The sequence below is a fragment of the Sminthopsis crassicaudata genome, chromosome 3 (assembly GCF_048593235.1).
Source record: "Sminthopsis crassicaudata isolate SCR6 chromosome 3, ASM4859323v1, whole genome shotgun sequence".
Classification (NCBI taxonomy): Eukaryota; Metazoa; Chordata; class Mammalia; order Dasyuromorphia; family Dasyuridae; genus Sminthopsis; species Sminthopsis crassicaudata.
This window is the reverse complement of record NC_133619.1, coordinates 7942936-8013757: the sequence shown is the minus strand read 5'-3', so window position 1 is coordinate 8013757 and position 70822 is coordinate 7942936. Positions and strand designations below refer to the sequence as shown.

At 47.3% G+C, this 70822-nt stretch overlaps 1 protein-coding gene and 1 long non-coding RNA gene across 5 annotated transcripts; one reads left to right on the top strand and one right to left on the bottom strand.

Moving 5' to 3' along the window:
- Positions 1 to 15346: 15346 nt before the first annotated feature.
- On the bottom strand, positions 15347 to 36648 carry BCL6 (BCL6 transcription repressor). 4 transcript variants are annotated; one of them, XM_074297907.1, is made up of 10 exons: positions 36588 to 36648; positions 25451 to 25489; positions 24713 to 24885; positions 23925 to 24146; positions 22385 to 23368; positions 21512 to 21696; positions 19928 to 20095; positions 18806 to 18936; positions 18544 to 18681; positions 15347 to 16594 (listed from the first exon to the last, which is right to left on the bottom strand). In XM_074297907.1, exons 3-10 carry the CDS (start codon positions 24721 to 24723, stop codon positions 16451 to 16453), a joined length of 1983 nt encoding a protein of 660 aa, XP_074154008.1. In that variant the 5' UTR covers positions 24724 to 24885; positions 25451 to 25489; positions 36588 to 36648; the 3' UTR covers positions 15347 to 16450. The 4 variants fall into 4 exon arrangements, with proteins under 4 accessions (XP_074154008.1, XP_074154010.1, XP_074154007.1 ...); XM_074297909.1 differs by lacking the exon at positions 36588 to 36648 and adding an exon at positions 27571 to 28222; XM_074297906.1 differs by lacking the exon at positions 36588 to 36648 and adding an exon at positions 25716 to 27507.
- A 595-nt stretch (positions 36649 to 37243) lies between these two features.
- On the top strand, positions 37244 to 40636 carry LOC141560144 (uncharacterized). The gene is made up of 3 exons (XR_012487639.1): positions 37244 to 37260; positions 39796 to 40052; positions 40377 to 40636. It is a non-coding gene; the product is annotated as an uncharacterized LOC141560144 (long non-coding RNA).
- Positions 40637 to 70822: the final 30186 nt, after the last annotated feature.

Sequence of the window (70822 nt, the reverse complement as noted above, 5' to 3'; positions counted from 1 at the left end):
TCTCAGTTTAGGCCAGTGGGACAGACACCAGCCTTTAGGGACATTTGACTCTTTCTTGTAGACAGAACCATGTTCATCTTAGGTCACAGTTGTGGATTGTTCCTGTGTAACATTTCTGCAAAAATGCCTGATGACTATCAGCCCTGACCATCTGAGCCGGCTCTGGACTAGAGTCACTAGTGTCTGAGCCAAGCTTGAAAGGGCGCTTTTGGAGGAGAGAACAATAGGGCAAACATTTTCAGAGCTAATGAGGTGCCCTGTCCTCGTGGTCTTGACAGACCCAGGGGCACCAGCACTGGGACCCCTAGTCTTCATGAAGAACACCTGCATGCTGCATTGAAAGTAGCGGAGCATGCTCCAGTCCAAATCCAAGGACTTGGGGTCTCCAGGGCTTTTTTCACTAAACAGCTCCTGGAGGACTTGAAGGGGCTGTCGGGGACAGCTTGCCCCTGCTCCTTTCCCTCAGGTAACCTAAAAAGAGTTTCCATCTCTTTGTGCCATTGATGAAAAGGGAACTTCATGGAGCTATGCCCGAGCCAGGCTATAGAAAACCTCAAGATCCTCATGGATCTTGAGAATGGGAAGACCTGCCAGAGATGGTCTCACTCCACTACCCCTTTTAATGCATTGTGAAACAGGCCATTGAGAGGGATGGCTTTCCAACCAAGATCTCACCGCTCCATGCTAGAGAGGAGAGGTCTTGTGGGCCCAGTTTTCTCTTCCTTATACTTATACCCATCAGAATTCAGCCAGAAGCCTGTGATGATGTGAGCCTCTCCACACAAAGGTGATGTGACGTTGCCTGAATCTCTTTGGAGATGAAACGAGAAGATCTGGACTTGAATCCTGCTATTATTTCTCCTGTGCTATAGGGAAGGCGTTCTATCCCCTCTGAGACTCAGTTTCTCACTAGTAAAATGGAAGTCTTGGACTGAATTGCCTCTAATAAACCCGCTAGCTTGGAACCTATAATCTATATAAGAAATGTCAGAACTGGAATTTGATACTTAACTTCCCCCGTGTTTAGACTCCTCTTTACAATTTTCACTTTCATTTGATTCTATTTTTTATAGGTCCTTGGATGGTAGGATCATTGATTTGGCTTTGAGACCCTGTACGGGATCTAATCCACCCCATTTTCTAGGTGGAAAAGCTGAGTCCCAGAAAAAAATGAAGTGGTTAGCTCACAGAATCACACAGGTAACAAGCAACTGGTCCTGGGCTCACACCCAGGTGTTTTAAAGATAGCATCAATTCTATTGTGTCTCCTTCATGGCATGTTGGCGGTTAAGTCTCTATATCTGGCCATTGTGTCTGAAAATCATGGACTATCCATGAATTTATCTTCTGGGTAAACTCTCTCATGTCTCCATCTATTCTACATTCTCCTTTTCTCCATCTCTGCTCTTTCTCCTTTCTTCCTCCTGTCATTTTTTCTCCCCTTCTTTAAGTAATGGCTTTATACTTTGTGATCCTTATTTTCTTGGAATGAATCCCAAAAGGACCCCAAAAGTGGGTCCCACTAAGACACACTTCCTGCTTCTTCCAGTCGCCTGAGAAGACTGCCGTCATTTCTTCTTAAACTTCTGACTATACAATTCTTCAGTCTCAAAGATCACTATGTCCTCATTTCCAAGTACCTTATTTCCCCAACCCTGGAATTTTAGCACAAAGTTTTGTAAAGCAAAGGTAATTATTGTATATAATAAAAGGTTTGGTTTACTGTTGTAATGTCATTATTTTTAATGACATTAATTACATTTAATCATTTTTAAATGCAGTTTGATTCCCCCCCCCAAGGCTGGGGTTAAGTGACTTGCCCAGGGTCACACAGCTAGGAAGTGTCTGAGACCAGATTTGAACTCGGGTCCTCCTGAATTCAGGGCTGGTGCTCTATCCACTGCACCACCCAGCTGCCCCTATATTAATAGAAGTCTTCATCTCAGCTTAACTTTTCATTTCTGATATCCCACCTGGATGGAACTGGTGGCTGCTCAGTGAGTTGGGGTCCTCGTTTTCTGTAAAATAAAGTTTTCTGTAAAAATTTCTTAATGTGGTTTCAAGGGAGATGTTTAGCATCTTAGAGCAGTTCCTTCAGTGATCACCCAAAGGTGGCTTCACTAGCCCCACATAACAGTAGGTAAAAAGCAATCACAGATACAAAATAATATCTTCAATGATGATGAAAGGATAAAAATCCATATAAGAGATAAGTTGAAAACTGGTCATCACAACTTTAAATGTGAATGGATTAAATAATCCAGGACAATGAAAATTAATGAAAGAATGAATAAGAAAGTGATCATAACAACTTGCTGCATATGGGAAACATTTTTTAAAAAATCAACCAACAAGCATTTCTTAAGAGATTGTTATAACCCAGCCACTTTTCTGGGTACTGGGAACCCAAAGGAAAATAAACCAAACAAATAATGAGACATCACTGTCTTAAAAGAGCTTACATTCAGAGACAGATACAAATTGAAAATGAGAGATATGAATCATTACTATGTGTCATGCTTTACAAAAAAAGGACCAATCATGCTCTCAAAGGAAAAATTCAAGATAAAACAAGGAAACTGTTATGCTTCAAACAACCATGGACAGTAAAATCATTTTAAACCAGTAACAAAGAATTTCAATTAAGAAAGATTTATTAAAAGCAAAAGCAAAAAACAAATAAAGAACTTCTACAGAAAAAAATGAAAAAAATCAAAAGCAATAGTCTCTGAACAAAAAAAATCGGGCTTAAGGAATAACTGGATCTCCCCAATTTCTTCCAGGATCCCACATTATCTTTGAATGGTGAGAGGGAAAAACATTTTGAGGGGAGTTATGGATGAATGCTACCACTATTAGAAAAATAAAAGTCCACCAAATCTACAGATAATAGCTCATAGCTAGCATTTATATAGGGCTTTAAAGTTTGCAAAGTACTTTACAAATATTATCTCATTTAATCCTCACAACAATTCTTCAAAGATTCTTCAAAACTATCATTATACCCACTTTGTAGATGGGGAAGCTGAGGCAAACAGAGGTGATTCCTTTTTCAGGGTCATAAATGGGATAGGTCTCATGGAACGATGAAACAACAGAGAAATGTGTTTGATAATTCAGATTATTAATACCATGTAAGGCCTGAAAAGGGGAGACGCTTGGGGTATTGGCCCCTTTGTTGGGGTGCAGTACAAAGCTCAGATGGCTCGCACAGTTTGGAGAAGGTGAGGTCCCCTCAGCACTCGGTGATGGTGAGGTTGTCTCATACCTGGCATTAAGCAATCAAGTACATGTGTGTAGTGGGTGTGGGTGTGGGTAAAACTGGCTGACACATAACAGAATTTCAGCATGGAAGAGAATGAAGGGGGTGGATCTCATCTCCCACGTGAGACAGTGATAAGATGGGCTGCAGCAAGGGAAACATGCTAGGAGGGAAGAATCATGTGTAGACCATGTCTCTGGTATCTATCCTCTGGAAATTCTCAGCCTCCTCCTGTATGGTGTGGATGCTTGTTGGAGAAAATCCAAAGGAGACGGGGCAAGGGACCAAGCCAGAGGAGTAGAGCTCCCAAGCTCCCCCTCCTCCAGCTAGGATGCTGTTAGAAAGGCTGAGGGAGCACCGCATTACAGTAATGTTGGATTTGGAGCCTGAGGTTCCGAGTTCAGATCTCACACGTGACAATTACAATCCTTGTGACTTTGGGCAAATTATTTCAAGTAAGTGATACCACTGACTTCACCAGGCAAACAAGCCTTCACCTTATGTTCAAATGGGCATTTTGGGCACCCTGGACAGTCTGGGGAGAGCCACAAAGCTCACCCTCAGGACGGGTGCCCATCCCTGAGGGCGTCTCTTTGGAAGGGGAGAGCAGAGCTCTGAGCAGGAGGGCTCTAACAGCGGCTTTCCGGCTGCCTGAATCCCATTTCAATGGACATCCTCTGGCAGCCACCAAAGCAGACAACCCAATTACCCATTGCTTGGCCCAGCCTGCCATCGTGTGGTGATATCCAGCAAGCTCCTGCATGAAGCATGAAGGATGCTGAGAAAGTTCTGCCTGAGCAGATGCGGGAAACTACTGTCATAGAACAAGGATGAGCCAGCCCTGCTTTGGTGACTGACCATGAATGCTTCCCCCACCCCCGGACTGGATCCTTTGTCTATTTTCTTCTGCTACATGCAGAATGTATAGATTTAATTTATATTAATTATAAATGTAATTGATATTATTTATTTAAATCTGTAAAAGATCTTCAAAGTCATCTAAGCCAACACGGTCATTTTACAAATGAGGAGATAGAGATCCAGAAGTGAATTTTATAGTTCAAAATCACACAAGTATTAAGTAAAAGTCAGCATTGGAACCCCAGGGCTTCTGCCTCCAAATCCAGGATTCATTTTGTTGGATTTATGTATTAAAAGCATTTACATATACAAAGTGAGCATTTACATATACAAAACAAAGCACAAAAAAGGGTAGTCTATGAAAATATGAATCTCAGTTTCCCCACCTGTTTATTCTCAAGTGAATAATAAATTCAACCTGTTACTTTTGAAATTATCCTGCAGGGTTTTGCTTCTTTCTACATTTTTCCCCTGTATACTCTTCTCTGTTAACTATTTCAATGGATATCCTTTCTTTCTTGTATTTTTATAGCATCATCACTCCTTCACTTCACCAATATCCTCCCAATGAAAGACAGGAGGGAAAAAATCTCTTGTAACAAATAAACATAATCAATTGCAAGCAAAGATCCTAATGGCAATATAAAAGTAAAAAAGAATGTCTCCTTTGGCACCTGGGGTCCATCACCTTTGTAGGAAGTGGGCAGCATGCTGCATCATTGAGCTTCTGGAATTCATCAATTAGAGTTGTTGAATCTTTCAGAACTCTCTCCCCTTCCTCTTCCCCAAAATGTTGCTATAATTGGACATCTCCTGGCTGTTCCCATTGTGTCACTTTTTACAAGCCTTCCTAGATTTCTCTGGAACCATCTCTTTCTTCAAATCTTATGGTGTAATAAAATTTCATTACATTAATATACTGTAATTTACTTAGCCATTACTCAATTGATGAATATTTCCTTTTCAATTCTTTTCTTTCTCTTTTTAAAAATTTGCTTTGCTTGTAGTTATTCTCTTCCTGGTTTTATTTTCCTCTTAAATGCCTCCTCTTCACATATTCTACCTTTTCCTTTTGATTTGATGTATTTTTAGACCATCTCTTTGTGTTTGAGTACATGAATTAAATCTTCCTTTCTCCATTTCATACATGAAGTAGATTCATCAGATGCCCCATCACCTGATCCCTTTCCTTCATATTTGTAGAGTTTTCTCACCAATTCCAATTATAAGAAATAGTTTCATTCCATTTTCCTCATTTCTACACTAATATATTTCTCTTATTCTCTTTTGTCCTTTCACTCTTAAGACTCTCAGATATAAGATGGTAAAATAGAAGGAAGCAGTACAGGGAAATCTTCCTTCAGCACCCCCCTGAACAAAATAAAACAAAACAAAAACCTTTCCCAAGCATATCTATAAAATACCCCAGACAATCTTGATGGGAAATTCAAAGAAAAGTCATAGGGAGTTATTTTTTCCAGTCCCAAGTCAGTATAAGTGGGGAAATCCTACAGATGCTGGTTATAAGATTGGCTAAAAGCATGATGTGGAGCATTTCTGAACAGAGAAAGCCTATTCATTAGAACAAGTATCAGTCCCAGATATGTACCAAGGCTCGCCCAGTGCCTCTATACCAACTGGCAGCTTCATTTTCCACTAGTCTGCTCTGGATCACAAATCTAGGGCAAGACTGATAAGGAGAGCTATAACTGGGCATGGTGTTTCTAAGTTGGGAAGCTCTGATTAGTGTACTAAGAAAGAACCAGATTTAGAAGCAAACACCAGTGATACAGTTCTAAAGTCTGCAAAGAAATAATCAGGCAAAAAGTCAAGATCAAAATAAAGTCTGAAATTCTGTCCCACTGAGCCAACAGCATTTCTCAACTGGCTGATTGATAATGGACAAGTCCAGCAGCAGTAATCTGTTATTCGAACCCAAATCCAAGTGAGGAATTAATCCCAGATTAATGGGAGAGCAACAAGACTTTGCTTTGGATCAGAGCACTTTAACAGTGTTAAAAATTTCAAGCCCTGGGACAACACAATACTCAAAACTTTAGGAAAGAGGCAACAAGATCATCCCAGACCTTCCCTATAAAAGTATCCAGAGCAGGGCCCTAAAATAAAGTCTGAAGTCAAAACATTAACTGAAAGAATAAGTAATCAATAAAAGAATCCCATCATTAAAAACCTTTTATGGTGAAAGACATAAGCCCAGAAGAAGAGAATGACTCTGAAACATCTATAAGCAAAGACTCAGAGAAAAATCTAGGGTGGGCACAAATCCAACTAGAATTCCTGAAAGTGATTTTTTTAAGGGCATTAGAAAAAATTTAAGATTTCTAGGTGTGAATCTCAAGGAGCTCCCCCACTCCTACCACCACCACCGCCATCACAAGAGGGGAGATGGTGAAGGAAGAAGAGAGGGAGGGAGAAAGAAAGAGAGAAAGAAAGAAAAGAAAAAAGAAAGAAGGAATGAAAAGAAAAGAAAAATCTTTATAGACAAGAATATTTATAGCAGCTCTTTTAATGATGGCAAATAACTGGAAATTGAGGAAATACCTATTAATTGAAGAATAGCTGAACAGGGATCAACTAGGTGGCCAGTCCTGAATTCAGGAGAACTTGAGTTCAAATCTGGTCTCAGACACTTAACACTTCCTAGCTGTGTGACCCTGGACAAGTCATTTAACCCCAATTGCCTCAGCATAAAAATAATAATAATAAAAAAGAATGGCTGAACAAATCATAGTATAAGAAATGATGAGTGGGATGCTTTCAGAAAAAGCTAGAAAAATTACAGGAACTGTTGTATAGCCGGGTGAACAGAATCAGGACAACATTGTACATAGTAACAGCAATATTGTATAGTGATCAACTATGAATGGCTTAGTTATTCTCAACAATGCAAATATCCAAGGCGATTCTGAAGAACTTATGAAAAATTCTATACATCTCCAGAGAAAGAACCGAATGCAGATCAAAGAAAAAATTTATACTTTATTTTTTTCATCTTTTTTGGTCTGTTTTCTTTCACAGCATGACTAACATGAAACTATGTTTTACATGACTTACACACATATAACCTATAACATATTGCTCATCTTCTCAATGTGGAGAAGGGGGAGAATTTGGAATTCAAAGTTTAAAAAAAATGTTAAAAATTGTTTTTACATTTAAGTTGAATTTAAAAAATACTATATTCTAAAGATAAAGGATATAACCTTGGAGTAAAAAAAATAACTTATCCCTAAAATCAAATATAGCCATAAAGTGAAAAAATAGAACTTTAAAGACCTATATAGAGGGCTTCCAACCATTTATAATGAAAAGATCAGAGCTGCAGAGAAATATTGAAGTTCAAACAAAGGTGTTGAGAAAAACATAAAAAAGTAAATATGAACAAACAACAATAATGAACTAAACAAGGATAAATAGGACCGCTAGGGGGCTCAGTGGAGAGAGTGTCAGGCATGGCTGGAGTCAGGAAGACCTGAATTCCAATCTGACCACTTAATTAGCTGTGTGACCCTGGGCAAATTACTTAACCCTGTTTGCCTCAGTTCCTCATCTGTAAAATAAACTGGAGAAGAAAATGGAAAATCACTTTAGTATCTTTGCCAAGAAAACAACAAATGGAGTAATAAACAAATGGACATGACTGAAATGACTAAATAGCAAAAGCAACAACACAGGACAAAGTGCTTATATTGTAATATGGGAAGATGATTTATGTGTTCTCAGAGCTCTATCATCATCAGGAGTCATAGAGGTAGTCGGATTAGAAAGAAGGCTTAGAAGTGGATGTCTTGATGCTCTTAAGAGGAGAATGGAAAGAGAAGGAAAGAAGAATACCTTGGGGAGGGGGAAATTAGGGAATATTATCTCATGTAATCAGACATCTATATAGAAGTATAGATGTCTGATTAGAAGTGAGGTAAGGGAAGAAATAGTTGACATTTGAATTTCATTCTCATCTAAACTGGTCAAACAAGAAAACAGTATCCATGTAGACACACACAGTGATGCAAAAATCATAAATCTTACTCTAAAGGGAAATGGAAGAGGAAAGAAGGGAGAATTCATGGGAAAATAGTGTAAGGGAGGAATCAGTCTTAAGTAAACTAAACTGAGGATGTACAAAAATATTGATAGTTATTTTTCAGGTAGCAAAGGATGGAAATCTGAGTGTTACCCATAAACTGAGGCTGAACACATTCTGGCTTATAAATATAATATATTATTGTGCTTTAAGAAATGATGAAGATGATTTCAGAGAAATCTGAGAAGCCATATGAACTGCATATGATGCAGAGTAAAGTGAATAGAACTGTGAGAATAATTTATATAACCACAACATAGTAAAGTCAAATAATTTGGAAAGAATTAGGAGAGAATTCTGATCAGTATAATCTACAACTGTGATTTCAGAGCACGACTGGTGAAATAGTCTCTGCACTTCCAGATAAAGAGGTGAAGGATTCTGGGTGAAGAATGAAATACATGTGTTTTAAAACATGGCCATTGTGGAAATTTGTTTTGCTTTACTATGCATATTTGTAAGAAGTTTCCTCCTCCCATTCTCAGCTGGGGAATGGGTATAGGTGGGAAGTAAAGAAGTTGAACTTTTTGCTGATTAAAAATATAACTTTTTTTAAATCCTCAGAACAAAACTAATCTATTCTCTGACTCCTAGTTTTTTCTTATCTTTCTCAATACTCTGAAGATAGTAAAGATCTGAAAGGATAGTTATTTCTTCTCCACTTATTATAATATTTATACTTCATAATCATATTAACCCTTCTAATTCTTCAAATAAATTTACATTTCTAAGTTTTTCTTCAGTCTTGTGTTTGAATAGCTAAGTTCTTAGTTCAAAGACCTCTTTATCTGTCTTTAAAGTTACTTTATTTCCCCTGTGGAATTACTACCATTTCTGCAGTGTAAAGTTATTCTCTTCATAAGTCTATTTCATTTTCATTTTGGAATATTGCATTCCAAGATCTTCTGTCATAGATAGTAGAAGATGCTAGGTTTTGAGTGATCCTTGCTATATTTTCTTGCTGCTTGCAATATTATTCCTTTGACATGGAAGCTCTGGATTTTAGCTATGACATTCTAGAAAGTTTTCCTTTGAGAGTTCTAATGGATTTGGGCAGTTTCTAGGTATGCATTCTTGAAATATAATGTCCAGCTTGGATCTTTCCAACAATGAGATGATTCTGGCCAATTCTGATAGACTTGTGATGGAGAGAGTTATTTGCATCCAGAGAGAGAGAGCTGTGGGGACTGAATGTTTTGTTGTTGTTTGCTTGTTTGTTTTTCTCTCTCATTTTTTTTCCTTTTTGATCTGATTTTTCTTGTGCACATGATAAATGTGGAAATATGTTTAGGAGAACTGCCCATGTTTAACCTATATTGGATTACTTTCTGTCTAGGGGAGGAAGGAGGTAGGAAGAGAGGGAGAAAAATATGAAATACAAAGTTTTGCAAGAGAGAAAGTTGAAAACTATCTTTGTGTGTGTGTTGAAAAATAAGAAACTAATATATATATGTATAAGAAATATAATGTCCTGGCTTTGATGATTATGTTAGTGATATCAGGAAATGCAATGATCCCTCAATTATCTCTCCTTGATCTGATTTTCAAGTCATTTTAATAAAAATATTTAAGGTTTCTTTTTTCCCCAATCTTTTTATTTTGTTCTAATATTCCTTGCTGTTTATGAATAATTGGTTTATGTTTGTACTATTCTAATGTTTAGGGAGTCTACTGCTTTTATAAAATTTATTCAGTGGTCATTTCCAAAGACTGATCATGAAGCATATCTCTTGTCTCCGCAGAGAATTGGAGGACTTAGATTCCATATGTAGTTCAAAGTGGGGAATGTGTTGGTTTGTTTTACTTAATTAGCTTCCTTCCTTCCTTTCCCTCTCTCTCTCTTTTTTTCTTCCTTCCTTCTTTCTTTCTTCCCTCCTTTCCTCCTCTCCTTCCTTCTTTCCCTTCCTCCCTTCCTTCCTTCCTTCTTTCCCTCCCTTCCTTCCTTCCTTCCTTCCTTCCTTCCTTCCTTCCTTCCTTCCTTCCTTCCTTCCTCCCTTCCTTCCTTCTTTCCTTCCTTCCTCCCTTCCTTCCTCCCTTCCTTCTTTCCTTCCTTCCTTCCTTCCTTCCTTCCTTCTTTCCTTCCTTCCTTCCTTCCTTCCTTCCTTCCTTCCTTCCTTCCTTCCTTCCTTCTTTCCTTCCTTCCTTCCTTCTTTCCTTCCTTCTTTCCTTCCTTCCTTCCTTCCTTCCTTCCTTCCTTCCTTCCTTCCTTCTTTCCTTCCTTCCTTCCTTCTTTCCTTCCTTCCTTCCTTCCTTCCTTCCTTCCTTCCTTCCTTCCTTCCTTCCTTCTTTCCTTCCTTCCTTCCTTCCTTCCTTCCTTCCTTCCTTCCTTCCTTCCTTCCTTCCTTCCTTTTTCCTTCCTTCCTTCCTTCCTTCCTTCCTTCCTTCCTTCCTTCCTTCCTTCTTTCCTTCCTTCCTTCCTTCCTTCCTTCCTTCCTTCCTTCCTTCCTTCCTTCCTTCCTTCCTTCCTTCCTTCCTTCCTTCTTTCCTTCCTTCCTTCCTTCCTTCCTTCCTTCCTTCCTTCCTTCCTTCCTTCTTTCCTTCCTTCCTTCCTTCTTTCCTTCCTCCCTTCCTTCCTTCCTTCTTTCCTTCCTTCCTTCCTTCCTTCCTTCTTTCCTTCCTTCCTTCCTTCCTTCCTTCCTTCCTTCCTTCCTTCCTTCCTTCCTTCCTTCCTTCCTTCCTTCCTTCCTTCTTTCCTTCCTTCCTTCCTTCCTTCCTTCCTTCCTTCCTTCCTTCCTTCCTTCCTTCCTTCCTTCCTTCCTTCTTTCCTTCCTTCCTTCCTTCTTTCCTTCCTTCCTTCCTTCCTTCCTTCCTTCCTTCCTTCCTTCCTTCCTTCCTTCCTTCCTTCCTTCCTTCCTTCCTTCCTTCCTTCCTTCCTTCCTTCCTTCCTTCTTTCCTTCCTTCCTTCCTTCTTTCCTTCCTTCCTTCCTTCCTTCCTTCCTTCCTTCCTTCCTTCCTTCCTTCCTTCTTTCCTTCCTTCCTTCCTTCCTTCCTTCCTTCCTTCCTTCCTTCCTTCCTTCCTTCCTTCCTTCCTTTTTCCTTCCTTCCTTCCTTCCTTCCTTCCTTCCTTCCTTCCTTCCTTCCTTCTTTCCTTCCTTCCTTCCTTCCTTCCTTCCTTCCTTCCTTCCTTCCTTCCTTCCTTCCTTCCTTCCTTCCTTCCTTCCTTCCTTCCTTCCTTCCTTCCTTCCTTCCTTCCTTCCTTCCTTCCTTCCTTCCTTCCTTCCTTCCTTTCTTTGTTTTTCCAAATGATCTGTTCAGAGACATATTATCTTTCATCCTAACTGATTTTTGGTGAATAAATATTTATTAAACATATTGTATTGTAGGATATTGTGCTACGATAGAGTCAACATTTTGGCTAAGAATCAGGGCTTGTCCTCATGGAGTTTACAGCCCCGGTTATAAGACAGTCACAGAAATGACTCTGAAGGTGATGGGGGTGAAAACTGGCAGTTCTATTTCACTTCAGTACTTGCAAAGAGACAATGGTGCAGAATGGAGAAAGATCAGGCCTTACTTCCAGCAGGCCTTACTTCCAGGAGGACAGGAGATCAAGCCCTGTCTCTGACAAGACTATGTGATCTCTGGGACCTCTCAATGTCCCAAGCCATTCTCTTTGGTGAAGAGAAGGTACTTGCCTACATTGGCAGAGGGAGTTACTCACACAATTAAGCCACAAGTCTAATGCCAAACACATCGTTTATTTGATTCTTATAGCAATTCCCTGAAGAAAGGGCCATCCTCATTGCACCAAAGAGGAAAACGGGACTCAGAAAACATCAGCTGCCCCAGGTCCCTCATATGAACCAGTCTCAAAGGTCTTTCCCTTATAGAACACATAAAAACATAGGGCAGCTACATGGGACAGTGAATAGAGTATAAGGCTTGGAGTCTTCCAAAATTCAAATTCAGCCTCAGAAACCCCGTGTGACCCTGGGAAAGTCACTTAGGCCTATTTACCTCAGTTTCTTCATCTGCAAAATGAACTGGAGGAGGAAATGGCAAACCACGCCGGTATCTTTGCCAGGAAAAACCTAAACAGGGACACGGACAGTCAGACACAACTGAAAAATGACTGAACAAAAAATACACAATAAAGTGTGGCCATTGTGTCAGAGAAGCTCCAGCAAGGTGAGAAGTGAGCTCTAAAGGGAGAAGAGTAAGTACAGAAGGGAGAGGAGGGGGTCTGAGATGCCTCCTGAAGGTGAAACACAGAGGCTTTCCATTTCCAGCGAGCAGCCTGCGTGTAAGCCCCCTTGCCTCAGCCTGGGACAGAAATGGCATAGGGCACTCCCACATGAGGAAAGTCCCTCTACCAATACAGAAAGGACCCTTCTCTGAATCAAGAGCTTCCCAAGGCTCTGGGAAGGTTCTCGACTGGCCCGGGAGCCCACAGTCACACAGCTGCACATGTCTTCAGGTTTTCCTGGCTCGGAAGCCAGCTCTCTCTGCTTCAGGCCGGGCTGCGTCTCCAGAGAGAAGTAACACTGGTAGACAAACAGTCAGGAGAACACTGGCCCCTTAATGGCTCGCTGTGGCCGGGCCAGGTTTCTACAAGGACCAAAGAGATCATTTCCTCCTTTTGCAAAGTGAGTGGGGTTAAGTAGGTCGCAAGTAAAGTGGGGCCTTTGGACGTCATTTCCAAATGAAATCCTAGCTGCAGAGCCTGGTGCTGGGTGAGACGGGCCGCGCTGCACCTTGTGCAGAATCTCCAGGGCCAGGCTTTGGGTGGGCAGCTCCAGGCTTCTCTGCCATGAGCCCTGAGGCTATTCCCATGGCTCTGGCTGAACAGACTCTACCCGTTCCCTGGCAGCCACATGGAGCTTTCTTTTGGATACAACCCTGGAATTAAAAAGGAAGGGGCACTGTGGGCTTCCTCCCCACCGGCCAATGGCTTCCATTGTTCAAAGTGCCCTCATTCAGTGAGCAAGGATGAACTGTGGCATTTAAAGCTATACTAAAGCGCACAAGAAGCCAGATGCCAGAGAGACTGAATCCCTGAATCCTGGACCCCGAGAGGTAGAAGAGGCCTCGGAGAGAATCTAATCCCGTCCTTTCATCCGGCAGGTAAGAAACCCAAAGCCCAGCATATTCCCAGCCCGTCCTGAACAATCGGTCATCTTGGCTGGCCTCTGGGCTAGAGTTCTTCCTCCCACTATGGATTACTGTTAGCTGCAGAGAGAACAAAACTGGGAGCCAGGAAAAACTGGGTCTGACATCCAGCTCATGTGGCCGGGGGAAATCCACACCAGCCTCCTGGGTTTGGGTCACTCGGCTGTAAAACAGACACCATCCTCGGACCACCCGCCTCATGGGGCAGCTGTGGGCAAAGGAGAACGGGATCTGTGACCCTGGAACCACAGGTTGTGAACTAGAACTCGAGTGCAGCCCATGCATTTACAGATGAGGAAGCAGAGGCCCTTAAAGCTGCCCAGGATTACACGGGGAATAACTTGGCAAAGAATGTTTGAACTCAGCCCCTGTGATTGCGAATCCATTGGATGGGAAGATGTTTACATGTGGAACAGTTTTTAAACTGGCTCCCTGGCTCAAGGAGTTCATGAACTTAGATATGAATAAATTATTTTTTTCCACTGGCTTCTAACTGAAAACTACCATTTCCTATCAGGGTTTAAAAAGATTACTCTGAGAAAAGGTCCACAGGCTTTATCAAATTGTCCAAGGTACAATTCAGAATAAAGGAGGCAGGTCGGCCTTCCCAGGTCCCCGAAATCACACCTTATGGCCACTCACCTACTCTAGCTCCTGTCAGAAGGCAGCTAAAAAATAACTGTTTGGCCATGTATACATAGATTGTATTGAACTCATACTTCAACATATTTAACATGTATTGGTCAACCTGCTATCTGGGGGAGGGGATCGGGAGGAGGAGGGGAAAATTTGGAACAAAAGGTTTTGCAATTGTCAATGCTGAAAAATTACCTGTGCATATGTCTTGTAAATAAAAAGCTATAATAAATAAAAGAGAAAAGAAAAGAAAAGAAAAGAAAAGGAAAAGAAAAGAAAAGAAAAGAAAAGAAAAGAAGAAGAAGAAGAAGAAGAAGAAGAAGAAGAAGAAGAAGAAGAAGAAGAAGAAGAAGAAGAAGAAGAAGAAGAAGAAGAAGAAGAAGAAGAAGAAGAAGAAGAAGAAGAAGAAGAAGAAGAAGAAGAAGAAGAAGAAGAAGAAGAAGAAGAAGAAGAAGAAGAAGAAGAAGAAGAAGGCCGCTAAGATGGCTCCAGGGAGGGAAGGCAAGTGGGCCTTGATTTGGATCCATGAGCTATGACACCTTCCACCACTCCTGCCGACTTTTAGTCTTTCCTTGTGCTTCGTAAAGAGCCAGACAGACTTGGGCAATGAGGGGCCCAGACGGTGGCAAGCCTGGAACCTGCAGCAAAGGCCTCTGAGCGATCATTTGTTAGAAAGCTGAGCTTCCTCCTTCAAGACTCGGGCCCGGTGCCCCCTACCCCACAAGCCTTTGCTGACCCTGTCTTGTTCTCTGTATTCCCTTCTCCCTCAAATTAAGCAGCGAGATTGTCCCCCGTTATGTGAAGGCTGTGTTGGCTTCTCTTTGTCTGTATTTGGATGCCCAGTGCACGCCCTTTACCTTCCACACTGGGGATAATTAATGAATGGCTGGTGGCTGGATATTTTGGTCCCATCTTCTCCTTTTTTCCTCAGACCCCACAGGCCTCTGGGCCTGCGAAGCTTCCATCCATCTTTAAGCCTCCTTGCTGCACCAAGCGTCCCTCCCTCTGTCCACCCAGCTCAGGTCTGTGTCTTGGTTTAATCCTGAACAAAGAAAAGCCCTGTGGCAAAGGAAAGCCAGAGGGACTGGCAGGAGAGAGGGAGAAAAGAAAACCCTTCTCCCTTCAGATTAAGGGGCCCATCACGCCATTCATGGGGTGGGGGATTTGGCGAAGACGTCACAACTGCTCCCTGTGCAGTCCGGGGGGACTTGGCCCTCGCCCTGACTCATTAACACCATGCTCTGCCCGTCGGACACAGTGGCCACCTCCCCACCAGCTGCCATTAAATGTCCAGGCCCCGCGATCCACAGAAGGAGCAGAAACAGAAAACACGGCCCAGCCCGGGAAGAAAGGACCACACTGGCAAACCCGCGGCGTTCACGTTTCATGGTTTTATTCTTGGTTTTATACAGCTATATTTTACAATGCAGTGATGCGGTTTAGACACAGCCCAACCCTGTCTCCGGAGGACCTATATGATGCAAGCGTGACGCAGCATGTAATAAGACAAACATTCCCAAAGAGAGCTTAGTGAGTGCCAGCTTCAAGTCCCTGTGTCTGCCTGCGCCTCGAAAAGGAAGGGGGCTCATCTAGTCCATACATTGAAAACTTCCATGGAAAAAAGGCACCGTGAGTACACGTTGTACGGATATATACAAACTCAAAACTAGAACAAAATTACGCATTTTTTTTTCCTTCTGCAGCTTTTTTGTGTTTTCTTTTAATACACACTTTTGTAAATTGTAAACCTTCACTTGCAAAAAAATACAAATACACTGAGGCGTTTTAGACAAAATATCTTCTTACTTACACAGATGCAATACTTAAAATATTTTGTAAGGGCTCTATCTCAATAAAGATTCTCAGATCCGTGTCTGCCCGCAGATACAAAATCGAGCCTTTAATGCAGTTTTATTTTTAATATATCTTTTTTGAGGTTTATATATATTTATTATATATATTTATATATATTTACAACTCTGCCATATATTCCTTCACCTTTGGTTAAAAAAATTAAAGCCCTCTCTTTTATAACATACTGAATTGTCTTCTTTTAAAAGAATGCACATTTACATACAAAAGAAACATCTGTTCCCACAAAACATATACATTCCTCATTTTTTCAGAACAAGTCAAGTCAAATTCCAAAGCTTCTGTGCACTCCCCCATGGGGTGATGGGTAAAATGACCTTTCTTTTCATTTTTCACTGATAGAGTTTTCCTAACACATAGGAGATTGAGCTTTTTTTTTATGTCGTTTGTTTTTAAGTTACGTCACTGGGTGAGGGGGAGATGTACATGTTTCATCCCCCTTTTCTTTCCCGTCCCACCCCGCACCCCCCTCCCCCCGCTCCAAACCCCTGTATGTATGATCTGCACAAATGGATGAGAAGAGGCACTACATCATGGGATGAACATCTGTAAAGTGTTACAGTATCCTTTGGATAACTTCCAGAGAGGGGGGCCCCTTCGCGATGCTTTCAGCAGGCCTTGGGTATCTCGGGGGGCAGGTCGGCAGCAGAGACGCGGTACTGAACCTTGGTGTTGGTGATGGCGCCGTGCTTCTGCCGCAGGTGAAGCCGCAGCTGGCTTTTGTGGCGGAAATGCAGGTTACACTTCTCACACTGGGGGCGAGAGCAGAAACGAGGGGAGTCAAAAAACGGGGGTCAAATGACACACGAGGAAGAAGAAAGTGACTTCTCGGTCTCGGCCCGCTCTAAATCGGCCATCCTCTGGATGCCCACCTCAGCCCCCCAGAGGTCGACTCCTGGGGACTCTTTCTTATTCTTTCTTTTTCCCACGGTCTTCCCCCTGACAATCCCTTCCTGAAGTCCTGGAGATGAGCCTGAGTCTGATTTTTCACTAAGTCCCCTGAGGGGGCTTGTTACCTAACAGTTCTGTAAGGGAGGAGGGAAGCCTTTCAAGTATATTTCTTAAAGAAAAAAAAAGAGAAAAGTCCTTAATTCTAAGTCAAAAGCTGGGTTAAGATGAGGAAGAGGAGCTCTCAGACTGAAGAGATCTTCCTACGGCCCCATCCTACCACTTGATCTAAGGTAGGACACGAGCTTTCTGGTTTAACTTGCTCGTCTGCAAGATGTACTCAATTAGCTCAGAATTGAGTCCTCTGCATTCTGGGAATAATGCATCGCTGTCTGAAGGGAAGGCACTGGGGGATCAGTTAATCACTCAGTCATCGAGCCTTAATTCAGCACCTGCTCTACGCTGCACACATTGGGCAGCAGAATAGAAATATCTTCATTTATCCTTTTTGTTTCAAGAGCTGAGTCTATTAGTGGTGCTGCTAGGCAGGTTGGCAGCTGGTCCTTCCTAACTTAATGTCACCAGCCCGAATGCCTGATTAACCATGTTCCTCGTGGCAAGTCAAAATCCTAAACCAAGGGCAAAAGGTCCAGTTGAGAACCGATAATTTAGCCCCACACATAGAGGTGTTTAATAAATGCGTAATGAATAAATATCTGTGAAACTAGGTGTATTTTACATGTGGATGCCAATTGGTCAGGGATTGGCTGAAAAAAATCACGGCATGTGAATGTAATGGAATCACATTGTGCCATAAGGAATGATGAATAGGAAGGGCTCAGAGAAAGGGGAACATTGATTTAACTGATGCAAGCCCAAGAAATCAGAAATAGAACAATTTATACAACGGCCACAATAATGCAAAGAAAAACTAAAACATCACGTCTCAGACTAACTCACTGATCACTCCTGACTCGACTCCAAATGTCTGATCATGACAGCAGCCAGGAGGACACTGCCAGGTTTAACAAGTGCTTGTTGACCAACTAACTCCACAATAAGGTGGTGGGCAGGTATAGAATAAGGCCCCCACTACCATATGAAGTCAAAGTTTCAGGTTTATTTGCTTTTTTTTTAACCCCAATTGGACTTTATCGTACAAGGATACTGTATTGGCTAGCGAGAGGCCATGGTACGGGGAAATGCACAATGACATTTGTAAATGCATCAAGAAAACATTGTGCAGGGGTCAGAGAAGTAAGCTGACATCGGGGCCGCTCCCTTTGCCTGTATATTTATGAATTCTGATACACTTTATGATTCTAGGCCCTAGCAGAGTGCTTTGCACATAGTAGGTATTTAATAAATGCTCATAAATGGATTGATACTTCTGACCAATATCTCTTTTCACTCTAATTAGCTTAAGTTTCTAAGGGGTAACTTTATATTCATTATAGTCTCTTCAAAACTTGGGAGAGTCCCTTGACTTCGGGCAGAAGACCATTCCCATACCGGATTTCATGGCTGTGAGATCCCCCCTACCAGACAAATGTAGGTTATGAACTCTGCTTGTCTCGTCACAAAACTCCCAGGTGGGAAAGACCCTTCTACAAATTCCTAAAGCACCCTTAAAGCCAGGCAGGCCCTTAGAGATCCCAGCAGCGGAGCCCTTCCAGTTTTCAGACAGGGAACCCCAAACCCATCCAAACTAAAACAGATCTGTTGCCTCCGAATCCGAGATCCCTGCCACAACCCTCCTGATTGGCCCAGTCCATCGCAAATCCCGTCCCCAGAACCGCCAAGGATCACATACATGGTAGGGCTTTTCTCCCGTGTGGATGCGCAAGTGGCTTTTGAGGGTCTGCAGGTGACGGAAACGGGTGCCGCAGATTTCACACGGGTAGGGCTTCTCACCAGTGTGGATAAGCACGTGAGCACGCAGGTGGGCCACCTGTCAGGGAGGGAAGGGGGATGTCAGCACTGGCGCAACAAAGATGCCGTGGCCTTCCTCCCTCCAACAGAACCCCCAATACAGAGGTCCCCAGAGAGCACCACCCCCCGGAGCCCTCACTCGCCTGGACGAATCTTGCTCCGCAGGTCTCACACTTGTAGGGCTTCTCTCCGGAGTGAATGCGAGTGTGGGTCTTCAGGTTGGCCGGCCGGTTGAACTGGGCTCCACAAATGTTGCACCGGTAGGGTTTTTCCCCTATTGCCAGAATGAGAAAATGGAGACCGCGTGGTCAGTGGTGGTCCTAAGGTCTGCCCCGACTATTGAAAGGCAGACGCCACAGCAGACAGAACATTCACTGGGAGTTAGGCTGATGGGGGGCCCACAAAAAAAACAAAGATTTCTGACCCCAAAGCAAAGGCAGTGGGCTCGAGAGGCCAGGAGTCCTGGTTCAGGGCCTGCTGCTCTGTGAGAGCACTTCCCCCTCCGTCCCCACAGGGCCATCCCTTCCAAGGGGTCAGGTGAGGCGTTTGTCTGAGGGCACTGAGGCAATAAACTCCAGGGGCAGAACGGGAGCCCAGGTACTGGCTGCCCGCCGGGGCTGGGGGCTTTCCCCCAAAGCCACCGGCTTCCTGGGGGTCGCCTTTGCCTTCCTGAATGTCTATTCTGGAGATGAGAGAGTGCCCCTGGGTGGAAGGGCGGAGATGAGAGAAAGCCCGCTGGGTGGAAGGGCGGAGATGAGAAAAGCCCCCTGGGTGGAAGGGCGGGCAGGGGACATCTTCTCTTCCTCTAAGCTGTGGCAGGCCCCGTCCCTCACCATGGGGCTGCTCTCTATCGACAGACCCTAAGCCTTAGAACCAGAAGGCAATTTCAGGAAGGCGACTGGTTACCAGTTACTCTTTTGTTCAATAATGAGTTTTAAAGGGGCGCTGAGAGATAAAGCATCAGATTCAGTTTAACCCAACAGGGCAAGCACTGGATCCTGGGGCTCGAACCCCGGCACTGCTTCCGTGTGACCATGAGATCCAGCCTCTGTGCCTCAGCTGCCCCATCTGTCAAATACCAACCCTCCCCACTTCACTGGGTGTGGTAAAGAGCACCGCCTTCTACTAAAAAAGGGAAGGGGTGCTTCTAGGAGTGGTCCGGGCTGCACCGGCCAGGCGCTGCTGGGTCTGGGCTCCTCAGGCGCCTCTCCCAGCCCCCCACCCTGGCCAGCTGCAGGGGCGATCTGGTCTGGGCAGAGCCCTACCCGTATGGACGGTCTTGTGGCTGGCGAGGTTGCCCTTGTAGCGAAAGGACGCCTGGCAGCGGTCACATTTGTAAGGCTTGTCACTGTGTGTCTGCAGGGTGTGTCTCTTGAGGGACGCCTCCTCCGAGAAGCGGCAGTCACATTCGTTACAGAAGAAAGCTCCATTTTCTGTCAAGGGTGGGGAAGGAGGGATCATGGTCAGCAGGAGGAAGGGCACAGAGCTCAGCCGGTTCCCCCCTCCCTGGTATTATCCTGAGCCTGGATCCATCTTCCCCTCGCTCCATCCCGCTTCAAGCACTCCAGGGAACTCAGAGCCCTAAATGGTGGTCAGAGGACTCGAGACAATTGGGAGTAAAGAAAGGAGGAAGAGCCAGAGGAGGGGGGATGTGCATAAGGCAACTCCTCCCTGACCCGCCAGCTCTGGGGCTTTGCCCTTCTCAGGTGGAACAAGCAGGTGCGAAAATGGCTTCAGTGACTTGGTTTGTCTCAGTAAGTCATGCTTTTAAAATGCGCGCGCGCGCACACACACACACACACACACACACTCAGATGTGTAGTTTTTCTGGGTCTCATTTTCCTCTTCTTTTCCTTCTTCATTTTACCTGAACTACCTCCTCCTAGCCCTGGTGGATATAGACAAGGGGATCTTTCTTTTTAAATTAGAAAGGGTGCAAAGACCCCCTTTCTATCCAAACATGGGTTGTCCCACTTCTGCCAGAGCAGGGTGAATGGGTAGGCTGTTGCCTGGCAAACTATGGACTGTCCTCATCCCTAGATTGGGCTCCAAGATTTGACCCCCAAACGTTGCCATTTGTTGGGGCTTCCTGGAGTGGACACATGAACAGTGTCCTGAATGCTGGTCTTGTGACCCAGCAGACTTTCCACACAGGCATTGGTGGACTGCTTAGGATGAGTTAAATGACCTTCAACATCTCATTGACCTGCCCTGGTCTTCAGAAAAGCCCGGGAAGCTCCCATCAAGCAGCAGCCCCAAACCAGAAATATAAGACAAAAGTCCTGGAAGATAAGGAAGAGGAAAAGGAGGGGAGGAGGAAGAAGAAGAGAACAAAGAGAAAGAGGAGGAAGAGGAGGAGGAAGAGAAGGGGAAGAGGAGGAAAAAGGAAGAGGAAGAAGAGAAGGAGGAAGAGGAGAAGAGGAAGAGGAGGAAGAGAAGGACTAGGAGGAGGAAGAGAAGAGAAGGACTAGGAGAAGGAGGAAGAGAAAAGAAGAGAAAAGGAAGAGGAGGAAGAAAAGAGGAAGAGGAGGGAGAAGAGGAGAAGGGGAAGAGGAGGAAAAGGAGAAGAGGAAGAGAAGATGAAGAGGAGGAAGAGGAGAAGAGGAAGAGGAGGAAGATGAGGAAGAGAAGAGAAGAAGAGGAAGAGAAGGAAGAGAAAAGAAGAGAAAAGGAAGAGGAGGAAGAAAAGAGGAAGAGGAGGGAGAAGAGGAGAAGGGGAAGAGGAGGAAGAGAAGAAGAGGAAGAGGAGGAAGATGAGGAAGAGAAGAGAAGAAGAGGAAGAGAAGGAAGGTGACTCGGGTTGCTGGGGAAGGAAACAGAGGAGAGTAGGAGATGGGGCCCAGACTCACCACAGCTGGAGTCCGAGTACTCCGACTGGGTCTCTCCCATCTCCTCCGGGAAGGTGGTGCCTGTGGTGTGAAGGCACATCTCCGAATGCTGCGGGGACTGGGAGCCGCACGAGCGGCACTTGGGCGAGGGCAGATACAAGGGAGAGTGTCCTTCTGTGCTGCTCCGGGGGGAGCCGGCCAGGGACCTGAGGGCAAGAGTGACAAGAGACTCAGTCTGGCGGTGGGGGCTCCTTGGGCATGAGAGCAGGGAGGCCGCCGTCACTTCCCTGATGCAGGGGCAGCGCTCCCCTTGGCCAGCCAGGTCCCCCTCTCCTTCCTTTCCTTCCCAGAATCCCCAGGCTCCCGCCTTTATACAAGGTCTTTCCTGATGCTGCGGGCAGTGCCTCCCCACCCCTCTCCTGGATGGACTTTTTGCTCTGCTTTGCCCTGGTTTATCTGGGTATCTGAGGGCTCCTTGGGAGCCGACGGCCGCTCATTTTGTTTTGTCCTTGTCCTTTGTCCCCAGCACCTAACCCTGCGCCAGGCCCAGAGTGGACGCCTAATGAGCCCTCGCTGCATTTCATCGGACTGTGGTGGACACTTCCTTCATGGGAGGCTGGCCCGATTGCTGAGAGTGACTGGGGACATTCAGGCTCCAAGTCCTATAGAGAGCTGCCCAAAGGACCAGTAGTGGTCACTAAAGTGCTCGGGCTCCAGTGCTGACCCTTTTGGAAGAGCTGGAGGAGCTCACCCTGCTGAGGTTTGGTTCCAACATGGCGGTTACCAACTGTTACATATTCCAGAGGCCATCCCATTGGCCATCCTGAGGGCCCATCCCTGCTTCTCAGAGCACCCCACGATCCCGTCCCTGCTCCCAGAGCACCCCGAGCTCACCTGTTGACGATGTTGTTGAGCCTGCTGGCCTGTGATATGGCCGAGTCCTCCGCACTCACACTCAGCTTGGTCGGAGAGCGGATGTTGAGATTTTCCGGTTCCAAGGGCTGCTGGCAGGTGGACGTCGGGACGTACGCTCGGGGGGACAGGCGGCCCAGCTCGGCCTGCTCGGCTCCGTCCGACTTGGCGTTCTGGTTGAGGGAGTTCAGCACGATGAACTTGTACTTCTTCCAGTTGCACGCCTTGGGGTCAGTGGGACTCTTGGCGGGGGGCGAGCCAGCCCCCTGCAGGATGCAGGCATTCTTGCTGCTGCTGGACTCAGTGGGCGAGTTAGGCTGGCAGTCTGACTTCTGGGGGCTCTGGGGGCTCACCAGGCCCTTGCGGTTAAGGGGAGCGTTGGGGGGCTCGAAGTGCAGGCTGATCTCATCCTCGGAGGAGGTCCTCTCCTCCTCCTTGCCGGGCTTGTCACAGGCAAAGTATGAGTTGTTCCGGGCGGACGGGGCGGCCGGCTTGGGGCCCGCCTCGGTCACACTGTAGAGCACCTCGCTGCGCACCTCCTCCGGAGGGGCCTCCTTCGGGGAGTAGACGCTAGCGTGGCACATGTTGGCCGAGACCTCCATGACGGCGCGGTTGTAATCTGCGGGGAGGGGCCGCGGGTTCTCGCAGGAGGGGACCCGCTCTTTGGGGTACGGGTTGGGCCTGGGCAGGTCAGCCATGGGCATCCTGACGTCCCTCAGCTCCTCGTCGAAGAAGCTGTTCACCGGGAGGTGGCCGTACACTGGATAGGAGGCCGGGGACGCGGTCAGGCCGTTGTACAGGCCGGGGGCGAAGGCTCGTCCGTCACAGAGCGGCCCGCTCCGCAGGGGGCCGCCGGTCTCGGCCACTTCGCGGCTCCGATACGCCATGACTTCCTGGGGCAGCAGCATGCGGCTGGGCAGATACTCCTCCCGAGGGGGCTTGACGGCAGACACCATCTCTGCTTCGCTGTTGAAGACAAAAGAAGGGAGACCATCGAGTCCCCCGCAAGAAACGGTCACAAGGGTTCTTTTCCTCAAAATCACATTTTAATATCTAGACTGAATAAATCGAGTCTTGTCCCGGTGCTTCTGCTAACTAGCTGCGGTAACTTGGACAGGACATTTAAGTGCGCTTCATCTGGACAACCGATCTCTGCGGTCTCTCTCAGCTCTGACGCCCCCAGCTGGCTGGGGGACCACCGTGAGAGAGCGGTCACTGCTGCCGTCTGAAGGGTCTCTATGCACCCAGGCACACAATACGCTCTGTTCCAAGCAAGTGTGCAAGGGGCGGTACCTCTGCAAGGCTCCCTCCTCCCCTCCTCAGCCTTCTGCTCCCTGAGTGTGAACGACGCACCGAGTGGGACACTGGCCACCTCCTCCAATCCAGAGGGGCCACATCCACCCCAACTCCCGGACGCTGACCTCCCCTCTGTCCATCAGTGCCCCGGATCCCAGGGGAGGGGCCCTTCCTGGAGGGGAAGCTGTAGTGTCCAGGCTGCGCAGGCGACGAGGGGGAGACTCACCTGGCCTTGATGAACTTTCGGCAGGTGTCCACGACGTGCTCCATCTGCAGGTACATGGCGGTGGCCATCACTGCCATGATGTTCCCCTCACGGAGGTTCAGGCGGGACGTGTACATGAAGTCCAGAAGGATGCAGAAGCCCTCGGGGTTGATTTCGGGGTCAAGGTTGATCACATTCAGGTTGCACTTCAGCTGGTCAGTAAAGATGCTGTAGAACAGGCCGCTGGCCAGACAGAGAAGAAAAGTGTGATTCTTTGCCCTCGAGGTGGGATGGCCCACGATCCCACTGGATTCTGGGCTTTGTGACCTGGCCCTGTGCTGCGCAATGTTAAACCACAGCCTGGGGACATTACTCTGTGAGCTACAACAGCATGCTCTCATTTGTGATAGAGTGGAACAGTACGTGAGAGAATGCACAATCATTCAGGATAATGGGAGGCCCACCTGTCCGATGGGCCTCCGTTTACTCATCTGTAAATGAGGATCTGGGACTCGGGGGTCTCGTCTGTGTCCACACATGGGCCCAACCTCTCCCCAGCTTAGCAAGGCTGTGTACAAGACACATGACCTGCTGCTCTTGCCTTGCCAGCCCCTAGGAGTCCAAAGCAGTTCTGGAAGACTTGGAGGCTGGGGCAGGGGGCTGTGGTAGGGGCCACTACTGGAGGCTAGCTTGATCAAAGCCCCCCCCCCATGTGCTGCTCTGGTTCCCTGATGCCCATGAGAGTGCTCCATCATCCCCCCCCAAGCCCCCAGCCCAAGCCTGGCGCTCCTGCTCCATCGCTCGCTCACCTGCAGGCCATGAGCACAGTCTTGTGGGCCCGGAACTGCTCCCGGTTGACCACGATGACGACATCGGTCAGGATGTCCCGGCTCCGAAGGCGGTTCAGGTTGAGCAGGACATCGCTGGCGTGGCGGGTGAACTGGATGCAGCTGTCTGCCGGCGGAGGCCATCTTGTCTCCACCTGGAAAAGGGGGGACGGTGATGAGTGCTTCCCAGAAGGGTGCCCAGGACACTACCACAGCCGCCACAAGGGGGCACCAGAGACGGTCTGCAGAGCCCAGTGAAAGGCCCTTCCTTCGGCCTGAACTTTCTCACTTGTCCCTCTCGGAGTTGTTCCCAGGTCAGGTTTAGTTACTGGAACTCTCAGGTGGAGCCGTGATGTCACGGCAGTGGACACTGACTCGGGTAATTCAAGCCTTGGGATTCTTATCCATCCCTTCCCAGCATGCCCTAGTCCTTCCTCTCTATCTCTTGAGCCGATGTTTATACAAATCCCCAGACGTCCTGAGAGCCATTTGTTAGGCCTGACCATCCCGTGCAAACTCTCACTGGGGGCTAACCCAAAATCAAGAAAGGAAGAGAAAGGAGGGGGCACTGCTCTTTGCTTATGAAAAGTCATTGACTCATTCACACAACATTTAATATCACTAGTGCACTGTAGGTTGCTGTGGATCCATATGTTGGCCAAAGCTGAGGAAAACCTTTTGTTCATAAAATTTTAACAACAGGAAATTCAGTTTACGTACCCAAAGCCTCAATTCACAGTTCAAGACTTCTTTTAAAACCTGTAGGAAAGAGAAGAAAAAAGGGAAATTGATTCATGCCTGCTGATCACCCAGGAACGGCAATGTTTCTTGGGAGGACAAGCGGGGGCCTCTGGCTGAGGCCTGGTGTGTTCTCCAGCTACTGACTTTCTAAAAGGAGACCAACAGGCCCGCCGGGTTCTTCCTTACCCCACTGAAAAGGGGCTCTCCCAAGCTAAAAACCGGGCAGCACCCGGCAGCGACTTACACATGGCCGGAGCCGGGCGGTGCGGCTCGGAAGCATAATCACAGCTCTAAGATCATTTGATCCTTAGGACAATCAAGCGCAGCAGTAAAGCAGGGCAAGCAGCAACATGTCCATTTTGCAGATAAAGCAACAGAGATCCAGAAACGGGAGGTGGCCGGAGGCCGGCTCCTAGAGCAAAGCTGGCCCCCAAACTTGGATGTCCGCACTTGGGCCCCAGCGTTCTCTTTTCATCATATGAACATTGATAGGACCCAAGACATGAAAGACTTAAAGAAGAAAAAGAAAAGCAAAGCCTCTCCCTGTCTCCCTCCCCTTCCCTGAGTCTCCCCAGTCCCCTGTAAGTCAATTACCTTCCCCTCCTTCCCACTAATGGTAACATACAAAGCATTCGCTTCTACCAGACTTCCAGCTCTGATACATTGTTGCCACCTACTGGTTCTGTAAACTAGGGGAGAAAAGAGACCGCTCCGGCCCGGGAGCCTCGCTCCTTTGCCTGCCAGGTGCCTAATTAATCCCTCCCCCCCAAGACTGGCTGTAAAATCGGAGATAGCAGGAGACGGAAAGCAGGAAATGTGTTCTTACTGTGCCTCAGCTGACCACTAGAACCTTCTAGATTAATAAAGTCGGCTTACGGGTTATATTCCACTTGCCAATTTAATTAAATTCCTCTTCCGAATGTCACAGACCATGAGAACGGGGAGGGAGCCAGAGCTAAAGGTCTCAGAGGTCCAGCCCCTCAATTCCTAAGGAGGGACCTGAGCTCGGTGGAACTGAAATATCCCCTCGCGCTACAGATAAAGGCGCTGGGTTCGGATCTCGTCCTCTCTTGGCTTGTGACATCCGGGACAGAAAACCCAATGTTGTGGCATCTTCCCAGTGAGCCGGCTGTGGAGACTAAAGTGGGGTCACGATTTTCCTGGAGCCTCCGGACCGGGCAGATCTCTCTCTGTAGCCCCCAAAGAAAGCTCAGTTTCCACGTGTGGGTGAAGGGGCTTGAGGATGGGGGGGGGCGCAGAAAAACACCGAAGGCGAGTTCCCACCCGGCTCTGCAGCCGGCGCCGCGTCCTCTGCCCCCCCCTCGCCATCTCCTCCCGGGCCCGCAACCACTAGGTCCGGCAATTTCCCCAGAAACCCCCATCCCGCAAGTGCCAATTCCGGCTCCGCTTATTCCTTGGCTCTGTTTATATGGTTTCTGTCCCAGCTCTTGGAGATCCCACAGCAGCGGGTCAGTCTCCAGGGAAACCGGGTTGTTTTTTTTTTTTTTTTTTTTTTTTTTCCCCTCTCCCTCTTCTCCAAGAAGCAGCTCATGGGGGGGGGGGAGGGGAGGTCAAGGCTGGAAAACAACCCTAAAATAAAGTAAAATAAAGGTCACTGCAGACCTGCACCCTGATTGTTGGGGCGGCCAGTCCTTAGAGGTCCAGCTCAGGAATGGGGGGGGGGTCTCTCGGCCCAGGACTAGCTCTGCTGAGTCAGGGCTTCCAAGGTTAGCCCCGGCAGAGAGGGGAGGGACAGGAGGGGGGGAACCGGAGCTCGACTGAATGACTCCTCGGGCTACACTGCAAACAGGGAGCAAGCCGGAGCCCCGGAGGCAAACTTATCCTTCCCGTCCTCCACTTGGTCCCGCCGCCCCCGCCTCCTCCTTCCTCAGAGACCCCGAGCCGGGGTTTGGAAGGACTCTGTTTCTGCAGCCTCCCGTGGTACCCAAGTCCCTCCCGGAACTCCAGCCCCGGAGGCATCTCCTCCTCCCGCTCCTTCTTTTCTGGAAGGAGAGCCGCTCCCCGCACCGGGATCACCCCCGGATCCGCCGCCAGCCTCCCCCGAGTCTCCCCTCCGCAGCCTCCCCGCGCCCCGGTACCTGGCCGCCAGTCACCTCCCACCCCCGCGGCTCCGCCGGCTCGGCCCCGCCGGGAGCTGGGCAGCGGATGCGCCTCGGAGCCCCGCCGGGATGCGCTCAGCCTCGGGGCCAGCTTGTCGGGCATTTTCCCTCCGCTGTTTTTTAGAGCGTCTAGCAGGAGAGTGGGGGGGGAGGCGGGGGGGGTGTCACGGCCGTCCCATTCCCGGAATGGAGGCGATTGAAACTAGGCGGATTTCAGGGAACCCTCCCGCCTATCGCGGCTCCAACCAGAAGTAACTTTCCAGGAAGTGGCCCGAGGTGGAATCGTTAAGCAGGAGAAGCCGCGGCCACTGGCTCCCTCTTCCCAGCGTCCGTCTCTGTGCCTCCGTCTGTCTGTCCCTGTCTCGGTTCTCTACCTTTGTCTCTGTGTCTCTGTCTCTCTCTGTCTCTCTTCTCTATCTCAGTGTCTGTCTGTCTTTCTGTTCTCTATCTTTGTCTCTGTCTCTCTTCCTCTCTGTCTCTTTCTGTTTCTGTCTCTCACTATCTCTCTGTCTCTCTCTCTGTCTCTTTCTCTGTCTCTCTGACTCTCTGTCTCTCTCTTTGTCTCTCTGTGTCTCTGTCTCTGTCTCTCTCTGTCTCTCTGTCTCTGTCTCTGTCTCTGTCTCTTTGTCTTTGTCTCTCTGTGTCTGTCTGTCTGTCTGTCTGTCTGTCTGTCTGTCTCTCTCTCTCTCTCTCTCTCTCTCTCTCTCTCTCTCTCTCTCTCTCTCTCTCTCTCTCTCTCTCTCTCTCTCTGTCTCTGTCTCTCTCTCTCTGTCTCTTTCTGTGTCTGTCTCTGTCTCTCGGTCTCTGTGGGAGACAAGGCGGGTCCTGCCCCCAGCGGATGCACGTTCCTTCCCAAAGGAAACGCGGGCGCTTCCTAACGGTTTCGCTTCTCGCCTGAGCCGGGCTCAGACCTGAGACCTTTCCGTCCTCCTGCGGGAGGGGGAGGGGGGAGATAAGGGGAGGAGAAAGAGCTGGGGGGCCCGCCCCCAGAGCCCCCGGGGATTCCGGGTTCAAGTCGAGCTGCGCAAGACAAGGGAACGGGCCGGCGGGCCGGGGGGAGCTGCGCCAGAGTCCCTCCGTCCGCCTTTGCACGAAGGCCGGCCAGCGCCTAAGCTCCAAATTACCCCGCCCCCCCCCCCCCGGGACCTCGGATCTCCAGGGCTCCTTTCCCCGAAATCTCCCCCCCCCCCCCCACGGCGGGCCAGCCCAGGGCCGGGCCGGGCTCGGCGTCAGAGGCGCTCGCGCTGCTCTAGGGCTGCACGGCTTGGAGCAAGTGGGGTCATTCCCCCATTTTACAGACAGCCAAGCAAAGGCTTCCCGCCTGCGCCGGCCCGCGGGCCCGCTTGAAAATCTCGCAGCTTCCCGGCCCTGCGCGGCCCTCGGGTGCCCCCTGCCGCGGATCTCGCCTTTCTCCCTGGCCCCTGACCGTTCCCCTTCCATCAGCCCCTCCTGCCCCCCCTGCCCCGCCCTTGCCCCCATACACGGGGGCCGTGCGAAGCTCGCGGGCGGGCCGGAGCCGGCATTCGACCCTCTCAGCCCCTGCCCCCAGTCCCCGCGGGGGCCCCGGAATCCGCCCGCGGAGCCTTTGCCGGCCGGGGAACAGGGGCTGCGCGTGCCATCCCCTGCGCCCCGACCACGCGCGACAGCCCCCAGTCTGGAGGGGACGGAGCAGCATCGAGACAAAAATGGTGGGAAAAAACGAAGGGGTTCGAAGGCTCGGGGCGGGGAGCTTCCCTTGCTGCCCACAAGGGGCCGCTCTTCACCAGGCATTGCCCTTAGTCAGTCACCGCCCCCTCCTTGCCCTCTAACTCGGCTAATCCCCCTAGTTGGCGGGGGGGGGGGGGGGGGGGGGGGGGCCGTGCCAGCCTCCCGCCCGGCCGCTTCCGGCCCGAGGCGCTTCGGGCAGCTTTAGGCCAGAATCCCGCATGGGCCGAACCGGGCTGGAGTTAATAGTGGACGTGGGGGACGGGGACCGACGGCCCGCGGAGCTTTGAGAAGGGGAGGGGCTAATCCTGGTGGGCCGGAGCCCGCAAGCTTCGAGCCCAGCTCCGGCTCCTGATGCTCCCCGACCCTCCCAGTCCCCGCCCGGCTCCAGCTTTTCCAGCGGCCTCGACTATTCCCAGGATCTGAGCAAGATCCGCGTCTGCCTCTGGCTGGGGGAGGGCGGCCCAGGGTCGGGGTGCGCGCTGGAAGCCCACGGGAGACGGGCCTCCCACGCGCCAGGGAGGGAGCCCGCGCCCGGATCCACGCCACGCCGGCCAGCCCCTCGGGCTTGGACCCCGCTCCCGCCGCCGCGGGGACGCTCCGAGCGCTGCTGCAGCTTCTAGGAAATGTAATAAGGGAGAGAGAGCTTTCCGCGGCCGCCCCTCGAGCCGGGTCAGTGGGGGAGCCGCGGGCCCCGCCAGGCCCGGAAGGAGGCTGCCCAGCCAGGGCAGGCTCGGACGTGGCGGGCGCCAGCGGGGCCCTCCCCTCCCTCGTCCTGCCGGCTGCGCAGAAAGGTGAGGCGCGCGAGCTGTCACCCCGGCCCGTAACGTGCCTCTTAAATCGTTCGGCAGGCGCTTGCCAGCGTTTTTATTATTCATATGAATGGAGATGGAGATCAGTGACTGTACTAGAAAAGTGAGGAGCCGATCCTGCCAAAGTCTCCAAAGTGGCCACGGCTTAACTTCCAACAAGAACATTTTTCATCCAACCAGAGGCCTCCACAGCGGCTCACCGGGCTAGTCTGTGAACGGGATCTCGCGGGCTCTGGGGCTTGCAGAGTTGACTGGAGCGCTAGCTGGGCGGGGGGTCATGCCGAAGGAGCGGGTCTCTAACCCGGGGGCGAGACACTACCCGGCCGGACTAGAGATACTTAGCACAACCTCAAAAACCAGTCAGCAAGGTCAGCTAAGAGCCTCCATAGAGACCTAGTGGTTTTCATATAAACAGACCTTTGCCCCTTGTAGGCCTCCACACGACCTTCTGAGTCCAACGCACTTCCAGCACCCAGATAAAAGACTAGTTGCCCCTCGGGCCTTCTCCTTCTGCAAAATGTCAGATTCTACGAGCCAGCAAACGAGACAAGACATGGCCAGATGTCCCAGAGAAGTGATTCTTCTTTCCCCCCCAAATTAAAGGGAGGCATTCTGAACTCTTCCTTTAGATGGGAGCCGGGATCCTGGTCCTACATAAGGGGCCAAATGAGATAATACTTGGAAAGCTAAGTCCAGTGGCCGGCACATAGTAGGGTCAATGCAACTTGTTCATCTTTTCTTCTTCCCCTCCCACGGAAGTCAGGGGAGTCTTCAGTTTCTCCATTATTGCCACTTCCCTGACAGTTTTCCCACGTTACCAATCTCAGAGTGCTGAAACCCTTCTTGGAAGCCTCCTCCTTTTAGGGAAAATGGAGAGCTTCGATACTTCTGAGGTCCAAATACCAGCTACTTGTGACCTTGGGCAAGGCAATTTCCTCTTTGGGCCTTTGAAAAACAGTGGGAAACTGGACCAGAAGCCTTCCAACCGTAAAGTTTATAATTCGACTGCCAGGAAAGCCATGGCCATCCCAAGTCTCTTGGCAGTTTGAAGGAGTTGAGGAAGGCGGGAAGGTACTCTGCGTTTCAGGGGCACACATCACGTTTTCTGGCCTGGGGGGCCACTCCTCTACTTGCTAATTCCTAATGGAAGCACGAGTTTATTCATTGGCATCCCCCAATTCTCAAGGGTCTCTCCTTGCAGCCCGCCCTCTGGCTGAATCCGATTCCCGGGGTCGGAGTCAGTTGAACATCAACTCTCGATGGCCACTAGATGGCAGACAGAGACAAGCCTAAAGTATCTCGAGGGGGGCGGGGAGAGAGAGGGAAGGTGGTGGGGGGAGGGGGGCGGGGAATCAAGGCCCACAGACGTTACTGATTCGTCCTTTAAAGGACTCAAACCAAGTCAGGGCTGGGAGCCCGGAGGGGCGGTGGGCTGTCTAGCTAGCACTCCGGCCTAGTGAGTAGGGTCTATCTGGAAGGGGAGGGGGAGGCGCTGGTTTGTTTTAAAAGCAATGATAGCTCTCTGTTCGAATTCATTCAATGGTTCCAACAATTGCACGGCTTGCACCCGGCTTAAACAGAGAATCCAGACAGACGCTGGAAGCCGAGCTCCAAAACACAGCACCCACACTCCCATCGATTTCCTTCACGTTCGGCCCCATCTAAAAGGCGAGGGGAGGGGAAAGGGAGCTTTCAGGGCAGGTTGTCCCCTTTGGGGGAGGGGGCACAGAAAGAAAGGGCCCAGCTCGGGGCTGAGGGCTGAGGGAACGTGCTGCTCCCAGGCTTTGGGAAGAAGGTGCTCAGGGTGTGGGCAGTGGGGCCGTTTCATCAAGCAGCACCTTCCACCTACGGGATCCACAAGACAAAGCCCTCATGGCTCGCTGCACCTTCGTTCCCACCTGTTACTCAGAAGCAGAAAACAGACACACCTCCAACAACTCTGGCCCCGGGTCCTTTCACAAGTTAAACCGTGGCCCCAACTGAGCAACCAGCCATTCTGCCTGTCTAGTCCTGCCAGCTATTTAAGGGGGAGGGGGGGGGAAAGGGGTGTGTGTGTGAGAGAAAAACCTTTCCTTTTTCCGCCAATCATAATTACAGTTCCTCCAGCAAAGCGACCTGAGCATCTTGGTCGGAGAGAGGGACTACATGAGGAGGCCCATTGGGGGAGGGGGAAAGGTGAGCCTGCCACGTTCCCACATTCCCCAACCAGCCCTTCCTATGGCCTCCCCCTCTCCTCCTGGAGCCTGGAAGGATTGAGTTTCCTTTTCGGCTGCTCCATGGCAGGAATATTGTTTTAAAGTCCGTTTCCCTCCTTATTCCCCTTTAAAAACAACTCAAGGCTTATTTATTTCACAATTGCTCCAAAAAAAACTTTCTTTCCCGGCGTTCCCAGGACTGAGGGCAAGGCTGCGTAAAGCGAGCAGAGGGGGGCGCTGCTGCCCCACTACGGAGCTCAAACCGCTAAGTTTTCACAACAAAGTGTGTGTGTGTGTGTGTGTGTGTGTGTGTCTGTGTGTCTGTGTGTGTGTGTGTGTCTGTGTGTGTGTGATGAGGTGGAAAGCAAGAGAAGGAAGGAAGAATTTTGACATCGAGTCTCCGTAATCACTTACTCAACCAAGTAACTGGAATTGTTCAAGGGGGAATGGGCCCGGGGTCACAACCTTGACCTGGCCGTGGCCCTTCTGCTTTCTCCCGGTGACCTCCGGGGCTTTCGGAACTCTCTCTCTCTCGGGGCCCACTCGAGGCTGCCTTTGGAGGGGGTAACGTGCACGTGGAGGGGGAGGGCTGCTCTAGGAGGAATAGGAGGCACCCGGCTGCCTTTGGGGGCGTTTTCTGCTCCCCTCACTCGCTCTCCCATCACCACTAGCGGCTGCTCGGGTGGGAGCCCAGGCCCACCAGCCAGCCTCGGGCTGCAATTGCTAAAGTCTTCCAAATGGGCCGTCGGAAACTTCTATTTATAAGTGACTTGGGGGAGGGGAGGAAGGGGAGCAAACCCTTCTCTTCGGCCCCGAGCCGCTGGCTATTTTGGCCCGAGGCCGGGTAGCGGGGGGGGGGGGGGGGGGGGGGGGGCTTTTGCCCGGGGGTCGCTCCCCGGCCCCCTCTCCTCCCCTCGCTCTTTCTCCTCCCCCCACCCGTCCCCAAGAGGCCCGCCAGTGCGGCAGAGGATCCACGAGCCGGGCTCTGGGGCCATGGGCCGTGCTCGGAAACCCGGAGCCACACCGGGCAAAAGGAGGGCGGCCGACTGGTGCAGCAGGCCCGCTCTGCGCTCGGCTTCCCGGCGCGCCTCGGGGAAGGGGCTCTCCTCCAAGCCCCTCAGCGAGGGAAGCTGGGGAAGCCAGGGGTGTCCTCCTTCAGCTCTCTACGTCTACACTGGCCTTCCCCCCCACCTCCCGCCCTGCTCTCCTCGGCCTGCCCGCCCCACTTTCAGGCGGCGTAGGAGAGCTTGTTTACATTAACCAAAAAAAAAAAAAAAAAAAAAAAAAAGGCAAAACGTTTTCTTTCTCGTTACTAGGAATCCGCCGCGAGCTTCCCTGCCCGGGACCATAAACTAATTGAAAAATCCATAAAAGATTTAATCTGCTTCCTCGGGATGGGAGGGGGGAAGGGGGGGAGAAGGAGAGGAGGAGGAGGGTTGTGCGAAAACTGCCTAGAGAAGGCTGGGAGCAGCTCCTCTCACACGCGCCGCTGCCGCCGCCGCCCAAACACAGCCAGCGAGCGCCACAGGCTGGGGGTGGGGGCGGGGGCGGCCCGGTTCCGAGCCTCCGAGCCCCCCCTTCAGTGCCCCCCCCCGTTTCAAATGGGCTGGCCAGAGCCCCGAGATTTCTGAGGCGGCCCGGAGGCCGGCAGCGCCAGCTCCCAGAGACTTTTCTCCAGCCCAGCTCCATTTTCCAGCAGCTGCTCGGATAACGACGCGAGAAGCTGCACCCCGGGAGCCAGCGCTCCCCACACCGCCCGGACTGAGGCGGGGACGCTCGGCCTCGAGCACGTCCAGAAAGACCGACAGGCAGCCCGAGAGGAGGCCGACGCCGAGAGAGCCAGAGATAAACAGAGAGAGAGAGACCACAGGGAGAAGGGCAGGGGAGAGGCGAGAGAGACACAGACACGTCTCCAAAGAGGGAGAGACTGAGACCCGAGAAAAGTACAGAGACACAGAATCCTTCCAAGTAGAGACAGAAAGACCAGAGGGAGAAGGGGGTCCAAGGGAGAAGGGGGGTCCGAGAAAAAGAGACCAAACGCGGCGCGAGAAGGCACCCCGAATCCTCTGCTCTGCCCCCCCCCCCGCATGTTTGGCACCCTATCCATCTGTCTAGCCACAGGTTGCCACTACCACCAGCCTCATCGCTAGTTTTGACACAACCTCTCGCCCTGGCAGATGCCAACCGCCCGGGCCCCCCGAGGAGACCTCCGGGCAGCCCTGCCCTCCCCCCGTCTCGGGCTGTCACACAGAAGAAACAGTTTCTCCTCCTTCCCTTTCCAGCCCAGAACTGTGGCTCTGAGCATTCTGAGGCTGGGGTCGGCCGTGCTCAAGGCCCTGGTTTTCCCTGTGGTTTGTACTGAACCAAAATAATAATAATCATAATGATAATGAGTGCGATGGCTCCCCCCCCCCCAAAAAAAAAAATAAAGACAAAACCCGACAGCCACAGGGAGAGCCAAGCGCGAGCCACGCAGAGCCGCAGACCCCGCAGCAGCTGCGGGAGGGAGAAGTCCTCTCGGAGCCCCAGGCCCGCAGGGGAGCTGCCAAGCTCCAGGACTCCCCCCCCCCCCCACACACACAAGTCAATACCACCGCAGGTGCAAAGGCTCACTCCCTTTCTTCTCCCCCCAAGCGCCTGCCCCATCATCCAGCCCGCTGCTGGGGTTAGAGTACAGGGGACAGGGGCTGGGGGGAGGTCGTCGGGCCTCTGAATGCAGCTGAACAAAAACTTTTCAAATGTTTGGATCATTAGTATTATTTTTTGAGGCAAGAAAAGCCCCACAAGACATGGGGAAAACACCCAAGTTAAAAACAAAAACAAAAACCATTCGTTTCTCTTTAAAAAAGAACCCGGCCATGAAAGGAAATCAACACGACACTTCATCTGGGTGCATGACAAAACCAAAGGAGTTTGCTTGCACATTTTTTTCCCCCAAATCTCGGCTCTGCCCGGTGTCACTTAATCTAATCTCCACGGCTGAGGCTGGTGGAAGAGAGCCAGGCAGCCCGAGGAGGCAGCGAGGGAGGAGGGCGCAGGCAGACCGAGCCAGCTCTCCTTCCTGAGTTACGGAGGAGAAGGGAGAAAAGGCAGGAAGAGGAGAGAGAGAGGGAGAGGGAGAGAGTGAAAGAGAGAGAGTGAGAGAGAGAGAGAGAGAGAGAGAGAGAGAGAGAGAGAGAGAGAGAGAGAGAGAGAGAGAGAGAGAGAGAGAGAGAGAGAGAGAGAGAGAGAGAGAGAGAGAGAGAGAGAGAGAGAGAGACAGAGAGAGAGAGAGACATAGAGAGAGAGAGAGAGAGAGAGAGAGAGAGAGAGAGAGAGAGAGAGAGAGAGAGAGAGAGAGAGAGAGAGAGAGAGAGAGAGAGAGAGAGAGAGAGAGAGAGAGAGAGAGAGAGAGAAAGGAAGAGAGGGACAGAGACAGAGGGAGAGAGACAGAGAGAGAGGGAGAGAGGAGGGAAGGAGGGACCAGGAAAGGGGGGCAGGGAGCCGCGCGGGCCAAGGGAGGGAGGAAGGCGGCCCGGGAGCTGCGGAAGGGAGAGGGAGCCAGGGAGAAAGAGGGCACTTCGCTGCAGACAAAAATCCAAGGGGTAGGGAGGGACGGAAGGGGATTACAGCCCCGTGCAAAAAGCCACACAAATCCAGTAAATCACAAGCCCCAGGAAACAAGCAGCGGCGGCGGCGGCAAGCAGCGGCAGCAGCCCAGCGTGTACTATCCGCCCGGCTCGTGGCAGACACCCTACAGACAGACGTTCACAAATCACCCCCAAAACAACACCTCGTCCTCTCCTCTCACCTCCCGAGCCCCCCTCCCCTCTCGCCTCGCTAGCCTATCCCCCACCGCTTCTGCAAAGACCAAAACAACAGGGGGAGGGGGGAGGAAAAACCACCCGACTCACTCCCAGAGCAATAGAAAACAGAAATAAATAAATATATAAATATAAATATATAAATATATAAATCTACATCCTAGAGCGGGAGAGACAAGGGACTAAGCGTCTGCATTTATTTTAACACCTGACAAAGAAAAAAAATAAATATATATTTATATATCAATAAATATACATCGAAAACTTGGAGCCAAAGCATTTGGCAAGAGCAAAAAACAACGAAAAAAGACAAAACAAAAAACAAAAGGCATTAATTAGAGGGCAAAATCATAATGATCATGAGCGGCAGCGGCGGCGGCGGCGGCGGCGGCACCGGCGGCACCGGCAGCAGCAGCGGCGGCAGCGGCGGCGGCGGCGGCGGCAGCAGCAGGAGTAGCAGCGGCAGCGGCAGCAATAATCACCTGGTCTCCGGGCTTTCCTAGAAACTCCTTGCATCACCACTTCTAAGAACCCCAGTTCTAAGAATCAACAGAGCTCAATTCTCGGAATTTGAGCTGCCGACTCTACCACTGCCGCGCGGCAGGGGAGGACCCCTTGTCACCGCCGCAGCCTCGGGGGCCCGGCTCCCCGCCGCAGGCCCTTCGGGCCCCCGGATTCTGAGGGCCTGACGGCAGTTTCGGGGTCCTGGGGGCTCGGCAGCCCCCCACCAGGCGGGTCGGGCCGGATCTTCGAGGGGTCGCGAGGCGGCCCCCCCCCGGCCCTGGGGAAAGTGGTGCCTCCCGCTCCGCCGCGGTCACGTGGGCGCCTCCTCTGTGACGTCGGCCGCTTCAATGTAGCAAAGCTCGGCCTCTGGAATTCTGAGAACTAATTTGCTATTCGGTGACATAAGAGGGGGGAGCGCGCGCCGCCTGCCCGGGGTCCGGGTTCTTTCCCTGTCTCGCGCCCATAAACACCACCACCACCTCCACGAGCTCAGGGCACCAAACGGGGGGCAGGGGCTCCGAACCCCGGAGCAAGCCCGCCTGCCCACATGTAGGTTAGGCAGCTCCAGCCAAACAATAAACACGCTTCCAGGGCTCGGGGAGAGAGCACAGGAGAGGGAGCTTTCCTGCTAGCAGCTCAGAGCCGCGCTTGGTGGGTCTGCTTCTCTTGGGGGCGCCGGGCTCCGGTTCCTGGGGACCGAGCTCTGGCCTGGGGTCGGACGGCCGGGGGGAGGCTGGGCGTCTGGGGGGGGGAGTTTTTGTTGATGTGTTTGGGGGATAATTTTTTTTTTTTGCTTCTAACTTAGCCTCTTGCAAGTTTCTGCTCTTATGTAAATAGAGAGAGCCCTGAGCCCCGGCGGTCTGGATTTTCTCTGCGGGCTCTGTTAGGGGCTGATTTTATTATTTTCAAGCTGCTTGTAGCGTTTTAAAGGGGACTTTGCCAGTTGTAACCTCCTGATAGAAGCGTACTGGGGGCTCGAGGCTGATCTTTCTGCACCCCTCCCTTGCCCGTGGCCCCCGCCCGCAGGCAGATGCATTCTATGTTCTCATCCTTCCACATCCCGCTGCCCCCCCACCTCCCCCGCTCTTTAGAAAAAGGGGGAACGTTCTGCTCTAGGATCAAATACTCCAAGGATTAGGGCTCTGTTCTCTTGTTTCTTTCCAGGACTGTAAGTGGTAGGTTTGCTCTTTTACTGTTTTTGTTGACTCTTGTGAAATAGATTTCATGTTGTAATGAAGGGGGAGGGGGGGACGACAAATCACGGGAACAAATAAATTCATCTCTATTTTTGGTTTCTCTTGGTTTTCCTGTGAATCAAGGGCATTGTAAAAAAAAAAAAAAAAAAAATCAGTTGGGAGAAAACTGAGAGGGAATTCTCCAGGCCTGCTTGGCCGGGATCTAGAAGGCTGAGCATGGATTGGGAACAGAGCGTGCTCCTCGGCCGCCCAGCCCCGCCGGCCCAGCCCAGCTCAGCCCCGAAGGGCTGTGCACTTTCCTTAGGATCCACGGGCTGGGGGCTCACCGCCGCGAGACTTTTTTTTTTTTTTTTAGTTTTTGAAGCCAACCGGCTGCCCAAGTGCACTCTGGGGCCTGGCTTGTTTTTGTTCTTAGCTGACAGTTTCTCTATTTAAATGTGGTTGGGGTTTTTCCCCTCCTACTCATCCCTAGATGAAGGAGATTCTTCCTTGATTTCTGTCTCTGTTTCTCTCTACATATGGCGACTAATGATATTTCGGATTCCTCAACACTTAATCCCAAATGCTCAGAGCAGAAGCCTCCGGGAGAGGCCGAGGTGTACTCTGCTTCAGCTGATCTCCAGTTGCAAAAAAACCCAGAGAAATCTTTGACAATCTGGAGCCCTTCTATAAAGTTCTGCCCCTGTGGGTTTTTCCCCCCAATAAAGTTAGGGGGAAAAATCCCTTTATATTGACTCGGAAGGGGGCAGGGCTACGAAATCGAAAGCTCCGGACTTTTTTTTTTCCCTTTCCCCTGGCACGTCCCTCTTGCTGGCTCTCCCAGAAGTTATAGGCAGCTCTCGAGCCTGCACCCCGACACCTAGCAGAGTGTAGCTTGGGTTTTTCGAGAGGATCGGGGGCACTTCTGGGGAAGACTGCTGTTTTCCACCGGGGCCGGAGAGAAACAAAAACATCGCCTGGGGTGTGACCATGTGAAATCTGAAGAGTCGAATCCTTATTGACAGATGGATCTCTGCAGAAAGCTAGGCTTTGTCGAGTGTTCTTAGGGAAATGCAGAGGCCTAATCCACCCACCGTGGTTGGAAATAAAATTCAGGACATCTCCCTCTGCCCCCCTCCACCCCCAGCCCTAATCAACTTTTCCCCGTTGGCCCTCCTGCACTTATTTTCATGGAGTTTCAAGTAGATTTCTTTCTGCGTCAGAAAGAGGACATGTCTTTGCTATTATTATTATTGCCTTCTCAGTAGTTGTTTGTTTTTTTTTAATTTATTTTTTCCCTTGCATCTTTTTTTTTTCTGCAAGATATACTGGCAGATTCTTTACCGCAGCGGGTGAAGCTAGACCTTTGGCCGTACCTCTATGCCTGCTCCCTGCTCGGCATTTTCTCGGCCTTTCCCCACTGGCCTGATTTTGCTGGGAAACCCTTCATGAAACTCCCTGCAGTCCCACACGTTGCCCTGTCCACACCGACCTGCCGCCAGGTTGCCAGCACCTTTTGTCTCTTGCCACTCTGAGCTCAGCCCCATGGGGGCACTGCAGAGCAGAGGGAGAGCCTGGCTGCACGTCCCTCCACTCCAGCCCCCACCTCCTCAAGCGGAGGGAGACAGGGAGGGAGGTTTGGGGGAATGAAATTCACCATTCCATCACTTCTGTTAGTCATGGGTGCGGGCCCTTGGAGTGACAGCAGTGGTGGTGGGGGTGGGGGCACTGGCCTGTGCCCAAAAGCAGCTGCCTTCAAGGGGCTGCTTGTAGTTTTCCTTTTGTTTTTATTTATTACATCTCTAGTTGGACCTTATTAGAGACCACATGAGGATTGCCAGGGAAGGTAGATTATTTGTTTAAAAACATCAAAAATCTTTTAAAATTCTTAAAAAAAAAAATCTTTAAAAAAATTTTTAAATTTAAAAGGAAATCTTTTAAAATTCAGAAAATAATTAAAATACCTGCTCAGTTTATGCAGTAAATTGACTTTATCCTAGGAACTGTAAAGAACCCTGGGGGCTCCGGAGTAAACACTCAGTTTTAAACACCGAACTAACAGGTTCTGAACTCTGAAAAGCCCTTGACCAAGGTGATCGGCCCTCTAGGCCCAAGTGGAGATACTGGCTATTCGGTTCTGCAGGAATTTCTTCCAGAATTTCCTCCATTTCTCCCTACTAGAAAGGGAGCAGTATCATGAGTAGCAGCCCAAGGCAGCCCCCGGCCTCTGGGAGTAGCTATGAAGTAACAATTGTGGAGGGGCTGGAGGTAAGACGGAAAGTTCTTTCCACAGTACCTGGAGCTCTATGGGTTGGGGTCACCTGTTCCGCTTGGGAGGGGGGTGGAATGTGGGCTCCGGTGTCATGAATTAATAGTCGCTTAGCACTGCCACCCAAAATAGCACACCAGAGAGCAGTTTCTGGGGGAGGGGAGGGAGGGAGGGAAGGGAGAAGGAGAGGGGAAGGTTCTATTGGGTCCTGCTCACAGCTGCCGGGTAAATATAAACTTTAATACAAATGCCAATGGACGACTCTAATATTACATCTATTTAAAGAAAAGGACAGATTTTCACATTCAGTTTCTTCCTTGCAGCTCAGCGACTGAAGATAGTCTCCTTTCTGAAGGAAACCCACCCTCGTCCTGAGCCTGCCTCCCCCCCCACTCTCTACCCTCCACCCAAACAAATAAAAATGGGAACCCCTGCTCGGAGAAGCAGGGTCCTAATAACCCCGACGTTCCCCCTCCTGCCCTAAGAACTTGCCAATACCCAGGCCCTGCCTTTTCATCCTACCAAGCCCCTGCCCCGTGAATGGCACCTAGGACAGGCCGTTGTGCCATGGGGTAATTTTGGAGAAGACACATTCATGGGGGGGGGCGGCGGCAGGGAAACGTTTGGGAGGATACTCTGGGTTTCCACATTGTGTTATTTGTGTAGCTGGGATCTGCCCGCCGGTGCTATTGGGGATTGGGGGGAGTCACCTCTGTGCGGCAGCAGTTTAAGGCCTCGTGGGCCGGCTCCAGATTTGGCCCCTCCAGCCCCTGGATTCGCCTCCCCTCACCCCGGCTCTGCGTGATCATAAGCAGGCCGGCCCTGCTCACTTGGAAGTAAATGGTCTGTTTAACATGGCTTTGAGGAGCTCTGCGGGGCTCAGAAAGCGGCGGAGGGCCCGTCCCCTCCGCCAGAGCCGCCTCCCGCCGCTCTCGGGGAGACAGCGGCGCGGCCCCGGGCGGGACTGCGGCGGCGTCGGTTTTGTTCTCTTGCAAACCCTTGCAGGCCGGCTTTCCCCGTGCACTCGTTTTCCAAAACTTCCCAGGGCTTTTTATGAAAAGGAAATGCGTGGCGACGGCTTAAAATAGAGCTAACCCTTCGGACGGGCGCCGGGGGCTCGGGCCCTCGGAGCCCGGGGGGCCCGCGCTCCCCACGAGCCGAGCGCGAGGGAAGGCCGGCGCAGGGACGCGCCTCTGCCGCTGCACACCGAGCACGCTGGGGCCTGGCCCGGCGGCTCCCTCCGCGGCCTGGGAGTGGAAAAACTGGCTCTGCGTGTCGGGCCGGCCTGCTTTTCCCCTTCCCTCGGCTCTCCTCCTCGCACACGCCTTCTGCACACCTGACCGCGCGGAAGCCTATGGGAAGGAGCGGCCGCTCGCGCCCTGGGCCGGAGAATGTGCCCGAGACGCCGTCGGTATTTTTCCACTCGCCGAGCCACAGGGACTTGTTTATTTCAGCCTCCCGGACGGAGCTGTTCGGGGCCGGCAAGCCGGGTCCTGGGGCGGCCCGCGCGCCGAGACGTGGACGCCCCGGAGCGGAACGCGGCGCTGCTGGGACCAGCGGGGGAGGGGACGGGGCGGGGCACGATCGCGGGGCCGACCCGGACCCGAAAAGGGGAGGGGGGCTGGGGACAGGGGGGGGGAGGGCGCTAAAATGTAAACTGGCAAAGTCAAGTAAAAGCGGCCTCCCCTCTATCAATTTTTAACCAATGGCAGACCAAAGTCTGGGATTATGCTGAGGGGGTCAAAAAGCGGCTGCGAGATAAAGCGAACCCCGGCGCGGCGGGGCAGGTCGCGGGACCTTGTACCTTGGATCTCCTGCAACCGCTCCAACAAAAGCGACAGTTGGATCGGTTTCCCTGCCCCGGAGCCCGGGTTTTGCAAACGGCCGGGCCGGGATCGAGGATCGGGGGGAGGGGAAGGGCAGGAGCCTCGGCAGAAGCTCCCGGGCCCGGGTGTGGGCACTCGGGAGCATGTCACAGCGTCACGTGGCTTATTAAAAAAAAAAACAAAAAAAAACCTAGAGAGAAATTCCTGGTAAGAAGCTCGGAGAGGGCTCGGGCCGCCGCGTTCGGGGCGAATAAGTGATGTCAGAGGAAGCAGCAGATCGGGAGTCTGCCTCCCTCCTTCACCAAGGGCCTCCCTCTGCGGCGCAGAGAGCCGAGCCACGCGCACGGCGTCCCCGCCCGATAAACAGGCCGAAGTACCCCGGACAAAGGCCGAGACTCGCTCCGAGCCGCCCGTCCCGGAGCGGGAGGCCTGGAGGGGAGGGGGGAGCAAAACCAGCCCGCGTCCCGGAATCTAGTTTGGAGGAAAGTTCAGTGCGGGTGGGGGAGGGGTGCTGAGAGAGGCTTCCCGAGTCGGAGACAGGTGGGGGCGGGGCCCGAGACGGAGACTCCGAGAGTAAACAGCTTTCTCCCCTTTCACTGCTTCCCCGCGGACGGCTCGCGCCGCCTCGGAGTCAGGAGCCCGGCCGAGCCGCGCTTCTGACGCACAGAGACCCTGGGCAAGTCCCTCGGTGACGGTCAGTGCCCCGGCCGTCCGTGAGCCTCCAGGAGTCCGGGCCGACGGGGCGGGGCCTCTCCCCGGCCCGCCCGTCCAGGTGCGGCCCCCACGCGAGGAGCGGCGCGAGGCCGGCCCGAGCCCCCGAACTTCCGAGCCCGGGCCGAAGCCTCAACGGCCCGCCGCGTCCCCGGGCCCGCTCTCGTCCCGGCTCGTGAAAGCCGGGCCCTCCACCTTCCACAGCTTCCTTGCCGTGCGGGGTGGGGGAGGGAGGGACACGGAGCCGAGTCCTTTCGGCTGCTCCCCCCGCCATGCAGTCAGTCCGGGGAAGCTGCATTTTCTCGTCGGGCTCCGGAGGCAGAGCGAAGGCGCCGCTTCGGACGGCCTGGCAGGGCCGTGAGGAGCGCGGGCTGCCGCAGGCTGAGACCCGGCCCGGGCTCCACAGCGTCCGTTGTCACTGGCCCGGGCCGGGACAGGGCCCCAGGAGGCTTCTCCTGAAGCCCTCACCCGCAGGCCGGGAGCCCTCCAGTCTCATCTCTGAAAGGGCATCCCTTGTGCTGTGGAGCCTGGGAACAGCCAACTTATCCATCCCCTGGCCATAGGAATACACTTCCGCCCTCGCTCCCATTACTGCAGATTCGCACCCCCAAAATCTTCTCTTACCCAGCCTTGAGTGAAAGAAATGTGGGAAGGGAAAAGTGCCCACCCTCCCTGGCGTTCCACACCCTGTGCTTGGCAGACAGCTCCAAAGGGGTTTCCTCACTTACTTTGGGCCTTAATCTGGACAAATTATATTCACCAATTGGTTCTAACTCTGTCTTCTGGAAGCAAAAGGAATCGGCCTAATCCCTCCCTCCCAGGAAGGCCCTTCCTCCATTCTCTCTGAGATAAATACACCTTTTTATACGGTGCGAACCAAAGGCCTTCTTCACACAGGATGCATGGGGGATCGTGGATCGGAGGCCACTCACTAGCTTAAGTGCAAGAAATACAAACAAATACAACACAAAATACAAACAAATGCAAATACAAACAAAGCATGGAGCTTAGATTCTGCTTAGGGAAACAGCACCTAAAGGAGACCCGCAAAGGGGTGAGGCAAGGAGAGCCTTGGGCTCAGAAGCAGCAGAGTCTTGATTCTTAGCAAGAAGGCCCATCTCCCAAAGCCCAGGCTCGCAGAGAGCCAAGTCAGAGCGTGTTGTTAAGGTCTTACTTGGGGCAGGTCACTGCGCCAAGTGTTGCTAGAACTTGGCCAAGAGTGATGACAGAACACAGTTAGAGATGTCTAGAACTCAAGTTCCTTGAAGCCGCCATTTTTGTTTTCCATGTCACTAACTGAACCTTGAATACAACAGGCATTTAATTAAAGCCCCTGGAGGAACTGGGGTTGATGGATTGCTCTCCTCTGGATGTCATGCGGTTTATCAGTCTTTCCTAATATGTGGTAGAAGCCCCACATGTCATCTGACTGGACGGGAAGCTGTGGAATTGTTACCTCCCTAGTCCTGGTTCCTTGGCTTCTTAACGTGGATGATGATCCCATACATTTTTTTACTTGCTGGCTTATCTTGAGCCTATAGTCCCTGCCCCCCAGCTCACTACCCTACCTCACATGCCAGGGTCTTCCTCAAGCAAACACACGTCCCCCATCGTGTCCTTGGGAAATTGTTCTTGCAGAGTGCCCAGCTATAGATTCATTTTCATATTATGTTTGGCCCAGTGTTCTCACTTGTCTAGATCTTTTTGGACCCTGCTTCTATCAGCCTTGCAAGTTTGATGAGGCTGCCATTGATGCAGTCATCCAAGTCACTGATAAAAATGTCAAATAATACAGTCTCTCTTGCCCCATGAGTTTGACACAGTTCATCTAGACCGGCAGGCCCACAGTCAGGATCCTGAGCTTTTGCTCCCAAATAAGTTAACAAATCACTGAATCGGGAGAATTCTAAGTATATCTGTGACTCTAAGCAAGGAGGCTATGAAAGAGAAATATGGGGAGCAAAATGAGTCCTAATCTTTCATTGAATTATAAAGTATAAGAACTCATATTTCCGTAAGACCACAAGGTTTGCAAAGCACTTTCCTCCCATCAATGTTGTGAGCAGGCAGTAGAAGTGCTGTCGTCTCCATTTTGTAGACCAGGAACCTGATTCTCAGAGAGGTTGGGTGATGGATTCTGGGGAACCTTGGTCTCCTGAATCCTGCTCATCACTACCTCAATTCTGCCTTTCATTTCAGAGATGTTTTCAGTTCTTTTCTGATTGGCCATCTCTGGGGAGGGGTCACCAATACATCTGCCCTTAGACCTAAGGACAGAAGGAATCCCTGCCTCCACAGAATACTAGGCAAGTGGCTCACCTCTCCTCTTGAAGACATCCAAGGAGGGGAAAACCCCTTTCTACCAAGGAAATCCACTCTATTTTGGAGCAGCTCCAATTATTAGGGAGAGTTTTGAGAAGAAACCCCTTTCTACCATCAAAGCCCATTCTATTTGAGGCAGCTCCAATTATTAGGAAGAGTTTTTTGGGGGAAACCCTTTCTACCAAGGAAGCCCATTCTATTTTGGGTCACCTCTAATTATTAGGAAGAGTTTTTTGGTTTCTTTTTCTCAATTGTAGAGGGACCTCTTTCCAATTTCCATGAAACACTCTTAGTTCTGTCCTCCAAGGTCAGACAGAAGACAGAATACCACCACCACATGGCAACCTTTAAAATACTGGAACAAAATGATCATCTACCTCCACTGTCTTTTCTTCTCCCAGTTCTTTTGACTGATCCTCAAAAGTCATGGGGAAGATTCAGGGCCCTCTACCACCCTGATCATCCTCCCCTGGACATCACCTTATCAATACCCAAATCATGTCAAGAACCAAACACAGTTCTCCAAATGACGATTGAGATCGACGGGATGCAGAAAGACTTTCACTTAACCTTACTCCTGGAAACTGCCTGTATCGAAGCAACCCGACATGGCACCGGCTTTTGTGACGACTGGATCACCCACTGATTGCTCAAGGTCCCCAGATCTCTTTCAGGCAAACTCCCTGACACCTTCTCACACATTTTGGACTTGCAACATTGGCTGTTTGGTACCCAAATGGAAGACTTTACATTCATCCCTATTGAATTTCATCTTGTTAGATTCAACCCAGTGCTCCACCTGGCAAGATCCTTTTAGATCCTGATTCTGTTGGTGTTTTCTATCTCAGTTACGTGTCACCTTGCAGATCAGAAGCACATGCCATCTATGACTTAATACAAGTCATTGCTAAAATTGTAAGACAGCACGGAGACCCCTGGGACATTTCACTGTAGACTTCCTGCCATTTAGACATTGAACGGAAACTCTGTAAATCCCATCATCCAACCAGATCTGAATCCAGCTCTTATTATCATCATCTAGTGCACGTCTTCACTTTATAACCATATGACAAGGAGATGCTTTAGCAAAATCTTGATGAGCAGTAACCTTGCTGTCAAGGTAGTTAAGTAGGTCTTCCTAAGTTGGTTCATACATTTAGGTGTCCCCGAGATTAAAGGAACAGCTGCCCATGAGCAATCCTATGAGGAGGCAAATGATCCTCCATATATAGCTGTTTAGTCAATTCAAAATGTTGTATATGGTAAAAGAGAGACTGTTTTGTACTCTGACTGAAAGAATGAATGAGAAGAGGTCTCCTGCTCCCAATCTCCTGATCAATGGAGAGGCAAAGAGCTCAGAGGGCAAAATGAGGCAGATGTTGGTTTGGACACGGCCAGAGAGGCTTCTTGTTTGCTCCACTATACATGCTTTGCTTAATTCTCCATTAGGAATGAGGCTGGATTGGAAGGGTGAGAAGGTGGATTTTTAAAGATCGAAAAAAATTTTCTTTATATACATACATATATATGTATATATAAAATACATTTTAAAAGTGTGGAGAGATACCCTGGAGAGACAGCTCCAAACAGCAGAAGAGGGCTTGATTAAGGAGTCAGAGAATGCGAGTGCAAATCCCAGCCCTTTGTGACCTTGGAGAAGTGAAATCTCTGGGTCAAACAATGAGGCACTCATTCTACTTTCATATTCCTTCCTTTCCAGCAAGCATTTTCTGCCATCCAGCCCAAATCTGCCTCCTTGCAGCTGTGCCCATTCCTCTGAGACAAACCTATGTGACCGCCACAGCGGTGCTACTTGAACTCAGCCACCACCTCTGGCCTCTCTGCTCCCACGACCCTGATTTCTTCTACCCATCCTCATATGGCATGATCTGGTGACCCCTTCGGCCTTGTGCTCAGGCTCTGAGCTTTGCTCCATCCACACTGACTCCTGAACCACAGACTTCTTTTACGTGGAACAAAAATGTTGCCGGAGTGGACGAGGTCAGAGAGCACTCATGTCAGAGGAGCAGAACCGCCCGGTTCTCAGAGTTTTGGGAGAGTAGCACCAGTGGTTGCAATCTGCTCTGCTCCCCACTGAATGTCAAGACCCTGGACAAAAGTCACTGGCCCCTTGCAAGTTTAGTGCTCAGATCTATACTGTTTCTAGTTACTTAGATGTGGGGAAACAGTCCCTCTATCAGGAGCACCTCCTGTCTCTTCCTGGGTGCCATGGAACGGGGCATGTAATGTCTGGATTGCTTATGATGCAGGCTGAGATTGTGTAATCTGAAGCAGTGGCCACAAGAACCTGAAAAAATCACTTTTATTCTGTTTCATTTGTTTTTCTTTTCTTTTCTTTTTTCCTACTTTAGTTTCCAGTTGCATATTTTATTTAGTATCAGCTCTCAACTTCATTTTTCTCACATGTGGCAGCCGAACACAAAGGGCTTTTTGCTTCCAGAGCTGAACTTGTGAGCCTGAACTTGAGACCACCAGAAGGAATGTGTGTGGGGTTCTTGGGGTCTGATCCTGAAGCTAGAGGCTGCACTGGTTGATAAAAAGGGTTTGGCTGATGCCAAGAAACAGAGGAAACGAAGTAAACCATTCCACCCATTTTTTCCAAAGAGTTTATTTTCCTTAAGAACAGAAAAACTTTATTCGGGGACTAGGGCATGAGAGCAGAAACTTGCAGCAGGAAGAGATGGTAGAAGTCCCTATTCTGCCCTCATTTTAGAGGTGAGGAAACTGAGTCAGAGAATTGCAAAATGTCCTGCCTGATGTTAGCAGCAGAATTGGGATGGAGATCCAGGTCCCAAGCCTCCAGCTTTCTTGTATCCCTCTTCTCTCTTTATCTACTGCCTTGTAATGGGGAGAGGGGACCCCAAGTTTTTCAGAGCTTTACTAGGGTATAGAAGCTTGGACACCTGGGAGCTGAAAGGGCCACACATTGTGTGCCGGTGTTCTCTGGGGGATTTCAGACAAATCACAGCAATCCCTGGGCGGCTGCTCCTTCCTGTACAAGGAGGGCCTCGGAAGGCCCTCCTGGCTCTGGCTCTAGAGGCCTGTGATCCCTAATTCCCAGAGGTCTACCTTCAAAGTTTTGACCATCACCTGATTATTTCCAATATAATTTTCCCATAGAAACTGACAGTTACTTTCTGCTAAGGTGGGAAAAGGGCTGTGATGTTCTTAAGGTACAATTGTAAATCCTTTGTGCCCTCTCCCCAAACCCCACCACCTCCCTAGGGCTTCTAGGTGCAAACCCCAAGGCCTCTGATTGGCCCCCTAAGGCCTTCAGAAGGGACAATAGCTCCTTTGTACCTTTCCGGGTTAATTCAAGCCAAGTCAGCCTGCAGCTTCATATTTGACATTTTACCTCCAACCTTCACACCTTTGCCTGACGATCCCTCTCTCCTCTCCTTATTGTACCCAGTTTCTTTAAAACTGCATCCGGATCACTACTCTCTCACCGGGGCCATTCCTGAGACTACCCTTCTCAATTTACTTTATGCTGACTCAGTTTACTGCTATTTCCCTACTTGTACAGATAGAAAATATAAATCATAAAGGGGAATGTCTATATCTGTTATTTTCTTCTAATATAATTATAAGATATACTATAATAACAAATAACTTCTAATATAAAGCTAACAATAGCTTTGGGGACAGGGCATCTTGGTGACAAAGTGGATAGAGTGCTGAGCCCAGAGTCAGTAAGATTCAACTTTGTGAGTTCAAATATGATCTCAGATACTTACTAGCTAGCTGGGTAATTCTGGGTAAGTCACTTCCACCTGTTTGGAAACCTCAGTTTCCTCATCTGTAAAATGAGCTGGAAGAGGAAATAACAAACCATCCCAGTATCTTTGCCAAGAAAATCCCTGATAGGGTCCTGAACTACAAATGACTGAACAAGAAGAAGAGATTCTGGGGACAGGGATTGTTTCCTTTTTTGCCTGCGTCCCCAGCACCTAGCACAGTACCTGGCACGCTGGTGTTGCTGTAGCCTCCATCAGTGGGAGGGAGCGCCCACACGGAATGAAACCATTATGGCCCATGTATGCACTCGTGGTCAACATCTTATCAGTCTCCAATTGAATAAACTTCTATTCTAAAGGCCTTATCTTGGAGAAGAAGGCTTGTGTTCTAACCTCAGCAAAATACCCGAGGCCTCCAGCAAAAAGATAAGGAAAAGATTATCCATGATGATATGAATATAGGTGATATTTTGGGAAGGCACGGTCAGAGGTCAGGGGTCAGAGGATCCTGAAAAGTCATTGAGTCTAATTCTATCATTTTTCAGAAGGGGAGACAGAGATATAAGAAGATGAGGGAGCTCACCTAGTACCTGGGGATTTGGCAGCGTGGAGGAGGAGACACTGAATGACGACTTTAGCTTGGCCATTTAATGTTTACTCCAGAGTTGGGATTTCCTAAAGCCAGGAAACCTGCATTAAAATCCTCCTTCAATGTCTCCTCGTGGCGTGGAGGTGAGCCTAGACTTGAAGACGCTTGGTCAGTGGAGCATAAGCTCAGGCAAGCCTGGCCAAACTGGGAAATGTCTTTTTTGTGTAAAGACCACTCGGGCAGTCAACCAATCAGTAATCCATTGTTCAGTATCGCCATGTGCCAGACACAGTGCTCGTCGGAGACAGGAGCGATGCCGTTCTTGCCTGCAAAGGGCTTGCATCCTCATCAGTCAGCACACAAGCATTTAGTAATGAGCTGCCTATGTGCCCGTCGCTGAGGACGAACAAAAAATCAAAGCAGTCTTTGCCATTTAGGAGTCAATCAATCTCCCAAGCACCTACTCTGGGCCAGGGCTCCTTTGTCTCTCTGGGTGTGGAAGAGGACCCATCAGGTGACTCTTTTGCTCCTAACCACGAGTAATTCTCTCCTACTATGTGCAAGAGGACCCATCAGGTGACTCTTTTGCTCCTAACCACGAGTGATTCTCTCCTACTATGTGCAAGAGGACCCATCAGGTGACTCTTTTGCTCCTAACTACGAGTGATTCTCTCCTACTATGTGCAAGAGATCCTGAGCTAAGTGGGGGGAGAGAGAGCACCTCCCTAGAATGGGAATTACAGATGTTCCAGATCCTTGAAGTGAGTCCAGGAAAATATCACTCATCCTGAAGGGCTCAATGTGATCAAAGAAGAAGAAGAAAAAATATGCCAGCAAATAACCAGCCTTCAAATTCTTGAAATGCAGAATTGGAAGAAGCCCATTTCCCAGTAGGAGGAACTGAAATCCAGTTTTAGGTCCTTCTTTTGGATGCCCTCTTCCTCTTTCCTTCCACATCCTCCTACCTTCGCCCCACCCAGATCCTCTGCAGGAGCCAAATGGGAAAAAAAACAAAAAACAAAAAATGTTACTTTGGGCTCTCAAGTCTTAGAAAACCAGGCAGCAGGATCTGAGCATGCAAAGCAGAGCATTCTGGCAGCCTCACAGGATCCAATTATCTGAGTTGGGAGCCCATCGAGTCCCACTTGGACTTAAACAAGCATTTCTCTCCCGCATCCCGGCACTGGTCCTCCAGCGTCTTCCTGAAGACCTCCACTGGGAGAGAAGAATCCAGCAGCTCCGTAGGCAGTCTGCATCACCTTGGGGCAGATATTGTTAGGAAGCTTGAGCCCAAGTCTCTCTTTTTCAGTTCAGGGCCTGTGGGAAGCAAGCTAGAATGCATCGCTGATTGTTCAAATATCTCGGATGCAACCCTTGTGCTCTCTCCTCATATGCTGCTCTTAATTGGTGCAAAAAGTTCCATTCCCAGTTTCTAGGACTGTACCACGCCTTTAATTAATCTTTCTAGCTGTTCTCCAATGGATAATACAGACTCTGAGAATCTGTCACCCTCCATATTACCAATGCCTTTCCTAAATAGCCTCCAAAATACGACACATGTGGTCTGACTAGGGCAGAACACAGTAGGGCCATCCTCTCCTTAAGCAATCAACCAATCAATAACCAGACATCTATTAAGTGCCAACTCTCTAGACCTTGGGAACAGGGCTAGATACTAGGAATACAAATAAAGCAGGAGAGTCTCTCTTCAAGGAGTCTACATTCTACCTGTGAGGAGTCAATATGTTTACAGATAAGTAAATAACATAAATACTGAGAAGATGACAGGGGGACTAGAGTGATAACTGGGGAAAGGGCCCTCGAAGGAGAAGATGAACTGAGAGCTGCCCTGCCCCCATTTTAATGGCACCCAGGATCATCTTTTTGGTCTTCCAAGACTTCTTACCACTCATGGTGAGTTTGTGGTCCACTAAAACCCCCCGGTTATTTTCAGATAAGTTGCTTTTTAGCCAGGCCTTCTCAGTTTTATACTTGGGAGCTTAATTTTCAATGTTAGCCTTCTCAAATTTGATTCTATCCATTTCAGCCCAAGGCTTCAGGAAGCACTGCTCAGTCCTCCGTCACCATTGCCCTCCTTCCCACCTTTGAGTCACCGGCAGATTTGATGAGCCCTCAATTTTGCCTGTGTTCAAGTCATCACCAAGAATAGCAGCTGAGACACCTTCCAAGACGACATGGGGCTCTCAGTGACCCCCCATTTTGTCCATTCCACCTGAGTCTGCTTATTTCAATGTCCTTCCCATCTAAGAACAGTCTGAAACTTTTATCAGAAGCTTTGCTAAATGATCGGTTATGTAGTTACACCATATCCCTGATCTACTAGCTTCATAAATAACCTTGTGAAGAGCTGAATTTTCATGAATGTTGGACTCTGGCCTTTCAAATTTATAAGATTTAGAGCTAGAAGAAACCCCACAAGTCAGTTAGAGTTACCAGAGACCTGGAAGGTTATTTAGTTTAATGCCTTAAAGATAAGGAAACTGAGGTTCCGGACATCTCCAGGACTTTCCTTAAATCCCATCAGGTCTACACAAATACAGTTCTTATAGGAAATCTTCCTTGGGTTCTCCGAAAGCCTCGAATTCAGTGGTTTGCCTCTTGGGTGCCACTGGGTGTGTCTCCCAAACTTCAATGTTTTGACAGCCTTTCCTGCTTTCTTAGCAATTGAAGGAAAAAAAAAAAGTGCATCTCCTCAAAGGCTGAGGAGGATTCTCTAATCCATGAAAGCTGCCCAGCTTCTCCTGGCATGGACTTCTGGGGGCAATGGACAGACTCAGCAGGAAGAATGAGTGATGGCAGACTTTGGAACGTAGTTTCATATCAAAGAGAGTCTTTGCATGTGGGAGAGGATTTGCTGAGAAATGCCTCCAGTACTTTCTGGTGAGCCAATGTGTATAAGTTTGCACCTCCACATCTCCACACATGGCTTTGCAGTATAAGTAGGGGGTCCTTTTTGTCGTGTGCACAAGGGCTGAGCAGTTCTTTGTTTCTGAGGGCCCAAATTTAGAGGGTGCTGACCCAAGTTAATTGAGCACCTAATTTACAAGATTTTTTTGGGTGGAGGGGTGGGTAGAAGAGGGGCTCTGGATCTGCTGTTATCAATTATCAATGCTGTTATATGACTTCCACTTCTAGTGGTAGGAATTGTTGGGAAACTGAGGGGTTAAATGACCTGTCACATTGCCCGCATGTGCTGGGAGTGGGAGTCATGTCGACTCCTGAGTTAGCTTCCCACCCACCAGAATGTATTTGTTCTATTTCCTCTCCCAGCTCCTCTTCTGACTCTTGGGACTTTTTCGACCACACCACAGAAGCCTTTTCACCCCACAAGTTCCCTCTGCTCCTGGGTTTCTCACTCTAGAAGGAGCTCCTTCCTCTGATTGGATGGTTCTTCCCTGAACCTCCACTGAACGAAAAATGTCCAGACCAGCCACATTTTCATTCCTCTCCAGGGTCTCCTCCCGACCCTCTGGACCTTTCCACCATTCACCTATGGGCACCTTCTCTCTCTTCCCTCTTCCAGGGACCTTTTCTTTGTGGTCTTCCCCCATTAGAATGGAGACAACTTTGTCCCTGGGTGCACTTGTACCACCAGGGCTTAGCACAGGGCCTGATGCACGCTTGCTAAATGGTAGTTGATTCGATTCACCAGCCACGCAGCCTTCCATTATTCTTAGGAAGAAAAATTAATTAAAACATGAGGCTCCCTGGTGGGAAGACTATCTCTCTACCCACTCCTCCAATGGCTGCCTACCAGGGAGGCTTTTTAATACTGTCATGGCCTGTCCCACGGCTGCCTCACCAACAATCAGTCTCTGGGCCTACCTCCAACACAACTGAAAGTGAGTTTCCTGCCTCTCGCTTCAGGATTAAGAATCAAATTATGGCCCTATGTCAGTCAGTCAGTCAGTCAAGTTTATTAAGTGCTTCCTATGTACTAGGCAGGCACCCTGCTAAGTCCTGGGGAGACCAGAAAAGACAAAAAACAAGGTCCAAAGCACTCACATTCTAATTGAGGAAGTCAATGTGCAAGCAAGAATATACACGGAAAATACATCTGGTGTAAAGAACACCACCAGTAATAATGGTGACCGCTTTCTACGCCTAGGACAGGCTTTGCATATTTTTACAATACTCGGGAATGTGCTTTAATGCTTACCATGTTCCAGGCACTTTTACAAATCGATCACTTGATCCTCACGATCCTGGCAGGTAAATCCTATTCTATCCCCTTTTACAAATGAGGAAATGGAGGCAAACAGAGGTGAAGAAATGACTTGCTTAAGATCACACAACAAACGCCTCAAAAAGTGTTCGAGGCCCAGTTTAAACTCGGGTTTTCCTGACTCAGGGCCTGGCATCCCATCCACTGACCCACCTTAGGAAGGCACTTGCACAGGGAAGGGGTTAGTCTTATGGGGGGACACTTCTTGTAGAAATTGGATTTGAGCCGAGTCTTGAAAGAAGCCTGAAAGTCAAGAAGTCAAGGCTAGAGCACAGAACATTCCAAGTATGGGGGGGGGCAGTCCAGCATGGAGGGGAGCCAGTCAAGGAAGCAGAATATTGAGGGAAGTAGGAGCTCCTGTCTCAGTTTTTTCTTGGTGTGGGAACTCTACAGGTCTGTGAGTGTGAGGTCCTGCAGGACCAGTTTTTCTGTATTTGTTTCCCAATTCCCACTCAACTGTTTGGTCAACAACCCCCAGAAGCCTCTGCCCTTCAAGGACTTCCTCTCCATTGGACACCTTTGAATCACTGTGGCCAAATTACCCTTGAGTTTCTTGGGAAGGACTGACTCCCAAAGGATCAGGGAGAGACCCCCATCCTCCTGCCTCATCAGTTTGGCCCTCTCCCTGTCCCTTAGTCCCACTGTCCTTCTTCAGCCCAGTCCAACCAATCTCTAGTTCCAACCGACAGAGCAATGCTCTGCTGCCCAGGCAGGGGCAAATGATTCTGATGACAAGATCAGATGTGTGGGGAAGAGTCCAATTCAAGTTTCTTATTGCACCTTCCAGCCTTTGGCAGCGAACCTCTGGCTTCCCAAACACCAGGTCCTATTGGTGCTTGTCAGTCCGGGAACTAGGTCAGTTTAACACTATGCTCAACTGTTCTGGATTGCATGAGACAATCCTTCTCTACCAGAGCATCATGATGCAGGACCAGGAGTGCTAGAAACAAAAATGAAGGATGAAATATTTAAAATTCTACAAAAGGGAGGACCATGGGGGACAGAAAGAAATGGGTGTTGTACTTTTTATGTTCAAGGGAAAGAACTGAGGAACAAGGATGGGCTATGTTGGTCAAGCTTTGGTATAGTCCTAGAATTCAGAGCTGGAAGATTTTTGAGAACCTCTAGACCAATCTTTTATGGAAAAATAAAGATCCTGAGAGTCAAAAAAGGGCACTGACTTGCCTGTGATCATCTGGCCAACATGGGCCTGGAACTCGGGACTTCAGCCGGTGGGACGGTGTCTTTGTATGAAGAACAACTGTTTGCTAACCTATCTAGTGACCTATTACTTTGTGTTTTTATGGACCTACTCAGGGATACTGCTATCACAAAACCCATGTATGTGTATATTTATCTATCTATCCACACACATATATTATACATGTATATAACATATACATACACATTATATATGTATAGAACATATACATACACATTATATAGGTATAGAACACATACATGCACATTATATATGTATAGAACACATACACACATCATACATGTATATAACATATACACACATCATACATGTATAACATACATTATACATGTATAGAACATACACAATATACATGTATAGAACACACATTATACATGCATAGAACACACCATACATGTATATAACATATACACGTACATTATACATGTATAGAACACATATACACACATTATACATGTATATAACATATACACACACATTATATATGTATATAACATATACATACACATTATATAGGTATAGAACACATACACGCACATTATATATGTATAGAACACATACACACATTATACATGTATATAACATATACACGCACATCATACATGTATATAACATACATTATACATGTATAGAACATACACACTATACATGTATAGAACACACATTATACATGCATAGACACACCATACATGTATATAACATATACACGTACATTATACATGTATAGAACACATATACACACATTATACATGTATAGAACGTATACACGCACATTATATACGCATATAACGTATACACACATTATATATGTATAGAATGTATACATACACATTATACATGTATATAACATATACATACACATTATATATGTATATAATGTACATACATGTATATGTAATACATAATAGACACATTTATATAAGCAATATATACACACATGTACACACATATATATATATATATATATATTACATGAATAGGACTCTCTTTTGCCTGTAACTGGGAATAATGGGAAAGAGCACTGGTTTTGGAATCGGAGTTTCATATTCTGCTTCTGTCACTTGCTCTCTTATGAGATTTTGACCAAATCTTGGTGTTTTTCTCTGTAAAATGAAGGGATTCAAAATTAAATTGCACAGAAGGCTCCCTGCAGGCTACCTATTGACTTAGAACACCACATGTTAACATTATGTGTGCTATTGTATTTTTAGTTTTTTTCCTATTTCCCAATGATATTCCAATCCATCTCCTGGCATTTGAGAGTGTTTGGGGCCCCATGTGGCCACACATTTGTCACCTCTGACACATAAGCTTCGGAGTCATAGCCCTTGTCTTAACAAATTGTCTTCCAATCCTAGGAACTTTTTGAGACTGATAACTTTTGTTCCAGATAGGTAGGGCTTTCAATCGTATTATCATGGGGGTGGTAAGGAGAATAAAGCATATCTAAAATATGAAATAACTAAATTCAGCATGTTCATCATTCAAATTAACATTGTTTATTTAAAAAAATTTTGAGGTGATCAGGATTTATTGACTTGGCCAATTTTGAAGGTCAAATTTGAACTCAAGTCCTCTGATGCTAGGGCTGGTCCTCTATCCACTGGGACCCCCAGTCACCCAGAACATCGTTTGCTCTTAAATATGAAGTCCAACAAGATCAAAGTCCTAGTCATCTCACCTATACTTTCCCTTTGCTTTGTTTCACTATGCCTCTATCTGCCTCAGTTTCCTCATCTGTACAACAGGAATAATAATAGAATCTAGTTGCCAAAGGATAAATTGAGGTAATATCTGTGAAGTGCTTAGCAAATCACAAAGTGTTAAATAAATTGTATTATCCTTATTGTCATCATCGTCATCCACACATGTGTAACCAGGGAAATCGGGAGGAGGAAAGTACTGCATTCATTAATTCCCTCATTAAATTCATTGACTCAGCAATCTGTACTGAATGCCCACTATTGGTTGTCCATTGTCACTGGTTCCATAATTAATCGGAGTAGAGAAAATAGAAGTGAGAAAGTTATAGTGTTCTTAAAGTTTCATATATCGAGAACTAAAAGAATCACATCTTTACCATTTCACAATTAACTGAAAAAAACTTAGGGAACATAACATCCTTTGTGTTTCTCCTTTGTTTATTATAAAAAAGCATTTGATTCAGTCAAACAAAGGACTGCCTTACAGGTTCTTAGCAGAAGGTGCCTCATGTCCATCCATCAATCAAAATCATACAAGATTGCTTGGAAGACATAAAAACAAAAACATCCCTTGGAAATGACTTTTGTAATAAACATCAGGTGAGAAATACAACAGGGAGCTGAGCAGTCACTCAAGATACCGTTGGTATTAGCCACCGTGATGGAGGACATCCAACACAAAATCCAAGGATCTTTCCACACTATCAGGCTAGTTGAATTGCCAGTGTCTGCAGTAGAATAAGACATCCCTTTGTTGAAGTCTAGAATCCCCGGTTATCCACAAGGACCCATGTAATAGTCAGTGATTTCCCAATATGCCCTTCCCCAAAGAACTATCCAAAAACAAAATCAATGGTGCTTATGTCTAACAGCACATACAACCTTCACTCTCCACCCACCATCATTCCTTTTCAAAAATTAGGAAAAGGAAGCAATCTTATTTTAATATTAGCTATGGCAAACCCAGTTAAGATTGTATTCCATACCTTAGCAGAATCTCTACCCCTTGAGACAGAGTGAAATGAAGAAATCCTCTCCAAAGGCCAACAAATCAACAATTTTTGAATTCTTTGTAGTTCCCTTGTTATAGATAATAAAAAGAAGACTCTTGGTGACTATTTAGACCATGGATGTGCTGTGGCCTAGATTAAGTCCTTCCTGGCAGTCCTCAGTTCCCTCATCTACAAAATGGATTAGACTGGATAACTTTTAAGATGCCTTCTAGCTGACTATGAGGCTATGAGGTATTTTTGAGGTATATTTTTCATCAAGCTACTCCATAAGAGCTTAATACGATACAAAAAATAAAATACAATAAATAATTTTTAAGGTAATGGAAACAAGAATTCCAGCAAAAGAAAAATAAACATGCGAGTTACTCCAAAATAAGGGTAATTAGACTGAACTTCATTTACCAGGCCAGTCCCTCATTGCCTGCTCACATCAGACTCATCCTGGCCCTGGGGACTTTGGTCATTCTGATCCCAATCATTAAATTCCTCTTCCTTTTTTCTTTCTCTCTCCAATGCTCTCAATCTTTTAAAGCCGTGTTTGCACGCCACATCTTTTGCAAGGAAACCTTCCTCAAAATCTGTAGCCCATAATTTATTCCATCTCTGAAATACTTAATTGCTTTTCTGTTTTTATCCCTCCCTGGGCGTTTACACACTCTCACATGAGGATCACTTTCATGGGTGTTTTGCAAATCAGAAGGCAAGTTCCTTGAAGGCAACCATGATGTCTGATCTTTTCCATCTCTATTTTTCATTTCCTCTTCCATGACTCAAATTCCAGAACTCATTACTTCTCCCTTAGACTATTGCCCAAACTTTCTCACTGGTCTCTGCCTTCAGGCTCTGCCATCCACCCAACATATTCCTGCCAGATGAAGCCTTCTTTGTGCACAAAAGACCTTGCTCATTCTCAAGCATTGATTAAGTGCCTACTGTATACAAGGTACTCTTTGGGGGATACAGAGATGAAAAAAACAACATAGTCACTCTCCCTGAGGAGTTTACTATCTACAAGTATTGCTAATGACTAGTTGTTGATTGATAGTGGAGATTTAGCCTACCACGGATGAGGTTGGGTGATAGAGGCAAAGAGGTTTAGGAAAGAGAGAAGAGGGGAGACGTTCAGTTGGGGCTGAAGAGAAGGCTCTTTGGAAGGAAAAATCCTGGAGCTGAATCTTAGTAGATAGGAATAATTTTTCCCAGTGGATATGAGGAAGGAGTGTGTCTCATCATGGGAACTATGTGCCTAAATCCACATTGTGATGACAGATTCAGGGAGCAGCTCCTGGTCTAGTCCAGCTGGAGTATAGACTGCTATTTGTGAAGGAGACTGATATTGGAAAGGGAGGTTTGAACCCAAGCTCAGAAAGCCAGCAGAAGGAACTTGCATTTTATGAGAGAGACTAGAGAAGCCCCCTGATGTGTTTTCAGTGGGTAGAGGCCATGGTCAGAACATTTAGAAAAATGATTTTTTCTGCTGTGTGAAGATGACTCTTACCAACTCCTGAAGACAAACTACTGAGGCTTAGAAGGCTGGCCCTTTGCAGTGGAATAGATGAAGATTTGAAACTAGAAAGGAGGCAACGTGGAAGAAATTGAACCCCAGAGAGGCCCAGTCAAAGCAGGGTGTCACAGGCCCAGATGGGACTAAGATGGTGCCAGCAAAAGAGACAGGGAAGTTGGGAGAAAGGGTGGGGCCTGAAGATGAGCTTGGTTTTAGACATGTATGAGTTTTATTTTATTTTTGAAAAAATATTTTATTTCCCCCAATTACATGTAAAAACATTTTTAACATTCATTAAAAAAATGTCAAGTTCCACAAAAATTCTAAAAACAAATGTACGAAAAAAGTTTTAACTATAACTGGGGGAAAATATCAAATAAATAAATACTTTTGAAAAATAAAAATTGAGTTCCAAGTTTTTTCTCTCCTCTTCCTCTTCCCTTCCCTGAGAAGGTAAACAACCTGATATTGATTGTACATGTATAATCATTTTGTGGAAGAAATGAGTTTTATTCTTAATTAAATTTTATTTTAGATCCACATCTTCTCCCTCTCAACTCCCCCATGACACAGTAAGGACGTGGTAATCATCCATTAGGAAGGATGTGGTAATAATCCTAAAATCACCTGGCCTTGGAAGTGACGTAGTTGGAAATGATATATTTCTTCTTCTAGGTTTTCCTGCCTCAGTTTACTCTGAATGATCAGGATGGTATAGCTACAAATCAGTGATAACAGTTTCCAAGACAAATGAAGCAACAAAAATTAGGTGCTTGAAGTTGATTCAGGTGTAGGACAAAATTGGCTGTACAACACTTGATCTTGTGACATTTCGGGCTTTAAAACACACCTCTGGAAGTTTCCCCCTCCACCCTCCAACTTTGCCCAGGGAATTATGGGGTATTGTACCTGTGCCCAGAGTCAGAATCAGACCACTCTTCAACTCCACCTCTAAACCATAAAATTAGCATATCAGGAACATGAAGCACCTGGTTTCTCTAACTTTTTCCTATAAATCCATCTTCTTGCCCCTGATTCTTTGCTAACTTCTTTTGGAACTTAGCCTGCTTTAACTGGAGTTACAATTGTAATAAACTTTGCCCCTTGACTTGGAGATAGGCCTGAGCCTGCAAATTCTTTTGAGACACCTCACGATGGTCTGAAACTCCATTCTTTTTGGGGTCCCTCTTGAGCCCTAATACCAAATATTACACATAAGTGGGATATCCAGGTGGCAAGTTGGACTTGGAGACAAGGGACTCCAGCTCAGGAGACATATACAGATCTGCAGCTCAATGCATAGAAATGATCATTGGCTCTCCATCACTGACACCCTCAGAGTGGTTCTCATTGTCTGCAAACAAGTCTAAAAGCTTCCTGTGACAGATAAGCATTCCCTTTCCCCCATTGGGGCTATTCTACATGTCCAATCTTCTCTTAGATTCTATACTATCTGCTCTAAACTAAGGGAAAATTTGTCCAGATCATTTTCATTTTTAAAAAGCTTCCTTGATGAACACCCCATCATCCCCTCCAGCTATAGTTCTTTATCTCTTCTCCTTTCACAACCCAATTCCAGGAAAAGATCGCTCCCCATGTGGCCTCCCACTCCTTTGTCGATCTTATACTCTGGCCCCCATCACTACCCCTACTCTCTCTATTGTTTCCAGGGATTATTTATAACTAAACACTTTGGTCTTTTCAGTCATCAATCTTCTTGATCAATCTGAGGGTTGAAAATGGCTGACCACTCTCTTTGGATTCTCCTGTTTTTCCTTCTATTACCATGCTAAGTCCTACATGATGGACATTTTTTCTCAGGCTCCTTTAGGGGTTTATCATCTGCGTTCCACTGTCCCTGTCGGGGTATATCCTAGTCCTAGGAGCTTTTTTTTTCCTTTCTCTACATAAAAGAGAAGTAAACTCATCTACCTCCACAGCTTCAGCTATCACATTTGTGCCGATAACTTCCCAAACTAGATTTTCCCATTTTCTTCTGAGCTCCAGGTCCAGCCAAGTGGACATTGTTGCCATCTCCTAGTTTTCTCCAACTCAACACATCCAAACAGAACTCATTATCTTTCATTCTAAATTTATCCTTCTCTTAACCTCTCTATTGCTGTCAAGGACAACTGGTCTTCCAACTACCTTGGTTCATAGCCTAGAAGACATCCTGAAATCTTTCCTCTTACTCCCCTCTTCTGCCATGTCCAATCAGCTGTCACATGTTCCCACTTCCCCCGGTTTGAAATCTTTGGAATCCACCCATTTCTCTCTATTTATGGCACAAACATCCTGGAGCAGGACCTCATTACTCATCATCAAACTACTGACTGTAACAACTTCATAATTGATTTCCCTGAATCTATTCTTTCCTTTTCTCCAGGCCCACCTCCACACAGCCACCTCATTGCAATTCCGACAGTACAGGTCTGATCAGGTCATTCCCCTGTTCTACAACAAGACTCCTTCAGTGGTTTCTTCTTGCTTTTAGAATAAAATACACACGTCTTCATTTGGTGCTTAATGGCTTTCACAATCCAATTTCACCCTACTTTTTCAGGCTATTTACATATTATTTGTCATCACATGTGTCCTGTACCAGTCAAACAAGCAAATTTGCTGCTCCCATATCTGATTTCTGTGGCTTTGCACTAGTTGTTTTTCACATCTAGAAGATCCTCTTGATTTATCTCTAACTCCCTAAAGGCTCAGCTCCAAGACTACCTCTTCCAAAAAGGTCTTTCCTAACTCTACATTTATTTTGTGCATAGACTCCACTGATTTATCTATGAACCACTGTATACTGCTATCAATAAACCCCTCCCCCAACCCCTCCTCAGTGGAATTCAGTTCCTTCAAAGGTGTACCTATCTCTTCCTGATTTTAATATTTCTTCTAGCATAATGGGAGCTTGACAAACGTCTGCTTTTCCATTCTTTTCACTGTGTCTAGTATAGTGCTGAGCACAGAAGAGCTCTCCATTAAATGCTTTTCAAAATAGAACGTGTCTCTCAACTACCTTCTGGTTTACCCACCGAGCCACTATGGTGTTGTTTCCAGGCAACTTGAAGGAATCAAGCAAGAGAAAGGTCTTAAGGGCAGGCGATTGACTACTTATTGTCTCTTAGGAAGAGTTTTGAATAAAGACTGTTTTCTTGCCACTAAGTTTCCTGTTATAGAAAGTTTCCTGTTGGTGAAATAAAGCAAGTAAAACAGCTTTCTTTTGGGCTGTCTAACCTGAACAAGATTTGATGGTGGTTGGTCATGATGGGGAGCATGAGTGCTGCTTTTAAATATCAGAAGAGATGTCTTACATAAGTAAGTCAGATTTCTCTTGCTCAACCACATAGGGTAGAACTAGGGGTAATGAGTGAATATTAGAGAAGCAGACTTTGGCTTAATGGTCATAAAATCATCTTACCTAATAGAACTTCCTCAAAATGAAATGGGTTGTTTTGGGAGGAGTGAGTTCCTCATCACTGAAAGTTTCCAAGTTGAAGTGAATATTTACTTGCCAAGGATGACACAGAGGAGATTCCTATGCTGGACAACAATATGAATTCGTTTCCTTCCTCTGGAGTTTGAAGGGTTGGGAAATCCTTGTCCCTCAGTCAGTTTTGGTTGCTTTGTGGAAAGTGCTCTTGAAGCTATTACAATCCCTCTTGGAGGAAAACATCCCAACTACAAGGAAGATGAGCTCATTCCTGAGTTTTTACTTCAAAGAAAACTTAGATCATTGAGGAAGTCATTTGGACAATAAAGAGCCAAAGTATAGGTGAGATTCTTATTCAACAATCCAACAAAACTAAATTTTCCATGCCTAATTTTTTTAAAATGACAATCTTGGAGATAATGATAGGCATTAATGATTATCATAGCACATTTCATGTTTTTGTCAATATGTACATATGGGTCTTTTGAGATGATCTTTTATAGTAAAGAAAATAAACAGCTACCTGATACCTGACCCACCTTGTACAATGAATGCCTTCCCAGTCACTTTTGGAAGGGCACTAGATCTAAGTTTTCTTTAAGGGATTTCCCCAGAAAACCATTTTGGAATAGGGGTTAAGAGCCATAGATCATGAAAAAAGGTGGCTTATCTTTCTCTCCCTTATTGCTAACACATTTCCTCTTGATTATTTCCAATCTGTTCTGTACATAGTTGGTTGTAGGCTGTGAGTTCCTGAAGCAGGGATCATCTTTTGCCTTTCTTTGTAATGTCAATACTTGGCACGATGTCTAATACATAGAAGTTACTAAATAAATGTTAGTGATTTCTTGACTGACTTTCCTCCAGCTCAGTTTCCCTCAAGACAGAAAGTAGTCTTCATGAGCTAGAGGTGGAAGACCCATTGGTGGGAGAGGGCCAGTTCCTCTAGTACTACTACCTCAGGATGGATGTTGCCCTTACATCAAGTCTAATGTGACTCTTTGCACAACTCTTCACCTAATTCTTTGTTCTTGGTCATTACACTATGGCATTCCAAATACTGAAAGACAGCTATCGTGCACCAGACAACACTCTCCTTTTCTCCACAATAAATATGTCCAGTTCCTTCAATGGCACCATGTAGCATGCTCCCCAGCACTTCCAGTGTCCTCCTCATACTGCTCTGGATGTATTCCAGCTTGTTAGTCTCCTTCTTTAAAAATGGGACACATGGTATTGAATATAATACTCCAGCAGTGGTCAAACCAAGGCAGAATACCTCAGGACAAACACCTACTTCACAATGGGCATTAATATCTTGCTGAACAGAATCTAAGGTCAAGCTAGCTTTCTTACCTGCCATATAACATTGTCAACTCATCTGAACTGGAAACTCCACGGACAGGAGGCCATTTCTTTGAAGTTTGGTTTAAAGGTTGGCTTCATGGGAAGGCCATTGGTTTTGTAATCAGAAGATCTGAATCTGCCATTGACTATCTGAGTGAGATCATACAAATCCTCAGTTTGGTAACTTATAAAATGAAGTGATTGGGGCAGCTAGGTGGCACAGCGGATAGAGCACCAACCCTGAATTCAGGAGGATCCGAGTTCAAATCTGGTCTCAGACACTTAACACTTCCTAGCTGTGTGACCCTGGGCAAGTCACTTAACCCCAGCCTCAAGAAAAAAAAATGAAGTGATTGACTTATCTGTCATTTCTTTCAATCCAAAATACAATATTTTATTTAGGTAACATACACCATTACCTACAGAGAGAGAACCCTCTGCTACCCATTCCCTTCTATGTTCCTGTCAAGCACTTCTCTCCAAAGCTTTTCATCCCAGGATGAGCATTGGCTAGGCTAGAAATTCCCTGCCATGCACTGAAGAGTTATGACAATGTATTCCAAGTGAGTATAGATGCTTGCCCATTTGTCTTGTTACATACTTGGATTAGGCTTTTTTTTTTTAATAGGTAGGCACTTATTATTTTTTTTTTTTGAAGAGAGGCACTTATCTAAAGAATATCTTTAAAAAAGAGTTTCCTTGCTGTCAGTATATCTTTAAAAAGCATAGAATGAAGAATATGGAGAATTTCAACTTTTTAAAAAAATAAGTCTTCCTTAATTTTTCCATTTCCTCAACTTGTGAACATCCAAGATCTGATCCAATCATTCCTCCTAGTCTTAGAAGTGAAATTAGTTAGAAGTGAGGAAGTAAGTGGTAGAGATTTACTTTCTCTACTTTCTTCACTCATCAGATCAAAAGTCCCTATTGAAGACCAGGGAAAGAATGCCTGAAGAATTTGCAGGTACAAACCACTGGCCTTTTCCTGGAAAGCTCTGGTAGTGTCATTCTTGGAATGACAAAGAGGGTCACCCAACAAGGGGCAGAATGCTATCCTTTCTTGTCATTCTAACTACTGGCTCAGACTTCATTGGTCAGTATCACTTCCTTTTTCTCCCACACAGACTCAACTTGCATTTGGATTTCCCAAATGACAGAAAAGACTTAAATTCTTTCCTCCTACAACTCAACAAGAACACGTTTCTACACATTAAATAAGAACATCAAAAGCCCCATCCCTGGAATCCTTTGATTATCTTTTCTGATTTTTGTCTTATTTTAATGTGATATAAATCTCCATCTTGAGCCAAGTTGGCAATGTCTATTTTTTTCCATTAAAAAGAAGGTCATGGTAACCTCGAGAGGAAGGCAGCTTAATCTCTCCATACCACTAATGGAGGTTTACCTAGCTCAGACCTAGGAGCATTGTAGACATTCATTTGGACTCAATACTAGGTCCAGTCCTGGTAGGGCTCCTTTCTACCCCTCTAGGAGGTCAAAGTGCCTTTACAAAGCCCTAATTTAGCTCCACTACATGGGAATTGTAGATCTGTCCATTTTAAACCACCTACCCCTTGGATATTACCAGTAAATCAAGATCACTATCACCATCAGAGTCCCATAACCCAGAATGTGGAAATGAAGAGAATTTAATAGAGAAATGAACAAAGAAGCCAGAATCAAGACAGGAAGCCTTTTTTGTTGACTCTCTTCCATCCCCTTCCATGTCTAATTAGTCACTACATTCATGGTCCATGTCCCAAATCAAACCAAAATTCAGTTACATTACCTGAAGTGTACAGATAGCACGAGTGTTTCCTCATGGGTGGAGCATCTTCACTCTCCTTGAAGTCCTGCCTGTGGCATTGAACAGATCCATGATCTACCTGGGCCACCTTTCCACTGGTTTTCTCTCAGGCAGATCCAGGAAAACCCAATCTTTCTTCGAATTAGCATGGCCTATTATTACCCAGTGTAGAAGCCCTGAGCGATGCATGCATAATTATACTAATTCGATTGATGCAGGTTCAGTTGGGAAATACTTCATTTTAAGGAAGTGCAACCTTTTAACTTCGCAGCTTGAGCAGGCTATGAGCCAAGAGGAGGAGCTCTGGATTAAGTCACACAAAAGTTGATTGACCCGTATAGACACACACCAATCCAGAGCATTCCCAGAACCCTAGAGATCTTAAAATGTGAAAGTGTAAGCATTATTATCATCATTGTTATTATTCACCATGACAACTCTTCAAATCCTTGAATACTCCTGGTATGTCCTTACCAATGATTCTTTTCTCTAGGCTAAACATCCTCAATTTCTTTGACTTATTCTCATATGGTTTGAGTGAGCCCCCAAGACCCCCCCCCATTTTATATGTCCCTAAGATATAAAATACAATCAACTTCCTGTCATTTGAAACTCTTTCCAAGCTTGCTCTTGCCCATCTTCCCAGGCTTATTATCCATTAAACTCTTTCACAAATGATATTTTAAAAAAACTGGCTTATTTGTGGTTCCCTGTGAACAAAAGTCCATCTCTGACCTCCGTGATTTGGTCTACATTGAGTTTTACTCCTGGAATATTTTCCTTCTCCCCTTCTTTCTCTCCAATGCTTTCTCTTCCTTTGGGTTCAATCATCATGTCTATACTGATGACCCCACACTTAAATAAGGGTCTGCATCTCTCTCTTGAGCTCCAGCTGTACTTGTGTCTGGAATGCTTAGTATAACACACTTTTTTTTTTTTTTTTTGCAGTTAATAAGTGTAATAATTCCTCTTCATTCATTCATTCTTATTTTACAAACAGCTGCCTATTGGACATTTTGACACAGATGAAATCTCATCACCATCTCCAAATCAACATGTCCCAAAGAGAATCTATTTCCTTATCACCAAATCTACCCCACTTCTGAACTTTTTTGCTTCTTTTGAGCACATCATTGTGCTTTCAGGCACTCAGGACATCCTCTCACTCATCTCACATTTCCAATATAACCCCACATCTTGTCAAATCTGATCATCTCTCTGTCCACGGCACTGATTACCTCCGGCCCTTTCTCTGCCCTCACACAAATATTATGCTAATGTAGGCCCTCATCAATTCCCCTTCAGGCCAATAGTCAGGAGAAATCCAGCTTGCTCTGTGATTTTGTATGATCAGTGAGCTAAGAATGGCTTTACATTTAAAAATTTTACTTTAAAATGTAACCAAGAACCCCCTCCAAACCTTTCTTAGTTTAAAGTGAATAGAAGAACAATCTTTCTCATGTATCGGTCTATTCTGACCTCAAGACTTTCTCCTTCCTTCCAAGGCTATAATCCATACACTTTTTTTTTTTTTTTACATATTTGGCACATTCCTATATGTGCACAGTTATTCTCCTCCAGGCTCCATGTGGGCAGGAACAATCTCATTTTTGCCTTTATTTCCTAGTGCCAAGCACAATGACTAAGTCACAGGAGGCACTTAAAGATACTTGCTGATTAGTGGATTGTGCCCTCCTATTTCTCTTGGCTTACTTATTTCTTCTGTGAAGTAGGCTAGCCATATAGTTTCATTCTCACTTGAACAGTGGCCCAAGTCATACACAGAACAGTTTTCTATCCCCTGTGAAAACCATTTTTGAAGTCACAGGTACCTTTGTGTGAACAGGATTCTTACCATTTCCCATTTCATAGCATTTGGAAGTAAATAAAGTACCTTCCTCACCAGATTCCTGAATTTTATTCTTACCCCCATTTTAAAGATGAGGACACTGAGGCTCACTAAGGCATTGGATTTTGAACTACATCTTCAAAATGTGGTTGCTACAATTGCTTTTATTCATTGAGAGCAGCAGCAGTGACAGGGAGCTTTTTAGCCAATGACTTGAGTTTAATATTTGATTTTTCAGATTAAAATAAAAAGCAGGCACTATTTCCATGCTGTTGGCTGTCGACTTTCATGTTCCTTTTTCTTCCATTCATGTCATCCCTTATCCTTAACCACTTGTAACCTTTTCCCACCCCATTCACAGTCAATTGATGAAATTTCTGAGCATAATTTTCAAGATGGAAGGGACCATAGAAATAAGCTTGTCTACTCCATCTTCCCACTTTACATATGAGTAGACTAAGACCCAGAAAAGGAACAGAGGCAGTATTGAACTGGAGGTCATCTAATTTATAGTTCAGTGCCCCTTATACTTCATTGAACCATACTAGGCCACAATATTCTTGTGGGAAGGAAAATAATAAACTAAAACTCTCTTCAGTCAAATGATTAAATTTGTCAACAGACTCACAAATGAGATCCTGGTTGATGACAGTTGTCCCCTCACTGCTGACATGTAAGCAATAAATATACCCTATTTCAAATAGTTTGCACAGAGAAAAAAGAAATCCATGTAATTCTTATCAGCTCAATGACAGTATCTCTCTTAACAGGCAAAGCTTCCTGATTTTAATAGTGAGTCATCCAATCACTCTTAATTATCATTAGCTTCATTTCCTCTTCCCAGGGTGACTTCCTGTATTTTATACTTTCAGGTTTGTCTTGTTGGCCACCTCTGATCAGCCAATCAAGGTTTCTAATTCTCTTCTTGCTCTGTTATCCCCAAATCTTTGATTTAGTCATACTCTGCATTGAAGCAGTTTTCCTTCTTCTTGCCACCAAAATCTGGCTCTCCTGGCCCTGAAAAGGACAAGAAAAATTTCCTCTTTCTCTTAAAATCTTTCTAGACTCAAGTAGATAAACCTCAATTTTACATGATATATACTACATGTCACAAAATCACAGAATCACAGAATCTCTTAGTGGCCAGTAAGTCTAACTTGGATCTGAATAGGTTAAGGGAATGCCTCCTCAGTAGCATATTTGTTTGTTTGTTTATCTATCTATCTATCTATTCATTTATTTATTTATTGCTAAGGCAATTGGAGTTAAGTGACTTGCCCAGGGTCACACAGCTAGGAAGTGTTAAATGTCTGAGGCCAAATTTGAACTCAAGTCTTCCTGACTTCAGAGCTGGTGCTCTATCCACTGCACCACCTAGCTGCCCCTCAATAGCATATTTGACAAGTGGAGTTACCAACTGAGAAAAGCACCATGATCTCACTGAAAGTTCCTAATGCGTTATCAGATAGAATTGGAATTAAGTTATTAGGAAAATGTTCTTTCCATCTAGTTTCTATTTCCCTCATTGCACTGTCTACTAATTGTTCTGAGTACCAAGAAGCAAAGCCCAATCATTCTTCCATGGCATAGCCTTTCAAATATCTTCAAGATAGCTTCTCAGGTTTTGTCTTCTATAGGTTAAATATTCCCAGTTCCTTTGGTTGTCCCTTATAAGGCATGATCTTTAGAATCCTTACTATCTAGATTGATATTCCCTGAATTTTCTCATTTTTCAACATTCTTCCTAAAATTTGGTGCCCATAACTAAAACAATGTTCTATATGTGCTCCATCAAGTCAGAGTCCAGTGGGATAAGAATCTTCTTGTTTCTTTGCTCTTTTAGGATTAGATTATCCAATTAAATTTTGGTCTATTTTCCCCTGATCTTTTATTATATGTAATTTTTCTTGTATCGTGATCTGAAAAGGATGCATTTACTATTTCTGCCTTTCTGCATTTGATTTTGAGGTTTTTATGTCCTAATACATGGCAAATTTTTTGTGTAGGTTCCACGTTCCTCCAAGAAAAAAGAATATTCCTTTCTGCCCCCATTCAATGTTCTCCACAGGCTTATCATACCTAAATTTTCTAACATTCTATCCATCTCCTTAACTTCTTTCTTGTTTATTTTGTGATTTGATTTTTCTAGTTCTGATAGAGGGAGGTTGAGTTCCCCTACCACTCTAGTTTGGTGTCTATTTATTCCTATAACTCTCTTAACTTTTCCTCTAGGAATTTGTTTGCTATGCCACTTGGTGCATATATGTTTAATATTGATATTACTTAAAATTATTAAGATAACTTGCAGTTATCTATGGTACCCTTTAGCAAAATGTAGTTTCCTTCCTTATCTTTTTAAATTAGATCTCTTTTTACTTTTGCTTGATCTGAGATCAGGATCTCTATCCCTGCTTTTTTTTTTTTTTAATTACTTCAGCTGAAGCACAATAGACTATGCTCCAGTCTTTTACCTTTACTCTATATGTATCTCTCTGCTTCAAATGTGTTTCTTCTAAACAATATATTGTAGGATTCTAGCTTATTGATGCTATGTTTTTTGTAAACTCATGAGATGGCATTAGCTTTCTCAGATGCTAGTTTACACTGTTGTCTCATATTGAGCTCCCAATCTTCTTACTGTTACTTGGCTTCCTCCAAAACCCATGCCTATAGTCTAGCCTTACTGGCTTCCTTGACATCCTACCAGACAATTCTCCGTTGCCAATGTCTGCACCTTTTAATGGCTGCCTCCCTCTCCCAAACCTAGAAGGCAATCCTTTCTTCTCTTGGAATTGTTGATTTTCTTCAAGACTCAGCTGAATCACAACCCTTTACAGGAAGTCTTTCCTGACTCCCATCTTCTAGGGGGTTCCATCTTTAAACTCCTTTGTGTCTGCTTACATATGTATAGGTTAATATGTATTCTTGAAGGCACGAATGGTTTTACTTCTGTCTTTGTACCCTCCCAGGACTTAGCAAAATGCCTCACACATAGTAGGAATGTAAGGAAGGTTTGTTGATTGATCGATGTCAGGATACTAAAAGTATTATTAAATGTCTTTGGCTGTCCAGTCATGCCATCCCATCTTTTTCTTGTGAGCTTGGATTTTTGAACCCAATGAAAAAAACTAAACTTCATCTTATTTGCTCTGCCCTATTCTTTTAGCTTACTTATTTGTTTATTTATTTATGGGATTCTGCCATCCAATACGTTGGTTATTCCATCTAGTTTTATATTGGCAGAAATTCAATATCCATGCCATATATGACTTTTTCAAACTCATTGATTAAAAAAAAGCTGAACAAGCCAGGTCTAAAGACAGTTCCCAGGGGTCCTCCACTAGAGAGCTCCTTCCTAGTTGATAAATCTCTTTAATCTTGGATATATTTGTGTCCAACCCTTCCACTGGTTCCAGATGCATCCAACTATATTTAT

Bases quoted from the DNA above. Each gene is read 5' to 3' on its own strand.
- BCL6 (XM_074297906.1), bottom strand. From the start codon at position 25,751: ATGCTTCCGAGCCGCACCGCCCGGCTCCGGCCATGT. The intron at 25,490-25,715 runs GTAAGTCGCTGC...TCTTTCCTACAG, and splicing joins CCGCCCGGCTCCGGCCATGT to GTTTTAAAAGAAGTCTTGAA. The intron at 16,595-18,543 runs GTATGTGATCCT...TCTCGCCCCCAG, and splicing joins CGGGAGAAAAGCCCTACCAT to TGTGAGAAGTGTAACCTGCA.